The sequence below is a fragment of the Oreochromis aureus genome, linkage group 20 (assembly GCF_013358895.1).
Source record: "Oreochromis aureus strain Israel breed Guangdong linkage group 20, ZZ_aureus, whole genome shotgun sequence".
NCBI lineage: Eukaryota > Metazoa > Chordata > Actinopteri > Cichliformes > Cichlidae > Oreochromis > Oreochromis aureus.
The window spans coordinates 37,000,233-37,072,321 of NC_052961.1; the positions used below are offsets into that span (position 1 = coordinate 37,000,233).

Here is a 72,089-nt window from a genome sequence, read left to right on the forward strand (position 1 = left end):
GAATCCATCATGCAAGATCAAATCCTGGATCGCATTCCTTGTCATAGCCTGAAACAATGACTTCAGACTAGGAACTGGAAGCTTCTGTCTTCCTCCCTACTAAATGCATACTCCACTGGTTCCAGTACAGAAAACTGGTCCTTAAAATATGCCCTTCTCTTGTAGGTAGAACAAAGTGGACAACCCCCACTCAGGATAGAGGTAAAGATGTGAGGTTTGCCCTCACAAAACTGTGTCACCATATCTGACACAACTGATTCGCCTATCTCACAACTATGCTTCCTCAGACAGGACTGTCAAATGTCTTTTATGATGGGACCTGATGCTGTTTGGGAGATAAAGTGTAACTCTAATCTCATCAATACACTTGTTAGATACATTAATTTACTCCCGAGTTTTAGTGATATTTGGTAGATCTCTCATCATCATTACATCATCAGTAATTGACAATTCGCCATCCTGAACATCCTCACACTGCCTTTGCTAGATTACCTCATCTTAATTACATGTCTGTTTAACATGAAGACAGAAACGTGTATGAAACAATGTAAAGAGTCTCTGCAAGAGATGTCTGAACTCTTACCTACTGACTGGAGGAAACTCATGAAACTAATTCATGAATGGATAAAATGAGAACAATGATGAGACACCCACAAAGGTCAGATTCATTTATTTTTAGAATGAGTGAGCACAAAAACATTTGTCAGACATGGGCACAAATATCATAATGTAATAACCTACAAATCATAATCAAGTCTTCAATCTGAGCACAAACTAGATAAACTTCAAAGATTCTTCATCCAGCATATGTTCTTCCTGCTGCTGAAACTGATGATATCTGGATGTGACCAGCTCAGCGCTGGTGCTCAGGGGTTTCCAGGAGAGTAATGGGAGTAGGCTGTGAGCCACTTCACGGGGCAATCCCTAAAATCAAACACAGTTAGTGTGATTCACAAGCACAGTGGAGTAACACTAACACCAGCCACTCACTTTATGTTTGCCAGTGGGGATTTCTCCAACTCCCTTTTGTTTTCTATCGTCCCACTTTCTTTTTCTTTCTTTTGACTTAAATATATTTTTACATGTCTTTCCCTTAATACCTGCTCTATCTGTAGGATTTGGAATTGTTTAAGCCTTTCAAGATGGTTTACCGTCTAGTGTCTAGCTCTAGGTACTTCATAGTAATTAGTTTTCTCAGCTTTCTCTGTTTGTGCTCTGTACTGTGAAGCAAGTTACAAAGTCTGGCCTGTCTAGGAAAGAAAGCTGTAGAAATTGCAACCATGCAAGTTAACAGACTTTTCAACATCACAGCTCTATCATTAAGTTGGAAGTGGTGTAGTACATGATGATCTTTAATCTCAAACATCAGCTCCTGTTGAACAGGTTAGATCTGCAGCAAAAGCTGCCAGTATCAATATTAGTTCTGTAATATTGAAAGCCCAGGAATAACTCTCAAGTTTCCTGGACAATTCCACATTTTGTTTCAAAGTCTAGGAAGTTGTCCAGAAAGACCACTTTCAAAGTCAAAGTGGTCTTTCTGTGTTTATCATCTGGTGTCCCCTTTTCTCTGTCTTCATGTCCGATGTGAATGTTCTTGGCTCCGTGTCAGTGTGTTTTACTTTCATGTTTGACCTTAATTTCCTGATTGTTCGCACTTGTGTTCGTTATGTTTAGCTGCGTCGTTTTCGCCACCTGTCTGCACTTATCTATAAATCCTGAGTTTGAGTAGGCAGGCCTGTCTTGGGTCTGTGTGATTATTTTGAATTTCTCACTTTTGGGATTTTTTTTATTGGTCTTTGCTTTTAACTCCATAAATGCTTGATTTTGATCATGTCTGCTGGAGTCTTGGTCTTATCTTCACAGATCTCAACAGTTAGGACCTTTTCTAAAGAATACCTCATATTTTTTTAATTCCTCAGCAGAGCAGAGAACAGAGGTCTGTAGTATAAAGCAAGATTTGGGATTATTCAGTAAATCCAAGGTGGTTTCACTTCTTATATCCACACATCGGTACGGTAACTTGTGTAGTAGACCAAACTTGCGTGATGGGATATTCACTCCTAGGGAAAGTTTACAGCAGTACTGAATGTTTTCTACTTGTGAATAATCTTTCTCAGTGAAAATATTTGAAATTGGCCTTTTAACCCTTGCCAGATTAAAGGGCAACAAGAATTGTTTTTTTAGGATCACTCATAATATTCTAGTACACAGATGAAATCTCCAGACCTGCAAACCTTCCTATCCTCTTCTTTTATATATGTGTTCACGCTTACAGATGATTCATTAATGAAATGGATTTGACACTGCTTCTGGATTTTGGCTTAGTTTTTTTTTTTTAATATATAATTACATGGTGTAACATGTCATGTGTTGTTCATCTGCAGTTGTAATTATCATTTGAAGAACTGCTAATGACCCCCTGATTGGTATTATATCCTGATATGTTCAGGCTGTCCTTTCTCTTTACAGTGACTGTACACTGTGAAACCCTGGTTGAGTTACAAAGCTGACCACATAGCCTGATTGCTGATGTTGGGGTAAATGAAACAAGATAACAGAAAGTTATCAAGAGTTTGTTAATTTGCTTCCTATTGTACACTTCTGCTGTCCTGTGTGTTCGTGTCGAAGATGTTTGTACCGCTGATACTTCTGACCCTTCCTCCTTTGGTACTCCATTTCATCTACTGTCCACACAGCTCCCTTTCCTCCCTCCACTCGCACAAAACATTTGTGAAGGCTGAGGTTGTGACGCACTGCATTCTGGAGAGAGGATAAAGATACAAGGAAACAATTCTATCGACATAGAAGCCATGTTATTAAAAACAGTACAGTATAGTAAGATGTTCTGGTTGGCACAGTTTTTTCTTCTATGTTAAACTGTGTCCAAATGTTCAGTTAATTACAATAAAAAGCACTTGTATTCTGTACACAAGTAGGCATCACAATTAATATTTCACCCAAATAGTACAAACCTTCCAGGTGGCAGTGTTATGTCTGAAGTAGAAGAACATGGTAGTGAACCAGTTGTAAATCTCATTCAGAGTACGCTGTTTGTCTGGAGACTCCAGGATAGACTGCAACCAGTCACACACGGAAGGGTAAGCAGTGGCAATATTTGGCAAATTAGTCATAAATAGCTACAGTTCGCAGATAAAACCCAATTCCCACTGTAAACCTTTGAGGAAGACTTACAAAGCCTTGAGCCACCCTTCATTTTATTTATATTTGGTAGGAAAATGGGAAATAGGTAAGACATTCAAAGCTCTTCTTTGGATGTTGGCTGGCTTTTGTTTGCGCAAAATATAATTTTAAGCCTGTCAAAGTGTGTTGCAACTATTGATGCAACTAAAGAAATGGAAACAAACGATGATTTTGTGACAGGCTACAAATAAAGTGTCTAAAGATACAATTTAAAAGCATGAAACCTTTTTTTCTTTCCAAGGTCTTTTGTAAAGTATCTGAATATGTTGCAGTGACTTGAAAAAAAAAAACACATCCAGAGAGTGTGTATAGAAGTGTATACTTTAGAGCCTTGAGAAATCACGGACCAGTTCAGATCAGACCAACTTCACAAATGAAAATGAAACATTAGACAAACTCACCCATCTTATCAAGTACGCATAGGTGTAAGGAGGCCTGATGTTGTTGTATTTGTAACACTCAATACTGGGAACCAAATCTATAAAGGAACAGTGGGTGTTTCTCATCAGTTTGTCCCATCAAACACCCTTCTTTGGATAATGTGCTTTTGAAACATATTTAGAGATAAAACACAACATGCAACAAATATACAGGTACTGCACATTTCAGCTGTCAAATGTAATCATTTGTATTAGCTAATAAGCTCTAATAGCATTTTATCTGAAAGAACATATGTTATGGTGAAAACGTAATGTGCATAAAATAGTAAAAAAGTCCATTTGTGTGTGAATCCTAGTGAATTTCACTGTTACCTGGGAGGAGATGATCAGAAGCAGTAGGTCTGTTGCCATGCTGAACCAGCTCTTCCAGATGTTTGGTGGCCCACTGTTGCACTCTGTCTCCAGTGGTAACCTGAGGCTGCGGCAGGAACAGAGGAAGGCTGTATTGCCACTCAGAAGCTGCCTTCTGCATATAATGATGAAGGTGGATGTGAACAGACACAGCCATTTATTTTCTCTCCGGAAGAAAAATAAAGCAATATTTCAAGGAAATTCTTGTTTTTACTGTGTTAGCGTGTAGACATACCGAATCAGAGTATTTGTCCTCTGAGAGATGAAGTTGCATTGCAATGAGTTTCTGTTTTTCCAGAATGAGCTGAAAAAAGAGAATTCCCATATATCACTGGATTACTCCTATTTTCAGGAGTCTGGATAACCAAGTTCATGTGTCTACTCTTCATTGCTTCCTTGTTAAAATGCTTCTTCTCAGATTCATTTAGACTGATCTCATAGTAACATAGCAAAATATAGAACATAACAGAAGACTTCACTATCAGAATGCTGGCTCACTTATGGTTCTGGAAGTTTCGAAAAGCAGAATGGGATGCAGAGCCCTCAGTTATCTAGCTGAAACTTCAACTTTAACTAAAACTTTCCTTTTAAGCTTATAGCTAGTGTGAGATTGAGTAAGTCTGAAAGAAAAAGAAACGTGTATCTATTTTTGGACACATTTACACATGAGCATTCATACAGCATAGTGCTGCTGTAGCCTCGTTTCTCTGGGTTCTACCTGACTTTCCATGTACTGAACAATATCCTGCTGGACCCTCCATTGAGCAATACTTCTGTCACCATGTCCGTGTTCAGAATGAAGATGCCTAAAAGACAAATTATCACAAGGTATATTCAGGGTTAATACAGGGTTTAAAAAATATCCAGAGCTACCTGCCCTGTGTAAAAAGGGATCAAAATCTAATAATTGGTTGTGTAAAGACAAAGAAAGACTTTTGAAAACACAAACAATACTACGTGAAACCAAATTTATTGTCAAACGAAACTAAAAGTAATGCAGAAAGGTATCCAAACAAAAAGTATAAAAATTAAACTCAAATATTTATAACATTAAAAATAACATTAAAACAAAAACTACACAATTTAAAAAATATATTTTAATATATGTGCAATTAAAACAAAGAGTGACATTTTGACTGGTTTGTCTTGGTGAACACTACCACTGTTCATTTAAGAATGTCTCTTATTTTTTGTCAATAGAGCTCAAATTTAGAAGATTGAAATGGTCTCCAGACCTTTAGTCCGACTCCTTTTTAAAACAATGCAAATATCCAGTAGAATATCCTGGAAAATAGAACCCACACGGTCCACAGTGGGCAACTCACTGTGGGGCACCTGTACTAGCATGATATTTCAGGCCCAATGACCCCACCATGGGCTGCCCCTGGTGTGGGCTGAGAGTGAACCGCCAACACTAAGCACATAGGGGCCTGTTGTGGGGCCCGTGCAGACCTGCAGTGAGCCCACAGTAATGCCAATCAATGAATAAATCATTGACTGTTGTTGTGAATGGGTGCTATATAAATTGAACTGAACTGAAATGGATTGAATTAATAAATGCTACTGGTTTTGTTGTGTCCAGAAATGAGAAAATAGCCTTTTCCAACCATGCCACGCCACACACACACACACAAAATGTATTCATTGAATCAATGCACAGTTCTTACTTCAAGAAACTAGAGAAGTCTTCAAATACTGCTTCACAGCCAGGCCATCGGCAGAGCCCACTCATGAGCAGAACACTGGTCCCCTGTGGGATGCTGGAGGAAACAGAAATGTCTCAGTGATGTAAGTGTGACACTTATGAGTCAAGAGTGTAAAAACATAACGCACCAAAACCAAGACTTACAAACCATTTTCTGCCAATCTGAGTTTTGATATGAAAAGTTTCCTAACCCGTATATTCAGGATTTATGCATTGCACTGCTATGTGATGCATAAAATATGCTAACTGCAATATGCAGATACAAAGGTCTGTTGTTTTTGGAGCAGGGTATGAGCCATTTTTTTCTTAAGCTGTCCTATAGGTAAAGAAATATGAGACAGAAATAAAAGTGAGATAGACAGAACTCAAAAATGATAGCTATAAACCGACATCTTAATATGAGGTTCAAAAAATAATTCTCGTGGACCAACTTCTTCCAAGTACTAGTAAGGGTGACAGGGTGTGATGAGCAATTAGAGACAACTAATTTATTAACAAGTCTATGAACCAAATTTTAAATTAAGAAAAAATTAATCGTTATTAAAGCCCTGACTTTGGTGATCACAAATATATATAAATATATATAATTAAGTTGTTTAGCAGTTTGAAAGATTAAAATGCTATCACAAGTCATTTAAGAAATGGACACTGCAAACCTACATAAATGAACACTTTATTCTTTATTCATGAACATCCAGGGATGATTTGCTTTTTACTTTTTCAATCTACTCTTTCAACTGTCCTAAAATGCTGTGAATATTTTGAAAATCACAAACTTTGTAGCCAGTGGCATAAAGTTTGGCCATATCTATGGGAAATGAAAACAAAATAATAAAAATTAGAATCATGATTATTGAAAAAGTAGCTGTTACATAATGACAGAGTTAAAGACCAGGCTCCACCCACTAAAATTAGATACAAATTTACAACAGCTCTTATGCTACATCTAAAAAATGAAATATAATGTCAGTCAAAAGAGATCACATGTTTCTCTTGGTGTAATATGAACCACCAGCTCACCTTACCCCCAGTCTTTGGGCTCATTCTCACCATAGCCAAGTGCTCATTTTAGTGAACCAAAAGTAAATTTTTTTTAATGTGCTGGCTTTTCATCAACATACACTACCAGTCAGAAGTTTTAGAACACCCCAATTTTTCAGTTTTTATTGAAAATTATGCAGTTTAATGTCTCATTGCACTCTGAAATTAAAGCATAGTACAAAAAAGCAATTACAGCCAAAAGCAATTTATAGAGCAAAATTTATTCTAAACTTTTGACTCATCAAAGTAGCACCTGATATAACAGCTGAACACACCTGCAGCATTGTTTCTACAATAGAAACAAATATTCTCCCATATCTGTAGCAGAAGTTCCCATAAATGTGGACCTTGTAGGTTGCTTTGCTTTCATTCTTCTGTCCAGTTCATCCTAAACCAGCTCGATGGGGTTTAAGTCTGGAGACTGTGCTGGACACTCCATGTTTCCAAGCTCATCCTCTAGTTCTTTGTTCCTGAGGTAGTTCTGGCACAGCTTGGACTCACGTTTTGGGTCATTATCTTGCTGTAGGATGAACCCCTGACCAACTAGGTGCATACCAGTGGGTACTGCATGGTGCTGCAGAATGCTGTGGTAGCTGTTTTGGTTCAGGGAGCCTCTCACTCTGTACGAATAACTGACTCTGGATCCAGTAAAACAGCCCCAGACCGTCATCTCACTGTGGACCCATCCTTTTGCCTATTCAACGGTGTACAAAGATCCTGTGTGATGAACCAAAGATTTCAAACGTTGATCCATCAGTCCATAATACCTTCTTCCAGTCTTCAGTAGTCCAATGGCGGTGTTTCATGGCCCAGACAAGCCTCTTTGTCTTATTCTAACGTCTGGCTTTCTTGCTGCAACTGTCAAACCTGCAGCTCAAAGTCTTCTCTTCACAGCTGAAACTGAGACTTTCTTACTACGACCCCTACTGAGCTGTGCTTGAAGCTGTTGTCCTGTGAGCCGCCGATCACACAAGCTGTTAACTCTCAGAAACTTGTCCTCTGATTCAGGTGTGTCTTTGGGTCTGCAGACCTCTTCCTGTCACAGTTTGTTTCTGAGCCTTTGGATGGTGAAGGAAACTTTACTCACTGACACTTTGACTTTCTTTGCAGTTTCTCTGTAGGACAGACCGACATTTATAAGTGTTATGATGGTCTGTCTCTCTTCCATTGTTAATTCCCGTTTTCTCACCATTTTTGTAGCATCACACTACTTTCTGCAGTACAATACTGTTCAACTGATGCTGACGAGGGTTTGGTACCACAGTGTGTTCCAACACTTCTTTTATGCAGACAGAGGAGGTTGGAAGTAATCCAAAAAAGTTGGAACACCTGTAGGAATTAGTAGCACCAGCTTTCAAGGCTTGATCAACCTCCATTTTTGCAGAACAGCTTTAAATTGTTAATACATTTTGCGTTCCCTGAAAAAGGCCTTTTTGCATAATTCAGATGTTAATTTTTCAGTTCAGGGTAACCTTACCTTTTTTTTTTTAACCTCTGGCAGTTCACCAGCTTTGTATCATTTCAAGCTATTCATTGTACTTGAATGACTTGAACTGCAATAAATAACTGGAAAAATTGGGGTGTTCTAAAACCTTTGACCGGTAGTGTATGTGATTTTCATTTTATGATGTAAAATCATGCTGCAACAGCTGCCATAGGCTCCTGCTCCCTGTGACCCATAAACTGGATAAGCAGAAGACGATGGATGGATAACAACAACTGTGCATGGTTGCTGTGCAAGTGGAACCCACTCACTCTCAGACCTGGGGTATGAGATACTGTTGATTTGTCAAATAATGGGACAATTCCACAGCTTCTACAATCACCTTTAGCAGTAGTAACTTGCAGTAACTGAGTAATTGTTTTCTGTACGACTTCAACAGTCTCTCACATTATTATAGAAAATGGAGCTTATTCCCAGTTTTATTTATCTATGAACCTAGAATCAGTTAGTTAAACAATAGCCAAGTCATAAAGACATAAAGGCCTAGATGACCTCTAATTTTTTATTTCTAAATTAAAACAAATTGAAGTTATTGTACTTGGACCTAGAAGTCTCCAGTCTTCCTGGAAGACAGCGACTCATCTTAGAGTTATTTTTGATCACGATATACCTTTCGATATGAACACTAAACAAAGATCTAAGATCTTTGTTTAACAACAGTGTGTCCTGCAGAGGAACGGCTTGGCCCAGAAGATGAGCCACAGACAAAGTAAAACTAAAAAACTAGTTCACGCATTTGTTACTTCTAGGCTGGACTACTGTAGTTCCCTGTTATTAATCCTCAGTGAAAGCTCAGTGAAAAGCCTTTAATCTAAATTGCTCCAGAAAAAGTGCTGACAGGAACTAGAGAGAGCATACAGCAAGTAAAGTAAGTACTGAACACTTCACAAAATAATTTCTAAAGGTGCTATTGAGATGACATTCTCATCAGATGTCAGTAACAACCATTCCAAAAACATGCAATGAAATAAAACCATATGTCAGTAGATGTCCATAAATGAAGATATATGTAATAATGAGAAATGAAACATGAGTATGAAACACAGTGAAATGTATTTAATACTTCATAGAAGAGCATTTATTTATTTATTTTTTCAAGATGCTGCATGTATGGAGAAACTAGTCACATGCATTGCTCAGGTGTGATTTTGGGCCATTCTTCCACACCAACAGTCTTTAAATCCTTATGGTTACGTCTATGAGCTTTAGTTGTTTCCATAGATTTTCAGTTGGATTCAGGTCAGGTGATTGACTGGGCCATTATAGCAGCTTTATTTTTTTTGTCTGAAACCAATTGAGAGCTTCCTTGGCTGTGTGTTTGGGATCACCGGCTTGCTGAAATGTCCACCCTTGCTTCATCTTCATCATCCTGGTGGATGGCAGCAGATTTTTGTTAAGTTTGCCTCTATTTATTTTTCTTTGAATTATACGAAGCGTGCCAGTGCTATATGCAGAAAAATAGCCCCACCCCATGATGTTCCCACCACCAAGCTTCATTTTTAGTATGGTGTTTTTGGGGAGCTTTTCAGTGCGTTTTGACCTCCAGACATTGCATGTATTATCATTATTATTATTAAACCGTAGCAGTGGCAGTCAGCAGTGGTGAGCATGCATACATGGCATACGGCCATGGCAGTTGAGTGCATTACTTATTGTTTTCTTTGAAACAATAGTACCTGCTGATTCCAGGTCTTTCGTTGACTCTTGCACAACTCTGCTGATAACTCTTTTCACTCCTCTGTCTGAAATCTTGCAGGAAGCACTTGTTTGTGGCCAGTTTATGATGAATGATGTTCTTTTCACTCCTGAATTATGGCCCCACAGTGCTCACAGGAACATTCAGTAGTTTAGAAATTCTTCTGTAGTCAGTGGCATCATATGCTGCAACAACGTGGTTGTGAAGCTCAATGGTTTTACCCATCATGAGATGTTTCTTGTATGACACCTTGGTAATGAGACACCTTTTTATAGGCCATCATTTGGGGCCGAACCAGCGCTGATATTAATTTGTAGTGGCTTATGACTAATTACTCATAGATTTCAGCTGATCTCATTCCATGCTGTTTTCTTCATGTGTTCAATACCTTTTTCCTTTTTGTCATTTCTCATTATTACACATAAGTTAATTTAATTACATCTATGGTTCGATTTGCATGTGTGGATTGGATGGATTGTTACCAACATCTGGTAAGAATTTTATGTCAATAGCACCTTAAGAAATATACTTACTTAGAAAATTGGTGATGTGTTCAATACTTGTATGAAACATTGTATGTTTCCCATACTGGCTTCTCTTCACTGGCTCTCTATTAAATCCATCCATCCATTCGCTTCCGCTTATCCTTTTCAGGGTTGCGGGGGGCGCTGGAGCCTATCCCAGCTGTCATAGGGCGAGAGGCAGGGTACACCCTGGACAGGTCGCCAGTCTGTCGCAGTCTGTCTCTATTAAATCAAAAATCAAATTTAAAATCCTTGCTCCTTACATACAAGAATAATCATGCCCCATCTTATCTTACAGTAGAGCATGCTGTTCTCAGACTGCAGGCTTACCTGTGTGTATTTAACAGTAGAATGGGAGCCTTCAGTTTCCAGGCCCCTCTTCTGTGGAACCAGCTCCCAGTTTGGATTTAAGAGACAGACACCCTCTCTGCTTTTAAGATTAGGCTTAAAATAGCTTTTTGAAGCTTGCAGTTAAGGCTGGATCAGGTAAATTTAGTCGCCTGCAGCTGGGGGACACTCACCTCTTTCCACTATACACCACTACTGCATGTCATTAAATATTGTCTTCTTTTTCCCATTGTTGATTTCCTAACCTGTCTCTTTATGCTTCCCTGGTCTCTTTTCTTTCTCCTTACCCCAACTGGTTGCAGCAGATGGCTGCCTCTTCCTGAGCCTGCTCCTGCTAGAAATTTCTTCCTGATAAAGGCGAGTTTTTCTTTCCCTTTATTGTAAAATACTTCTCATGGGTAACTGTCGGATAGTTGGAGTTTTCTCTCTTAAATTGTGGGGTCTTTATTTTTACAGTCTAAAGCACCTATGAGATTTGGCACAATATAAATAAAATTGAATTGAACTGAATTAATTCAATTCCAATTCAATTCAATTTTATTTATATAGCGCCAAATCACAACAAAAGTCGCCTCAAGGCGCTTTATATTGTACAGTAGACAGCGTAATTGTTACCCGTCATGAAGCCGGGCCTCAAGAGAGGTCTGCTTTTGAATGTCTCCCCTCCTCAAGGAGAGGAAATGATGGCTCGATGTGGGAGAAGAGCCCATGTGAGGCGAAGGTTCCTGAAGAATATGGCATGCATCCACCTCTTCCTTGCAAATGGAGACTGCTGCACTGCTTTCTGGATGCACCAGGGGAAGAAAAGATTGATGTAGGTTCTTGCCATACAAAGTGAAACCTAATACTATATGCTGCTGGTGCTACACTACCTAACTGCTATATTACTATACTAAAAAAAATTCTTAAGACCTAAAATAGAGCACCAGCATCTTACACTCAGCAAATCATAGAACTAACACATTTGTCATAATGTCATTACAAGCACAGAAAAAATCCTACAATTAATTAAAAGAATTAGCATATAACACTTAAACTTATAAAAAAACAAACAAACAAAATCCTTAGTTTCAGTATTTCATATGTTGTTTTTTTGTTAAATATGGAGCTTACAAGTTCTGCATTTCAATACATTTTATATTTGTCTCTATAAGGTTATCTTTTATTTTAGAGAATGATTGTAAGACGATTTGTATGCATTAAATGCAAATTGTCTTCTCCTAAAGTAAAGCAAAAGACATTTAAATATCTGTATACCACGTCGTTGCCTGTAAGCGACTGGGGAAACGTGACGCAGAACTGATGGTCTCTGCTGCTTCTGTCTAATGCCTTCCATACTGCTCCAGCACTGGAAAGAAAAAAGGATTGATATTGTTTTGGCTGTAACATAATATAGTTTCTTTTTAATCACTAGGCCTCATTCAAAAACATTTTTTATTTGGATTTTTTCCCCCCATTTTTTAGGAAAAAGTGATGTTTAACATTTGATAGTTTACTGACAGCTATATGTGACAAACTGTTTGCCATTTGTTTCTGTGAATTACAGCGAATGACAATATCCTCCATACACTATTTACTCACATCACATAAAAAATTTAGTTAAATCCTCTTTTTTTGTGTGTCATGTATCAGGACAAGTACTTTCTGAGATATCATCATTTGTACAGTCAACACTCTTAAAATTGTAAATATATATGTAAATGTTATATTTTTAATGAAAAATAAAATTCTCATTAGGTTTGCACCATTCTTTTCATATAGGGGTTTTAGGTTTATTCCAATGAATCCCAGCTCTGGAATCGGAATTGTCCAACTGGACAAATCTGGGATTTTACAGTAGAAATAATCACGTGTACAGACTAGTAAAATGTGTTTATTTCCATTGTTATTTTCTGTAACTAATTTCCCTGACCAGCATGAAGGGGCAGTATCCAGCTGGGCGTGAAGTTTGCAACTAGATTAGGTCCAAGCATCCCTGTACCCTCATCAGCTGACTTTAAATCATCAGTTTTTTGAGGTTTCCCTACTTTCTGTGATGACTGGGTGCCATCACTTTGCTTCATCTCAGCTAACTAGACTCGCTGAACCTGATTTGTTGTATTGTGCTGCTGTTGGTGGCTTCTGTAATTATCTGAGAAATCGTAGAGCTTCCTTTTTTGCTAATTTTACAAACTGTCTAAGAAGTCAGTCCTTCAACTTTACTGACTGAAATTTGTGTGTATTACTATAAATGTTAGTTAGCACTACAGCGCTTAATACATTTATTAGACCAACTGTCATAAAAACAAGAAAACACAAATAGTAATTTGTCAAAAATGAGTTTAAACTAAAAGTTATTTATTAGGCAAATAACAAACTCAACTCACAGTTTTAGATCCAAATTTTAGCTGGCAGTCTGGACTTGTCTGAGATGTCAGAAATTAATCATACATGTGCATTACCATTTTTTCTGCTTTTTTCTGAAAATTCATGCAACAATAATTTAAAAATAATTATAATAAAGACACATATATAACTTTTAAAAATAAACATTATTTAACATTATATCCAGTGTATACAGTTTAACCAACTACTACAGCTCCCAACTAGAACATAAAAAACTCCCATTTTTGATAATAATAAAACATCATTAAACTTTCTCTTGTTTATTTTAAGCTTATTTTGACAGACACTATAATAATAGATTTCATAAATCCTTCTTTCCAAAAAGCTTTGATGCTGTGCAGAATTTAAACACTGACGCAAGACATTTCACTGGAGTCAGATTCAAAATGACCTTACTGTATATTTTACAAAAAACACATTTGCTAGTTTCAACATTTGAAATGTCATCTTTGCATTGTTTATGTTACGTAGGCTTTAAATGTTTAGTAACTGAAGTCACTGAATATGGTTTCATTTACATCCACACTGCATCTGAATTTTGATGAAAATGGACTTTGTACTACGAACGCATTTTAGTAGAATCTGTGTTAAGGAAACAAGTTTATTCCAATTAAGTGATGTTATTTGTTACATACCTGACTTCCTGACACAGACATGGGTGGCTCTTCCATCTGTTTGATGCTGTCAAGTTGGCGTTCGACTTTTTGTTGTCCAAATTTCATGTACTCATCAGAAGTCTCTGGCATTTCTTAAGACACAGAAGACACATTAATGCTTCACTAGAAACCAAATTTTATCATGGAAGTTTTGTCATTTTCTACTCCATCTTCTACTCCAAGTAAGTAAGGTGTGTTACTTTAATTTAATATATATATATATATATATATATATATATATATATATATATATATATATATATATATATATAATATATATTAAGTATTAGGTGTGGATTCTTTTCTTTAGTTGCAAGTGTCCTAATAAGATGCTAAGAAGCTAAATTGTTTGAGTGATCAAAGATTCAAAGTGATTAGAACTTCTTCAGAACTATGCACCACCAAAGTTTATTAATAGCTATGTAAAACATTATTTATTATTTAATCATTTTTAGAATGTGATATGATTCTAACGGCAGTCATATGACTTACACCATTCTGGCTTGGGCAATGCCCAGCTTAACAAGTTCTGCAACAAATGTTGGGGTACCAGGTCATATTAATTAAAAGAGACTACTGGAATAAGAAACACTGACAAGGACAGAGAACACGGAATTGATGGAGTCCTACTATAAGGACCGTGCACAACGGGAGAGGTTACATGCAAAGTATATAGGAACTTTGGATGAGCAGAATACCAACGTCCACACTGACCAAGAAGCACATGGAAGGTGAGTGCTATAACATCAACAAAGGAAATATAATATCAACACTAGAAATACAGAGACTACACCAAAGTGGGAACAAAACTGAGCAGTATGGCTGTAATGAGCCGATCCTGGTAAAAGAGAGCAGTGTGACCAACCGCTGTTTGGTTGACACAAGATCACTACACAACCAAGGATAAGCCTTGCTCAACTCAATGACAAAGTTCCTAGAAGACAGGAAATCAGGCATACAGTAGAGCTTCAAGCATCCAATTATCACACATTCCCCTTTAACAACAATCCAGATGAAAGAATACCTCCAAAAGGTAAGACAGGTGCTTAGAAGCCAATTACACATCTATATACTCAGCTGGATCAGCAGCATCAGGAGACAGATGCCCATGATGTCAAAACATAAGCACCATTTCCACAGAGGCAGGAGTCACCCCAAGCTAACGGGACCCAAGTTGCAGACTGTGCAAAGGTGCCCTGGAGACCTTTTAGTACACAACAGTGGGACAGGTCTGGACTGGGGCAAAAAATTGGCTCTGATATTTTTGGTCCAGGAGGCCTACAGCTGATTGTCCAGTTTAATATGTGCACATATTTGTGCAATTCTTCAAAGCAATAGTAAAGATGAGTAGCACAAGCAAAAATGTGAAATAGAAGAGAATAAGTAGGTCAAAGTACCAAAACAGGCAGTAATGAAAATGAATGATTGAAGATTATGCTGCTCTCACCTCTAAATTTAACAAATCAAACTCCCAAAGAAAGGGTTGTTCCTATGTGTGGGCATTCTTACAAGCAGCCAGCTGAGCACAGTCAGCAAGAGGATTACTTCAATGTGACTTCAACTTCCAGAGGGAAAGCCTCTAATGTCTGCCTGTGCTTATGCACCAAAAAGCAGTTCAGAATACCTTTGGAGTCTTTGTGTCAGATCCTGGAATGGGTTTAGGATAGGGAATTTATCTCAGAAGTTAGGAAGGTATTGTGTTGCAGCAGCCCATTAAATATAAAATACAAAAATGACACCTCAATAAATCAAAATATGATATGATACACTAAGAAGCTTAAATATCAAATTATTGTAGGTGCGGTGGGATGAGTTGGTAAAGAGTTCCTGTATCAGTCACTGACTTTGTTATATGAGGTCTTATATCTTGGACACTCAGCTAAAGAGAGGAGCAGAACTTTCAACTGAGTTGCATCCAATTGGCAGGCACAGCTGCCAGTCAGACCTGTAAAGTAGTGAGGTCTGACAGAGTCCCCTGTCCATAGGCTCTTTAACTCTGACATTCAGAAGAATTTCACCTGTATCCCAGGTGAGTGTTGGAAGTCGGCAACTTCCTTGATGGAGGAAGTACAACCTGCCAGTCTTGTATTTTCAGAGACACATGCCACAGTCTCTTCCCCCATTGACAGACTCCACTGTCTTAGACTGCAGATATCGCTTTTGTTCTAAAGCTCCACTGTGAGGTGAAGAGTCATTTTAACCAAAACTGCTGCAGGTAAAGAACTGGATCAGATAAAATACTCAGACCAGCCATCAGGCATCAACAACCAGGCTGCTTTCAATCACATTTCATTCTGACTGAACTTCAGTAGACTGTCTTGAACATGACTACATGTCGAAATGCTTTGAATTTCTGAGATAGTTTGATACATTTAGTGTTACAAGTATCATTTACATATCTTGAGTAACCACAGTCAAAAGTCAGTAAGGTTTTGATAAAAGTAAAAAAAAAAAAAAAGTAATTATAGCAATCCTCAAAACAGCTAAGCTACTTCATGAATAAGTTCCATTTTTATTAGACTTGATTTTAAAGAGAAAAATGTCAGACCTCTGGTAGAGGACATGAGATGGCTTTAGGAGGACCCACACATAAACACACTGTGTGTACGTGCCTGTGCTCAGTTATATTTCACAGAGACTGTTAAAAATAATGAAGTTAAATTCAATTAATAATATTACGACAAATCCTGTCTCAAGGTTATTCAACTGTTTGCTAAAAACCCTGGAATAAACAAGTCAGAGTAAAAGATTGCTGACAATCTTCCTACTTGGACAATACTTCAGGGATTTTGACAGTTTGTATCATCAATTGGGGGAGGTGACTCATTTACACGGACTTAATCACATTTATGTTCAGGCTATTTTTCATGCAATAGTATCCTGTTATAACAGCATAGTTTAATAATAGTTTAGTTTCAGACATAACACTATTAGAATGACTTTGTCAAGCAACATAACTTTGCATATTTGGTTATTTTTAAAACTATGTTTTACTTTCTACATACTGTACTACTGCAGATGTGACTGCAAAACAATCAGTGACAGATGTTGTTAAACCTTTTAACCACATTTATACCCTTTGTGCCACAAAAATTACACATTTTTCTTGTATTTCTACCTTTTGCTCCTGCATTAAGTAGGAAGACACAGAAAAGCAAAAAAGTTTGAATGTAATCTCAGAAGCATGTGATTGTGTGAAAAGTCTCCAGGCAATGAGAATCAAGCATTTAATACAGCCATGAACACATTAAAGGCTCAAGTACGTAAAGTCTTTCCTGCAGCAGGCTGTGGTTGTTCGCAGGTGCTCTCTCTCTCGCTCTCTCTCTCTTTCTCTCTCTCTCTCTCACACACACACACACACACACACAGATAGCATCAACAAAGAAGTCTACAGAACGAGTGGGAAGCTGTTCTACTTTCATGCTGCATGGTGACATATCACCTGCAAGCAATGGGACCTGCTTTTTTCAAATCAGACAATATTTTTCCTGGAGCAGCACTTCACTATGTGATACTCAGCAAATGTCTGAAAGTTTTTTTAAACTGTTTCAAATCGGTATTTTTCAACATACCGTCATTCATTTCACCCTTCGTTTATTTAATTTAAACCTTTTTAAAGTCCGTACCTTGGTTACATGGTCATGGTTACAATAACACACACCTGGAAATATTGAATATTGGTCTACCCTTTAAAGTTCAGTGTTGATGGTTTTCACCCCCTCTCTCTTGTTATTTTCTGTCAACTCTAGAATTGATTTTTTGCCTGTTGTATGAACAACCAACATATCTGGCTTTTGCGTGTTATATCACTATGCCCTATAGCTGAATGTGTATACAAATCTGGTAAGTGGAGAAAAACACAGAAACACTGACAGTTCTGTGTCAGTGTTTCTGTGTGAAAGTGAGTCAATCACCATAGCCTATGTAAACAACATTAAATAGACGGGTACAGAAGTTGTTATGGAACTGTACTTCATCTGGTTTTGTTAAAAATTAAAGTAAGAGCTAAATTTGAGTCACTGAACCTATTCTTTTGTGTTGTTGGTGCTTTTTGGAGCATTTTAATGGAATTTGCTGACTAAGAATAAAATGACTTGCTATGTAGTACTGGCCCGCCAGTGTTCACTTTTACTAAGTATAATGGATGGATGTGTGTTGTTGTTTCTTATGACGTGTAAAAATAAATCAGTGTGGTTATATTTTTACATATAGTGGACACACTAAGTGGCGAAATTCAGACACTTGTCCAGTTTATGGACCATGTAGGACAGTCCTGATACCAGTGAATAGACTGGTATCTTTTTAGTCAAGCCTCTTTCACACACTCTTTTTTAGGCCTAAGCACTTTTAAGGTAACAGTCACGCACACTCATGCAGCTGCACTGGGGACAATTCGGGGTTCAGTACTTAACCCAAGGATACTTGGACAAGAGGGGCTGGGAAATGAACCACCAGGATATACATACCAAGTCACAGATATGTTGTCTATTTAAGTTGGGATGAAAGCCACACGCCAAACTCATCAGGCAATTAAGTTACTCTACAACCTAGAAGCATGCTTGAGTTTTGACATCTTCTGTCTTTCTCTTCTTCTCTGTACTCCTTTTCAAGTGGGTGAACTTGAATATATGTGTGTATATATATATACACATATATATATATATATATATATACATATATATATATATATATATATATATATATATATATATATATATATATATATATATATATATATATATATATATAGCTAGATAGATATAGATATATATATTCTTTCCCCTTCTGCAAGTTCTGCAACTTCAGTTTGGGTCAAAAGACAGTATCATGATAAGTTATTGGGAAAACAAGTCAGTCATTTTAGGCATGCTTGATTTTTCACAAGCTTTCAATTTAATACAGTTTCAGTTTAATACAGTCAGTGCCTCGGTATTCAAATTTCTAAGACATATGTTTGGTTTAAATTTCTTCCATACTTCCAGATTTACCGCTGGAATAAATCTTAATAAATTACGTTGGCACAAGACTCTTGTCGAAATGTCATATTTGTCAGTGAAGCAAGTAATGTTTATAATCAACACAGAAATAAAGTATGCACATTTTTGGGGGGTCTGATCCTTTCTTTCAGTTATTGTATCAGACTGAAGGGAAGCGTCTGTACAATGAGCCAAAACAGCACACATACTGAATGTCTGATGCAAATGCACACCCACAACAACAGGAATTCAGTAGAAAGTAAGAGCAGCAGGTTTGTGGCTTCTCAGTGTCACCTTTCATTCTTGTTTTCTTTTTCAGCTTCATCTTACCTGGAGAGGACCATGAAAGTCTGCATCTGTTTTGTCAAAGTGAGGAGAATTTTAGTCATAACCCCACACTAAACATAAGAGATATGATGCTTCATATTTGCTATTTCCTGTCTGGATATTTCATTCGGCCACATTATAGCATGGAAAGTTGCAGATGCCTCATACTGGTACTACTATGAATGTGTGGGTTTACTACTCTCATACTCCCATATCTGAAATAAAACTTCTCAATTACATTGATACATTGAAGTCAGCGAGACTGGTGAAGGGTTAATCATTTGTATTAGTATCAGTAAGCATTGTTTTATTTAATTCATTAAAATGGCAATTTTCCCATCTTCACATTCACGTGAATTTGCCTGAAACACACTTGACAGTAAAAACAGACTTAATAACTGAATGTCAGATGATGTTTTAATATGTAAATGGGAGACTGGAAATAAATCCAGTGCGTTTTTATTCTCTGCCTGCCTCATACAGCAGGCTGAATTAAAAAAAAACAACACTAATAAAATCTAAAGTCAGGTCTTTTTAACAATAAATGACTAACTGGTCAAAATTTTAGTCAACCCTTTCACATATCATCAGAAAGTCAGATTCTATTATAACAGACTCGTTATCTCAAGACATCAATCATCTTTACTTCAGTTTTCTATCAGAGTGGGTTTTCTTGTTCCTCTCAACCTTCAGACCAAGAGGTGTGATGCAGATAAACAGATTTAAAATGAACGGAGGAAAAGGAAGTAGGCCTACACAGAATATTATTGTCATGACTAAAGCTCTAGTTTTTGCACAATAGCACTGATAGCCTCATCACGGCACTAGATAGCACACACACACACACACATATATGTATATTACAGATGTGGAAAATCGCAGATGCTGAAGTGTTTGTGTTCCTGATTCCTGCCAACTGACTTTGAAATTGCGCTGTGAGCAGCCCACCTCACCAGTATAGAATCAGCCTCTTTCCCAGCAACAGCAAAGAATGGCTCGAGCCCCACAGCAACCTTCCCCAGTGCTATAGTTTCACCAAATGTGATATTTGTACGTTTCACTTTTCTGACACTATTCCATAGCTCAGCAATTATTAGATTATTATATAATGATTACAAGATTAATACATGATTTAGCATGCAGAAACCAGTAAATTGCATATGTATGATGTAAATATGACTATTTTTTAAAATATTAATGCCTTGAAGAGAATATTTGTATGAGGCATACCCTGTTTTATAGAAACTGCACTACATTTTAAACATCGACTGTAAATTTCATGTGATTTCATGTTCAGTTAACACAGAGCTTTTAAGTTGTTCCTCCAGTTTCGCTAGCTAGCATATAACTTGTCATTTCAGCAGTTCTATTGGTCAGTTAGCAATAAATCAGACAAAGATAGAAGAGCAGAATGAAATGTGTTATTAGACAGATGCTCTAAGCCTTTCACAGCGGTAATACACTCTTTACCACTGCACTGTTATTTCCTGGTTTCAGCTAACAAGATGGCTGCAGCTTTTACAAAAGTCTGGAGAGGAGTTTTCACTTTTCTGCCTTTTTTTATTAACAACTCTTGTAACTCTCCTCATCCATACGTCCAACACTGTATACAAGTCTACAAGTTCCACAACAACACACCTCATATTGACAGAACAAAGAACATGCTCTGGGTTATGTTAGTCATTAAAAAAAACAGACATCTAATGCATCTAATACAACACGCCAAAATCATTACCTTAACACACACACACACACACACACACACACACACACACACACACACACACACACACACACACACACACACACATTTAGCCAACACATAAATAAAACATGTTTAATAAACATTATGAACGTCTCGAGGTACTTGGTGCCACTAACGTGCAGTAAATGACGGAGGATGTCATTCTGACGCTAAAAGACTGAGACTGTGGTAGAAATGAACTTTAATCATTTAATCCATGAACACTAGGACAAAAAAGTCCAACGGAATGCTTCAGTCCCTGAGGGCACAATTGTTTTAAAAAACTGAGTCATTATAATGGCCTGAAGAGTCCTCACTTCAAAAAGTAAAGAACAAGATTTTTTCAATCTGCTTTTGTATACTTTTAAATAAATAAATGTTAAATACATTTAAATACATTAAAAAAACATGAATATTTTATATTTTATGTATTGACCCTACAAATGTGAAGATAAAATGCTTTTCCATTCACTATTTCACCTATGGCTGAGAATCTGAACAGTAAAATGACCATAAACTCTTTCCAGAAACATTTTGTAGATGAAAAAAAAAGTTAAAAGATACTGCAGTTTGGGGGAAATGGATGAGTGAGATTACTCTAAACTGTTCAAATCTGTGAAACTGAAATGGGCTCAGGTCTATAAAAAGAGAGAGCTCGGCCACACACGTCCCACTGTGCAACAGGACCTCTCTGTCACCATTTGATTGACCTCATCATGATCGTAAGCTTTAATAGTGCCAAATGTTTTAGTGTGTGTGTTTTTAAACCGCATGCATATATTAACATATCAATGTTAAATGCACTGTAGTATGAAATCGTCACCTTTGATAAATCTCAAAATTATCATCTTAAAAAGCTTCCCAAAGATTTTTGGGCCCTCATCCTAACGAGACGCCCTCTCTGTTTTCGGTGTCCGTGTATCTGTGTATATGCTGCTTTTGATAAAATTTTGATTTGAAATATTTGGACTGACTGTACATCCTCGTTGACTGAGTGTTGCCATCATCGTAAAGCTTTTAAAATATGCTCTGAACATTTCACTCTGCATTGAGTCCAATTAAATAACTTTTGAAAATTTATTGTAAAGCAGTAAGATTTGTGCTTACCGGAGAAGCGTATGCAGAACCTCCTCCTTGCCACAGTCTTCCTTTTCTCAGGTACTTCGAGGGAGAAATGATTCAAGGGGGGAGTAATTCCACAGGAAATATGGTTTTCAGCAACTACGACTTCAAGATGTATGACAGACAGACCTTATTTTGAGGAAGACTGCAAAGTGCGGTTGGCAACACAAGAAAAAAGTAAAAAAAATAAATAAATTTATATTTCACAAAAAAACGCAAACAACCCAACAACAAAAACAGCACATACAATTTTCAGCTTAATGTTTAATTTTATTCAGCAGCAATGTACTTTTTTGTTTTAAAGGAAAATATAATCAAATGTTAAATATCAGAATCAGTCTTGGTCATCTTGACCTGAAATAAATGTTTCTGGTACTGCTTTATGTACAAACACCAGAATAAAAAGATACGTGTTTAGCACTCACCTGACTATCTGAGAGCACGAGGACACATCAAAGCAGCACGACATCAACTTATATTTATACCCAGAGCAGGAGATGGGGGAATGTAAAGCTCATGTAGTCAGCAAATCAAAACACAACAAGAAACTGCAACAAAAACATTTCCAAACTCTGCTCTGACAACCTAAAAAAAATCTGTTTGTTGGAAAGTAAACCGTTTTACACCTGAGCAAGAAGACAAAATAACAACTTTTTCCGTCTTCCCACATAGCTCACCTTCTTCTGTCCATTATTTCACACAGGTTATGTCTTTATTCACCAGTCAACAGCACATCAGCATGACACGTCTTTCAATTTAGGCTTGCACCAGAACTGCAATACAAGTGTGCACATTTTAAAAAGTGACATTTAAAAGTGTTTTTCAATCTAAATCTATGAGGCACGAATGAAACAGGAAAAAAGTGAAAAACTGCTTTTCCAAGGAAGCACCTCTCTTCTTCTTAATGGACAATTTCAATGAATCAAACCCCAGCTTTATAACTGCCTTCTGGGCATCCACTGAGTCTGGAAGGCAGACTAACGGCCCATCTGTGAGGCAGAAATCTAAACCACATTGGGTCTTTGCAGCAAAATGCCAAAGAGCAGAATTCAATTAAAAAATGTTATTAAAAAACAGAAAGAAAGAAATCTAAAATTGTTTCATCACACAGAAGCATGTCACACAATGTGAAAATACAGCTATATAAGTAATAATTCCTATTTTGTGAGTGTGAATCAGTTCTTCACTGGTTCAGGTTGGTGTGATATTCTTGAAGCCTACAGGGCTCCGTGGACAGTGTATCTATAACACTTGGGACAGGGTTTTGGGTGAAGTTTAGAAAAAGCAAATATGTCCTGCAAAATGTCAGAGATTTGCATTTATTAGATTAGTTTCTACATGGAATCAAGACCACATTCCTTGTTTATGTCTTAAAAGTAACACAAGAAGAATGCAGAGTTTTTAAAATATTCCTTCAAATTTAAGTTAAAAAACTAAAAGTAGGGCTTATGAAATTGAAAATTGAAAATTGACATTTCAGTTTACATCAGACTATAAGTTAATGATGTGTGACTAGAAAATGTGTTTCCTTCCAGTAATAGTAAATATATGTGCAGCATGGGAAGGCCGTCCATGCTTTATTTGACAGCTTACTCTAATCTATCCAGCACGTTGTTGATCACTACCTGGAATTACTGGTTTCTCTGAGCTGCTATGTCTGTTTATTGTCTCAGAGCCGGAAGACCACAGGCTTTTTTCCTGGTACATGCTGTGTACATTCCTCTGTCTATCGCGAAAGTAAAGCAGTTAAGGTTCCAAAGCAGACCATTTCTGCTTGACAGGTTTTTCTTGTTTCCATCGATTTTCACACTTAATTTGAGGTCTTTCATTTTAAAAAAGAAAGTGTAGCCAGATGACAGCAATGAAAGGGCTCAGCAGTTCCTTCAGGTCTGAACACCTGAAGGAACTGGCTTACTTGTCCTTCCTCAGTGATACAGATATCTGCTGGAAGCTATGGCTTTGCACGTACACCTGATGCTGCAGTTATACCTGAGCTCAAATATGAGTTAGTACCATCTCTTACTGTGTGAGTAATGTTCTCGTGTGAATATTGGCAGAGTGAGAAAAGCTTTGATGACTGTACTTTCTCATTCCACACATGTCATTGTGATGAGGTGAAAATTCGTTTTTTTTTGTTGGTTTTTTTTGCTGACAAGCTTTTGTTCTGAGTACTGTTACTGATGATGTGTCTGTATGATTCAGAGCGAAAACATAAAAATATTGTTAGTATGTGTTAGTGATTCAGTTCTTCCTTCACAAATGTGTTGGATTTTAAGGCTGATTCAGCTGATTCAGTGCAGAATGGGGCTGACTATGTGTTTCAATCGAGGTCAAATCCTACCAGTGTGAAGCTGACATTTTATAGTGAAAGTCCTGAATTCAGAATTTCAAAGAAATTAGATTTGGCATATTATCTCCTGTAGTTCAAGGTTTTACTCTATAGACTTATGGAAGTACTTATGGAAGAACAAAATGCATGAATATATGAAGTATTCGCTCTCTCCGGTTCTTTACTAGAAAAAGAAAAGCATTTTGACCTTTTAATCTTTAGGTCTGATTTTAAATCCAGCCCTCAAACATTGATGATTTTGAGTTATCTATTTTCGCATCATTTTGTTCCCAGCAAATTATACTCATATGTCATATTTTGTGATCCCTTAATTTCAGTTTGATTTCCAAACAGAAAACCTTTTGAGAGACTGCCAAATAGAATATAAAACACTGCTGCATTACTTTGACTTTTTTCATAATTCAGGTACAGTACCAGTGTGTTGACAATGACAGTGTTTAAACCTTCACATCTAGAATATCCACTCTAACCAGCAATATTAATGCTCATTTGGACATGGCACCTTTAATATGCAGAACCAGTCAGCACCTTATTTTCTTGGCGTAACCCAGGTAACCCTAACCCTGCGCGCGCGTGTGTGTGTGATAATACTTGTGGCTTATAGAGCAGTAGGACTTTTTGGGCATGTAAGGGTCATGCAGAGTCCCTGATTGAGCATCCACCCTGACAGCAGATCTATGATCTGCTTGGTTGAGCTAAAAATAAGAAATGCAAAATGTATGTCAGTCAAAGTACCATAAATTAGGATCACTGCCTTAAGTGCACTATATACCATTTTTTTCACTTGGCATCTTAATTAATGAAAGTAATATTGTAAACACAATAATGTAATCTTCCATTTATGATGTCAGGAAGTCAAAGTGCAGTCATGGTTCTTCGCTGAAATTTTATCTGGATTTGATCTGACTCAAGCAGGAATCATATACTCATACAAAGTAATATATTATGTAAGTCAGAGTTCAAATACAGTCATATGAGGTAACAGTTAGTCATGTTACATTTACCCACATACTTTCATATTATCTTATTTAATTCTATTGGCAGCATTGTTGGACTGTTATTGTGTTACTGTGTGCATTAACTTGGTGGTCGACGGGATTAAAGCCAAATAAAATACAATTTTTGACTGAATAAAATGTGGATTTTTCTGGATTTGAACAAATAAGATAAGAGAACTAGGAGGCCATCTATAAATGAAGCCAAACTGTTTTCAGTTTTCTTACTAATTTCTGTGGCAGATGAGCTCAACTTAATTGTAACTAGGTAACTTGATAAAAAAGGTTGAACGGGATAAATAATGTTAGCAGGATAGGACAGACTAGATTTTCTCAGCTGTCATCTTAGAACTTTAGCTAGTATACAGTCATTATTACTAACATATCTAGTAGGCATCATTCATCAATTTTTAGTATTTTTTGGTTTCCTTTGGAGTGAACACTGATTCTAACAGACCATCTTCTTGTCATCCGTACACATAATGTTGCTGTAATAGAATTTGTTTAGTTAGATAGCAAACTGTGTCTGTGAGCATGCATTTGTCTTGTATATTAACACTGTTCATTAGACCTTAACAGAGCTTGATGTAGACTGAAGTTGGCCTACAAAACAAAAAACCCTGCTGATCAATATATGTTGTATGAGAAAAGACAAAAGGACATCATCACAGAGATGAATTGCAAAAGAAATAAACACAACATTTTTTTTGCAAAACAGATTTTAACTTTAATGACACAACCAAGTGATTAAATCAACGTTATAAAGAACAAAGTCTTAATTAAACATTTTTCTTCCATAAATCTTTTCAGTGGACTTACAGTAATCCTACAAATACAGCGCTCATGGTGTGATATATTTAAGTATTTTCTACTTCTGGCTGCGTGACTGTTTCTGTTCCGTGCTTTTTGGTTGTCAGCAGCTGAATCGGTCATAATCAACCGCTCAGTGTTCCTGATCTGTGTCTAAGCTCCTTTTTTGGATGACGGAGTTAAAAAGAACTCGTTTGGCATTAGAATGTAAAGGAGCTGTTTGGGTGGCTGTGCCAGTCTGTTTATATGAAAATTCATTTAGTAATGAATAATTACTTATTGTTTTTAAACTGCTCGGAAATATTATTTCCTGGTGTCAGAATGCTTGTTCTGTGTAAATCTGTAATCATTTCAGTATCAACAACCTCAAATGGTACACGAATAGATTTTTTTGAAGAGGAAGTATTAAAGCAGTAAGCGGGGGGAAAGCCCAGTAACATGCTGTATGACATTCTAACAGGTGTAAACAGCTCATTCTGAGGTTATTTTTTTGTGTTGTCAAAGGTCATCTAACCTAACAGAATGCCACTGAGGCACAACGGAAGCTCAAGAACCTTCAAAGCTTTATTTTCTTTAGAAGGTTTTGTCATTATTATTAACCTTATTAGGTAACCTGTGCCTCAGGACTGAGGCAGCTTTTCTCACATGTTTTTTTCTAAATTAAATTGATCACATCTGATGCAGTTTTTTTTTAAAAACCCATCTTTATTTTAAAATTACTGTTCATTTCATAAGTTCATTTAATTATTTAACTCATTTGTTACTTTAAACATAATCTGTTGCTACAAGATACAAAGTATAACTTTGCATAATACACTGCTCACAAAAAAACACACGGATATTACAGCAACGTTTCAATACGCGTATTACATAAACATTACCATGCTGTGTAAACATATGTATGCTACTATGTTTCGCATTGCTGTATTTGCTTCACCAACATACAGCTTATTAGTGGCAATACAGAAAAGAGAAAGAAGAGCAGATTGCTGTAGGTAATTTTTTTATTCCTCCATTATTACATCCTCCCTCACTAAAATAAAGTCTGTCTATAATTTTTAGGATATATAAAATATACCATTCATTGTGTACATTTTTTCATACAGGAATGTCTTCTTTTGGGATTCTTTCAGAAAAAATAGGTCATCAAACCAAATGATTAGACAAATCAGAGGGTAACACCGTCGTCGCTGCTGCTGAGTTCAGCCAGTCAAATGTATATCACTATTAGTTTGTCATGCCTGTAAGCAGTCAACACAACCAAACTGGGAGGTCATAACTTCAAGAAAGAGACCTTCAGTGCTGAAGAGTCCACAATATTTCACTTTTACTTTTATGAAATTATTTTTTGTCTTAATAATTATATTTTGATCAGGGAAATTAGAAAATTGTGAGCTATTACATTTCATAGGTGACCTTTCCAAAACTGCTGATCAGTGTCACATAACTTAGACTAGACTTAGACTTTGCTGCTGTGAAATGCTTCATAAACCATAATCTCTGTGTGATGGTAGTGTAAAAGGAAATTTCAAAAGTATGTGAAGAAGAACCACCAATCTAAGAAGAATGTTAGATTGATGTGGAAAATAAATGTGGTTGAACATTACACAGCATTGAACATTTTCCAGCCGAATCGCCTATTTACTCAAGAGCTGTGAAACGGAAGAATTTTGAGTGATCATGGTCACCAGGTCCCACAGGTGGATTTTATAACCATAATGTTGCTGGTTATTTTATAGATACAGTTACAGTTTTAGCCTGCTTTGAGCATTTTTGCCATTTTCAACTATGACTTTTATGTATCTGGATATGAGGAGTAAGGAGAAAATTTGGAAAAAATATTCACTACTCAAACACAATGTCATATCTAACTGAAGTAAATTAAATCTGTACTCTGTTATTAGTTAATGGTACCAGTGTGGAAACTGTGGTCAGAACAGTGCCAGGCACATTTTATGGGCACATTATTAGGCTTTAAGGGTTTTTCATACTCTTTCGATTGTTGACCAGTCCTGAGAACTTCAGCAACAAAAACTCAGCTGTGAAATTACTAGGGGTGAGGATTTAACACGTTATTGCGATTAATTAATTTGAAAAAAATAATGCGTAAAAAAAATAACGCATTTAATCGCACTTTGCATTCCAAGCAAAGGGGAACTTTTGTCAATGCACGATTTCCTGGTATCCCAATTACACTGATGCACACAGCTACAAAAATGGAAGAATTAGAAGAAAGCATGTTGCTAGGTCTGATCGGAGGAAAATCTCAGTTCAAAAGACTACCCGACGGAAGCCTCGATAAATTTCAATCAATTTTGACAACCCTAAAAAAGATTAATATCAGTTTGTACTAGAGATGGACCGATCCGATATTACATATCGGTATCGGTCCGATACTGACCTAAATTACTGGATCGGATATCGGCGAAAAATAAAAAATGTAATCCGATCCATTAAGTATCAAAAAAAGCATCTCACAAAACTTGCAACATGGCGTAACTCGGCTCATAACCGTAGCACGTGATAGAGACGCTGTGTGTATTTGTAGCCAGCATTTCATCTCCGAGGAAGTTATCCCAGAGAGAAGTAAAGCAAGTGTGTAAGTTCATCTCTGAATGTTTGTAAAGCATTCCCATGTTAAGCTTAACAACCGATATATTGAGCGACTGCCTCTCTCCCTCACCTTCCTGCTGCTACTTCAATCATGAAACTGCTTAACGATCAGCTGATCGGCTTTTCTGTCGCAAGTCCGTCTCTCTTCTTTGTTTTTGGCCCACTTTGCACCAGAAAGAGGAAACCAGCGGCGGAACAACAGCAGCACCTTTAAGCTTGATAAGCTGTTGTTAGAATTTATTTAATATTACTTTGTAGACCAGGATCCTTTTCTACGTAGCTGACGGCTGGTAACTGTGCAGGGGCGGATCTAGCAAAGTGCAGCCAGGGGGGCCGATAGGGAATGAACAGGGAAAAGGGGGTACAAAGACATACTTTTCTTTCTTATTCTCATTTAAAATATGTAGCTTTTAATAAATAATTATCTGAATCTTACACCCAAAGTTTTAATCTGATGTAAAATGTATAGAAGTCCATTACTATATATAGTAACTCTTAAGTCTATATACCCTAGTAAGCTATAGTACTTTTTCCTTTGGGAAGGTACCGTCTGTGAATTCTGCAATTCTGTTGAAGAAAGAAGTTGAATCTATTTAATTATTCTTGAAAAATAATTTGTTTCTGTGCATTTTTTTCCACCCTGCATCAAATTAAAGTTGATTACATCGATTAAGCATCATGAGGTGGAGGGTGGGTGGTTCCCTATTTTTTATTTTTTTTTGCTGGGAGTTTGCAACCCTATTAGTTAGGTTGGTTAATATTTCTGCTAAGTACTCTTTAAAATACCAGAATAGGGAGGATGGAGTAGGTTTAAGTTAGGTTTTAAGTTAGGTAAGGTTTATTAGATTGATCAGTGTTGCTGAACTATGAAATATTTTGGGTGCAGTGTATTTTTTACATACAGGTATAACAGAATAGCTTTAGTGTTGTTGTTTATTTAAACTTGAGTATGAACTTATACAAAATGCAGCAAGATATTAAAAAAAAACAGTTTTATTGATTAAAAAACACAATATCGGATTCATATCGGTATCGGCAGATATCCAAATTTATGATATCGGTATCGGACATAAAAAAGTGGTATCGTGCCATCTCTAGTTTGTACATGCTCCAGATAGCTTTTCTTCAAATTCTTTAATTCTCACTCGCTTTTGCGCATGCGCAGGACTGGAACATAAGCGTTTTCAGCCGTTTCAATGTGGACGCACAACTCTGTGAAAACGACTGAAAACGCTAGTGTGGACGCGGAGCGTTTTCAGATGAAAACGCCGTTTTCAAATCTATCCGGGCTAGTGTGGATGTAGCCTCAGATAAGGAAGCCCTGTGTAACAGGACCCTGAGTTTGTACAGAGCAGAATCCACCACCAGCAAGACAGATTGCCCGCTGCAGTGGTGGTCCAGTTGAGCAGGGACCCACCCACAGCTGTTTGTTCTGGCCTGCAAGTATTTGATTAGTCCTGCCGCTTCTGTCCCATGTGAGAGACTGTTCTCACTTGCAGGTCACATAGTAACAAAAAAGAAAGCTGCCTTGATCTCTGAAAATGTGAACAGGCTAGTTTGTCAGTAACTGGCTGCAAGAGATTGACAGTAAATAAGCATGGAGGTATTGTGAGTCCAATGGGTTTGTTATTATTTTGCACTAAAATGTTTGATGATCACACAGTTTTAGCCTAATGTACAAAATAATGTTGGCAAAGGCTTTTACAGGGAGTGCAGAATTATTAGGCAAGTTGTATTTTTGAGGAATAATTTTATTATTGAACAACAACCATGTTCTCAATGAACCCAAAAACTCATTAATATCAAAGCTGAATGTTTTGGAAGTAGTTTTTAGTTTTAGCTATTTTAGGGGATATCTGTGTGTGCAGGTGACTATTACTGTGCATAATTATTAGGCAACTTAACAAAAACAAATATATACCCATTTCAATTATTTATTTTACCAGTGAAACCAATATAACATCTCCACATTCACAAATATACATTTCTGACATTCAAAAACAAAACAAAAACAAATCAGCAACCAATATAGCCACCTTTCTTTGCAAGGACACTCAAAAGCCTGCCATCCATGGATTCTGTCAGTGTTTTGATCTGTTCACCATCAACATTGCGTGCAGCAGCAACCACAGCCTCCCAGACACTGTTCAGAGAGGTGTACTGTTTTCCCTCCTTGTAAATCTCACATTTGATGATGGACCACAGGTTCTCAATGGGGTTCAGATCAGGTGAACAAGGAGGCCATGTCATTAGTTTTTCTTCTTTTATACCCTTTCTTGCCAGCCACGCTGTGGAGTACTTGGACGCGTGTGATGGAGCATTGTCCTGCATGAAAATCATGTTTTTCTTGAAGGATGCAGACTTCTTCCTGTACCACTGCTTGAAGAAGGTGTCTTCCAGAAACTGGCAGTAGGACTGGGAGTTGAGCTTGACTCCATCCTCAACCCGAAAAGGCCCCACAAGCTCATCTTTGATGATACCAGCCCAAACCAATACTCCACCTCCACCTTGCTGGCGTCTGAGTCGGACTGGAGCTCTCTGCCCTTTACCAATCCAGCCACGGGCCCATCCATCTGGCCCATCAAGACTCACTCTCATTTCATCAGTCCATAAAACCTTAGAAAAATCAGTCTTGAGATATTTCTTGGCCCAGTCTTGACGTTTCAGCTTGTGTGTCTTGTTCAGTGGTGGTCGTCTTTCAGCCTTTCTTACCTTGGCCATGTCTCTGAGTATTGCACACCTTGTGCTTTTGGGCACTCCAGTGATGTTGCAGCTCTGAAATATGGCCAAACTGGTGGCAAGTGGCATCTTGGCAGCTGCATGCTTGACTTTTCTCAGTTCATGGGCAGTTATTTTGCGCCTTGGTTTTCCACACACTTCTTGCGACCCTGTTGACTATTTTGAATGAAACGCTTGATTGTTCGATGATCACGCTTCAGAAGCTTTGCAATTTTAAGACTGCTGCATCCCTCTGCAAGATATCTCACTATTTTTGACTTTTCCGAGCCTGTCAAGTCCTTCTTTTGACCCATTTTGCCAAAGGAAAGGAAGTTGCCTAATAATTATGCACACCTGATATAGGGTGTTGATGTCATTAGACCACACCCCTTCTCATTACAGAGATGCACATCACCTAATATGCTTAATTGGTAGTAGGCTTTCGAGCCTATACAGCTTGGAGTAAGACAACATGCATGAAGAGGATGATGTGGACAAAATACTCATTTGCCTAATAATTCTGCACTCCCTGTATGTTCCTGCCTTATTTTAATAAGAAGAAAAATTACAATTCATGTTGAAATTTTAATTATTACTATTTAAAGACAATACCATTTTGAAAATGTACTTAAAGTTGCACCCCTTGGCTCATGTCGTTAGGTAGAAGATCATTAGGGGGTCCATGTCCCTCTTGGGGTGACACTCTTATAGGGCTTAAATCTCAGACTCTCCACCATTTGATCCTAAAACTGAAAAAGCTTCTCAGATGAGAGATGAAACAACTTCAAGCAACTTAAAGAAGTCCAGATGCTTTTCTTACCAAGCTCCATAGACTACGATGGATGACCGAGAACCTTCATAGAGATATGTGTACCTAGCTCACCAACAATTAAACTGAAACCAAATAAACCAAAAAACAATTCTGACCAAAATTTATACAGGCCTGATGGATTTGTTTTGTCATTTTGACTGTAAAATTTCTGTAGCCCAAAAACAGTTAAAAACCACTAAAGGTGGCAGTGTGTCATGTATTTACAGTTTCTCTGGGTCGCTTTGGTCCAATTCTCACATAAGAAACATCTTTCTCACTCTTGCAGTCCAGTTCTCAAATCAGTAATGCATTTTAGCAACTCAGCCTTTCTCATTGTTTTTATACACACTATTATATCACAACAGCACTTTAAACTTTTCTCAGTCAGAAGTCTCGCTCTCTCACTTTCCTAATTGCTGTTAAGCATTGCATTAGTGTATTCAATGAAATTGTTTCAAGTTTTTTCAAATATGTATGATAGTAGCAAGCTGTCAGATTTACTTTCACAGCTATATATATATAAATAAATGTATATATATATATATATATATATATATATATATATATATATATATATATATAACGAGCGGTTAGCTCATTAACGCATTGACGAGGCCTGGGAGCTTGAGGGTCCGATGTTGTTCCTGAGATCTGCTGGTGCCACTCGCCTAGCTTGGGGGTCACTGCACCGAGTGCTCAGATTACCACTGGGACCACTGTTACCTTCACCCACTACATAATCTTGAGTTTTCTTTCTTCCTGATGCTGCTTTCATTTGGTATACTTGCATCTACCACTATGACCGTCCTCCTCTGCTTGTCTACCACTACTATGTCCAGGTGGTTAGCCATTAGCCATTAGCCGCCAGTTTGTCCGTCTGTATCTTAGCACAGTTCTCTTGCACCCTCCTGTTATGTGTTGTATTGTTTCAGGAACATCCTTGCACAGCCTGCACCATGCGGTCTCCTGGTGGGTTAGACCCCTGCCTCTATGGGTCTTGTGTCCAAAACTTGTTCCTCTGCTGCTATAATTAGTGCCTCTGCGGTGTCTTTCAGTCGTGCTTTGTTCACCCACTGGTAGGATTTCTGGATGTCAGCCACTTTCTCTATCTGCCGATGGTACATACCATGCAGTACATACCATGCAGGAGCCTGTCCTGCCATGATGGTTCTTCTTCTTGCACAACACAAAGTGCTTCACGCAAGGATAACAAAGTATAAAACAAAACAGACAACAGTTAACCAAATGCTACTCTAAGAAGCTACTGAGTCCAGAGATCTTAAGAACTCCCTTAGTTCTCAGCCTTGTATGATGAATGACAAGTAGACCCTGGTCACATGGCCTAAGAGACCTGCTAGGGACATAGGGCTGTAGAAGTACAATGATGTAGGCAGGTGCTTGTTCATGAAGAGCTCTATAAGTCAGTACCAGAATCTTGAAGCGGACTCTGAATTCAATGAAGGTTATGGAGAGACTTATCCTGGGACACCTCAGACCCTTAGTGAGTGCATCAGAAGACCCTCTGGAGTTTGCATACAAGCCCCACTTGGAAGTGGATGATGCACTTACATATCTGCTAAGAGAGCTTTCTCCTCCAATAGACCCAACACCACAGTTGTTTGATTGGATCAGCAGCGACCTGACAGGTAGACCACAGTTTGTGACTCTGCATTGGTCTGACCACCAACACTGAAGCCATGGCATTCGTTCTACAACAGAAATCAAATATTTTTCAGAAAGTTCTTCCTATATCTGTAGCAGAAGTTCCCATAAATGTGGACCTTGTAGGCTGCTTTGCTTTCATTCTTCTGTCCAGTTCATTCCAAACCAGTTCGATGGGGTTTAAATCTGGAGACTGTGCTGGACACTCCATGTTTTCAAGCTTACCATCTTGTTCTTTTCTCCTGAGGTAGCTCTGGCAAAGCTTGGACTCACGTTTTGGGTCATTATCTTGCTGTAGGATGAACCCCTGACCAACTAGGTGCATACCAGTGGGTACTGCATGGTGCTGCAGAATGCTGTGGTAGCTGTTTTGGTTCAGGGTGCCTCTCACTCTGTACGAATAACTGACTCTGGATCCAGTAAAACAGCCCCAGACCATCACACCGCCACACACTGTGGAACCATCCAGCATTCAAAGATCCTGCATGATGAAGCAAAGATTTCAAATTTTTATTCATCAATCCATACTACCTTCTTCCAGTCTTTAGTAGTCTAACGGTGGTGTTTCATGGCCCAGGCAAGCCTCTTTGTCTTATTCTGACGCCTTACCATTGGCTTTCTTGCTACAATTCTTGTCACAAATCTTCTCTTCCCAGTTGAAACTGAGACTTGCTTACTGCGACCAATGTTCCCTCTAATTTTAGACAATTGGGAAACTTTCTGGAGGAAACCTGGTCTTGTTAGGAGAGACGGCATCCATCCCACTTTGGATGGAGCAGCTCTAATTTCTAGATATCTGGCCAAATTTATTAAACCCCCCAAAATGTGACTATCCAGAGTTGGGACCAGGAAGCAGAGTTGCAGTCTTACACGCCTCTCTGCAGCTTCTCTCCTCAAGTTAGCCCCCAAAACCTCATCTCTGTAGAGACTGTGTCAGCTCCCACACAGACAAAAAAACCCCTAAAAACCAGTAAAAAAAATGACTTAAATATAAAAAAAAAATCACAAAGAAAGAACAATACAGCATTCACATCTGAATCAAAGAGTAAAACAGTGAAATGTGGATTATTAAACATTAGGTCTCTATCCTCCAAGTCTCTGTTAGTACATGACTTAATAATTGATCAACAAATCGATTTACTCTGCCTTACAGAAACCTGGTTGCAGCAGGATCATTATGTTAGATTAAATGAATCAACACCCCCGAGTTATTCTAATCATCAGAAACCTCGAAGCACAGGCCGAGGGGGCGGTGTGGCAGCAATTTTGCACACCAGCTTATTAATCAACCAAAGACCAAGACAGACTTTTAATTCATTTGAAAGCCTGATGCTTAGCCTCGTCCACCCCAGCTGTAAAACTCAGAAACCAGTCTTACTTGTTACCATCTATCATCCACCTGGGCCTTACACAGAGTTTCTCTCTGATTTCTCAGACTTTTTATCTGATTTAGTACTCAGTTCAGATAAAATAATTATTGTGGGTGACTTTAACATCATGTAGATTATAAAAATGACAGCCTCAACATGGCATTTAATCTGTTATTAGACTCAATTGGCTTCTCTCAAAATGTAAAAGAACCCACCCACCACTTTAATCACACTCTAGATCTTGTTTTAACATATGGCACAGAAACTGAACATTTAACAGTGTTTCCTGAAAACCCTCTGCTGTCTGATCATTTCCTGATAACATTTACATTTACAATAATTGATTACACAGCAGTGGAGAGTAGACTTTATCAAAGTAGATGTCTTTCTGAAAGTGCTTTAACTAAGTTTAAGCATATAATCCACCCACTGTTATCATCTTCAATGGCCTGTACCAACATAGAGCAGAGCAGCTACCTGAACGCTACTCCAACAGAGGTTGATTATCTTGTTAATAATTTTGTCTCCTCACTACGTACGACTCTGGATACTGTAGCTCCTGTGAAAACTAAGGCCTCAAATCAGAAGTATTTGACTCCGTGGTATAATTCTCAAACACGTAGCCTAAAGCAGATAACTCGTCAGCTGGAGAGGAAATGGCGTGTCACAAATTTAGATCATCATTTAGCCTGGAGAAATAGTTTGTTGCTTTATAAGAAAGCCCTCTGCAAAGCTAGAACATCTTACTATTCATCACTGATTGAAGAAAATAAGAACCCCAGGTTTCTCTTCAGCACTGTAGCCAGGCTGACAAAAAGTCAGAGCTCTGTTGAGCCAACCATTCCTTTAATGTCAACTAGTAATGACTTCATGAACTTATTTAAAATAAAATTTTAACCATTAAAGAAAAAATTACTAAAAATCATCTCACAGATGTAACATTATCTACAGCTACTTTTAGAACCATTGATATTCATTTAGAATCTTTTTCTCCAATTGATCTTTCGGAGTTCACTTCAGTAATTACTTCCTCCAAACCATCAACGTGTCTTTTAGACCCCATTCTTACAAAACTGTTCAAGCTGGCTGTAGTTAAACCGTTAGTTAAAAAACATCTCTAGACTCAGCTGTCTTAGCTAATTATAGGCCAAGCTCCAACCTTCCTTTCATATCAAAAATCCTTGAAAGAGTAGTTGTGAAACAGCTAACAGATCATCTGCAGAGGAATGGCTTATTTGAAGAGTTTCAGTCAGGTTTCAGAGCTCATCACAGCACAGAAACAGATTTAGTGAAGGTTACAAATGATCTTCTTATGGCCTCTGACAGTGGACTCATCTCTGTGCTTGTCCTGCTAGACCTCAGTGCAGCGTTCGATACTGTTGACCATAATATCCTATTAAAGCAATTAGAGCACACTGTAGGTTTGTATCATATCTATCTAATAGACTCCAATTTGTTCATGTAAATGGAGAGTCTTCTTTACACCCTGAGGTTAATTATGGAGTTCCACAGGGTTCAGTGCTAGGACCAATTCTGTTTACATTATACATGCTTCCCTTAGGCAGTATCATCAGAAGGCATACCATACATTTTCACTGCTATGTAGATGACACCCAGCTCTATCTATCCATGAAGCCAGATAACACACACCCATTAGTTAAACTGCAGGAATGTCTTAAAGACATAAAGACCTGGATGGAACTTTCTGCTTCTTAATTCAGATCAAACTGAGGTTATTGTACTCGGCCCTGAAAATCTTAGAAATATGGTATCTAACCAGATTCTTACTCTGGATGGCATTACCTTGGCCTCCAGTAATGCTGTGAGGAACCTTGGAGTCATTTTTGACCAGGACATGCCCTTCAATGCACATATTAAACAAATATGTAGGACTGCTTTCTCCCATTTGTGCAACATCTCTAAAATTAAAAATATCCTGTCTCAGAGTGACGCTGAAAAACTAGTTCATGCATTTATTACATCCAGGCTGGACTACTGTAATTCATTATTATCAGGATGTCCTAAAAACTCCCTGAAAAGCCTTCAGTTAATCCAAAATGCTGCAGCAAGGGTACTGACAGGGACTAGAAAGAGAGAGCATATTTCTCCTGTTTTGGCTTCCCTTCATTGGCTTCCTGTTAAATCCAGAATTGAATTCAAAATCCTGCTCCTCACATACAAGGTCTTAAATAATCAGGCCCTATCTTATCTTAATGACCTTATAGTACCATATCACCCTATTAGAGCACTTCGCTCTCACACTGCAGGCCTACTTGTTGTTCCTAGAGTATTTAAAAGTAGAATGGGAGGCAGAGCCTTCAGTTTTCAGGCTCCTCTTCTGTGGAACCAGCTTCCAGTTTGGATTTAGGAGAGAGACACTATCTCTACTTTCAAGATTAGGCTTCAAACTTTCATTTTTGCTAAAGTATATAGTTAGGGCTGGACCAGGTGACCCTGAATCCTCCCTTAGTTATGCTGCTGGGGGATTCCCATGATGCACTGAGTATTTGCTTTTCAGTCACCTTTCTCACTCAACATGTGTTAATAGACCTCTCTGCTGAATCACACTTGTTATTAATCTCTGTGTCTCTTCGTCTCTCATCCTGTTTTCCTTCTCTCACCCCAACCGGTCGCAGCAGATGGCCCCGCCCCTCCCTGAGCCTGGTTCTGCCGGAGGTTTCTTCCTGTTAAAAGGGAGTTTTTCCTTCCCACTGTCGCCAAAGTGCCTTACAATTACAATATAAAGCGCCTTGAGGCGACTGTTGTTGTGATTTGGTGCTATATAAGTAAAACTGAATTGAACTGAATAATTTTTCATGTGTCTGAGCGAACACATAAACTCCCTGAGCTGTCCCTTGGACAACTGTGAGCAACAGCATACGTGTGCACTCTGGTCACACCAGCATCGAATTTATCGTTCATGACTTGTGTAGTATGTTAACACTATTGGAATTAAAAATAACTTGAACTCCAATTTTGAAAACATTAACATTAACAAAACATTAAAATAAAACATTAAATTTTTTTTTATAAAGCTCTGACTTGTATTATGAGGGTCTGTGTGAAGCTCCTGCTGTGCACCGAGCTCCTGTCTGTGGTCTGGGAGGGAGTCCTGTAACTCTTTGTCTGCAAAATAGAGGGGTTGACCAATGTTGGGCAAGTTACTTTGAAAAAATAATTAATTATAGCTATTAGTTATTTCTTCAAAAAGGTAACTGAGTTTTGCAAACAACAAAGGTATATGCAGCTATTCATCTAAAAATGCAGCCAAGGCTTTTTTTTTATTTAATAAACATTTCAAACTATTTACAATCAGGTTTTCTGCATCAAATAAGATGCCACACAAATTATTTGTGCCACTCCAAAAAATAATTTCTGTCCACTATAAGACAGCGGTCCCCAACCCCCGGGCCACAGACCGGTACGGAGTTGTTTGGTACCGGGCTGCGAGAGTTGAGCCTCGGGTGTGAAATTCAGGGTTTTTATTGTTTTTAGCGTTATTCTTTTTTTAAAATCATTTTTATCATTAACTTGGTTTTTTTGGGTCTTTTCCCGTGTGTTTACTTCTTTTTTTTATGGTACCAGGGCTGGTTTTATTTTGTTGTATTCATCCGCGACACCTTAAAGGCCGGTCTGTGAAAATACTGTCGGACATAAATCGGTGTGTGACACAAAAATGGTTGGGGACCACTGCTATAAGATAAAGGAGCACATCACAAGCCTGATACCTGCAGGCCTGACAACAGGAGGTGTATCACTCCTCCTGTTTTCCACCTGGAGACAGAGTTTACTTTGTAACCTGCCTTTGGTGGCTTTTTGGCAGCAACTGTGACATTCAAGAGTCGCCTCATTGTTCTGACACCACACACTAACTACACAACACAACACACTAACTTTAGACTCCAAACACGCTAAACGTCACAAATCTCTCACATCTCAAAACTCTCTCTCTCTCTTTCGCTCTCTCGCCGCCGTCACTCCTAAAACTTCCCCTTCTTGATAAACAACCAAATTCTATGTTGCCGTATCATTTTTTTATTTGTTGACATGGTACATTTTTCCACCAACAGGAACGTGTGTGTGGGGGGGGGGTTGCTTTTGCTTACAAGCGGAGAGTGCTTTTGAGCGCTTTCCTTAGAAAACGCCTTTTTTACTGTTTCTTCGCGCAGTAAATATAAACAATGATAGTAGTGAGGAAAAAACATTGCATAGATTTTTTTATCATAACTCTGGTTTTAAATGGTCTATCAACACAATTTAAAAACTGGAATATAGTTTGAAGTCCACACTTTTAAAACAAAAATCGAGAATCTGGGTTGTCTTGGGCTGACATAACATCTTGTTGCTTTGTCATCTTAAATTGGTCATGCCATTGGTTTACCATGACTACTTTATTCTACCTCAGCTAATCAGCAGCACTTGTGCAGCTTCAACCGTCTGTGTGTTAAAAAATAGTAACAAGTCCACAATGCATTTTCTTGTTAGTAATGGCATTGTAACAATACAAACAGTAATTATTCAGATTACTAGTTACTGAAAAAATTAACGTCTGTTATTCCTATCACTGATAATAACATGATTATTTGCATTTCTACTACTCATAAACTAGGGGTCTGCAGAGGTCACCAACACGGTGCCCGCGGGCACCAGGTCGCCCACAAGGACCACATGAGTCGCCCGCGGGCCTGTTCTAAAAATAGCTCACCATAACAACTTACCAGTAAGCTGCATCTATTTTTATTTTTTCTTGCTATTTTTTTTAAATCACAATTGCATTGGTGTCAATTTGTTAGAGATAATTTATATATAAAAAAAAATATTATTAAATATTAGATCAGCGTTAGCTGGTCTCCACGGAAACAGTTGCCGTGAAGACCAGCAAAGGTGAGGAGATGAGGAAAACATGGCGGAAAAAAGAAAGAAAACATATCATTTTCACAGTGAATGGAAGGAAGAGTTCTTTTTTACCACTGTGAAAGATTCATGCGTGTGTCTCATTTCTTGGGCGACTGTGGCAACGGCAAAGCGGCACAACGTGGAGAGACATTTCAACGTGTCACACAAGCTACCATGCTAACTACCCAAAGGGCAGCACACTGCGGCGGAAAAGGCCCGCGAGTTGAAGGCAGGTTTGAGCAAACAGCAGTCTTTTTCACGAGACCGGTGAAAACTCCCAAAAAGCAACGAAGCCTCATTTAGAGCTACACATTTCATGATTAAGAAAAAGAAGGCATTTTTAGACGGAGAGGTTTTCAAAGAAGCAATGATGATAATTGCAAAAACTGTGCTTAAAGATGAGAAATATGGAAACGATGTAATCTCCACTCTCTCCGATGTCCAGCTGGGGGCAACTACAATTGTTAGAAGAGTGTTGGCTATGTCCGGGAACTTGGCCGATCAGTTGGATCAGGATCTGGCAAAGTGCAGGTGGTTTAGCATCCAGTGTGACGAGTCCGTGGACAGCAGCAGTACAGCACAGCTGATGGTCTTTATCCGGATGGTATTTGATGGTTTCTCCACAAAAAAAGAACTTCTGACACTACTGCCGCTAAAGACAACTACGAAGGGAGTTGACATCTATAACGCGGTGAAGGAGTTTTTCGCGAAGAAAAAGGTACCGTTGGAAAAGCTGGTATCAGTGACTACTGACAGGGCTCCTGCTATGATCGGCTGACATACAGGATTCATCGCTCACTGTAAAGGTGACACAGAGTTCCCAAACTTCATGCATTACCACTATATCATTCACCAGCAGGCGCTATGCGCAAAGGTGATCGGCTTCGAGCACGTCATGACTCCCGTCGTGAAGATCATAAACAGCATCCGCTCGAGAGCTAAACAGCACAGAACATTCAAGGTGCTATTGGAGGAGCTGTCAGCTGAATATGGTGACCTGCTACTACATACGGAAATCCGATGGGTCAGCAGGGGACGGATTTTGCTTCGTTTTTTGTCACTTTTGGGTGAAATCAACGAGTTCATGCAATCCAAAGGGGAAGACACATCTCTGCTGGAGGACACTGAGTGGACACTTGACCTTGCGTTTTTAACGGACATTACTGGGAAATTGAACCATTTGAACTGTGAGCTGCAAGGCAAAGGTAAGACTGTTGCTGACATGATAAGTGCTTTAAATGGATTTAAAGCCCAGATGAGCATCTTCTCTGTGCATTTACAGAGAAAAAGGGTGCTGCACTTTCCCTCTGTGCAGATGGTGCTGAAAGACAATGCTTCTGCATCTGAGACTTTTGACAAAGTTGCAGAAAAGTACACTCAAGTCATAAACCGACTTGGTCAAGAGTTTGAGAACAGGTTTTGTGACCTTGATCAGCATGAGCCATGTGTCTCATTCATTTCCAACCCTTTCATGAATGTGAACACAACATGCATTGCTGAGCAACTAAGTTCAATGTTCAGCTTGGATGCTGGACAGGTGGAAATCGAAATTGTAACATTGCAAAATGACGTCCACCTCAAAGCCTAAATTTTATGCTTAAAAAACGCCATCTGGTGGTGGGTCAGCACGTGAGCGCACACAGCACGCGCGCCCCCCGCGCCTGTGTCTGTGCGCGCTGGACCATGCACGGTCCAGTCTCGGGACCGTGCTTGTGTCTCGGGCTCTGTGTTTATGTATGAAAATCTGTTAAATCATAGTATAAGTGCTTAGTTAAACTTGTGCTTTTTGTAACGTTCAGTATGGCCAGACATACAGGGTGCATGCCTTGGGAGAAAACTTTATTTCAATTTATATGCATTTGTTTAATCCGAACAAAGAAATTTAAAATCAAACTCAGAGTCACAAAAAACTCTTTCGATCCCCCCGAGCATAAACGCACCGCGGCTCCCAGCAAAAAAAACTTCCTGAAAAAAACTCTTTTCTCCAAAAAACGCACCACAAAAAAAACCCCCTACAATAACTCGATAAAACTCTCTCTGCTCCCACCCAACCCTTAGGCAAATAAGCAGGGAAAAACTCCTGAAAAAACCCTCCGTATTTCTCCAAAAACGCACAACAAAAAACCCTAGAATAACTTGTAGGGACCCCTCTACCCCCAAGCCTTGGGAGCGATAACAGGGGAAATCCTGAAAAAATCCTTAGTCTTTTTTCTTCAGAAACCAGCCCTCTCACTAGCTCCGTCTAAAATTCAGCGCAGAGTCTAAGTTCTACCTCGCTCTTAATCGCACCGACCCGCAACCGCTGCCAGCGCACAATTTTTCCTTCTTGTTCGCTCCGTATCTGATCCTTAATGATTCGGGCTCTTCGTTCGAAATTTGCGCCGGAGACCAACTCCGCCTAACTTCGCCCCGCTGCCAATCACATAACATAGGGGGGCCGCCCCTCGCACCCCGGTTAGCCAATCGGCTACAGGTCCGATGGAGGAGAGATTCAGGCTCAACACCGGTGGGTTTTGGGGCTATGCTTTCAGCCTTAGAGAAATCTATTTCTACCAGCTACAAGCAGGTGAAAGTTTTGGCCCGCTAACACCGCGGATCGCCTTTACTTCGTCTGATTGGGGTGTTTTGAGCCTCATCGCTACGCCCGAAGTGCAGAAGAGCCTGCGGGGACGAGCTCGCAACAACCGCGAACCAGGGATCAACAACAACTCGCCTCGCTTTCCCTATGTGCATATCACTCGGTAAGTGTTAATCTTCCTCTCTAACTACATTTTTGCATTTTCCTTTTTACCATTCTGTCAATCCTTTCATTTAAAAAAATATCACAATGGTTTGTAACACGTACAATACACCATCCGTCCATCCATTCGCTTCCGCTTATCCTTTTTTCAGGCTCGCGCGGGGGCGCTGGAGCCTATCCCACGTACAATACACTTTAAAAATATATATAAGCTCGACTTTAACTCCCGTAAAAGTTTATACATTACATGTCTACATCACCTATCATGGCCTCATCAGGTATCTCATATCATCTTGTTATTGTTATGTTATGCTCCTTTGATATTTTGCTAGTTTGCGTGTTTTAAAACTCTTTTTGTTTTTCTTTATATTTTTAGACTCTGATTTAAGCCAGATGTGTTAACCTGATTGCTGCGAAACACCAGCTCTGCGTGGATTTTGACCGCGAGTGACCGGATGTTGTTTCCGGCCTGAGGTTGCCTGAAATGCCGTGAGGCTCGTTTGAAAGATTGCGCCCGAGACCAACTCCGCCTCCAAGGCGTGCCTACCTTTAGCTGCCACCAGTGAGATATCAGAGCCGGGCTCCACATATCCAATCGGGAGCACGAGCAAGACAGCTTTTGCAGACTCTCCAGAAATATACAAGTCCTTACCAACTGCTCTGCAACCCAGTGCTTCTGGTCCCCTCACTAACATCGCTTTTCGAGATATTTTTTATGAACCACCAAAAAGAGACATTTTACCCCCCAGTACAGAAGACTGGATCTGAGGACAGTAGCGGGGACAAATGATCGTAATGAAGCGACGGACATTTCATGGCTGGTCTTAGATAATCATGAGTTATTGTGTCTTATGGTGAAAAGTACATAGTTTTGCGAGAGGCATACAAGCACTGTGGAAAAAGTCATCGTAAAACTGTCTTTGTGAACACTTTGCTCCCTACGTTATGCTTTAAAATATGTGATACATGTAATGTGATCATCAAAGAACATGATTTTTTTTTTTAAACTTTTATTCTTATGCTTTTAAAACTATGTCAGATTATCATAAAACACTTATTTGTATGTTATAATGTTTTTCTTACACCATGTGTAATTTTTATAGACACCTTGTTCATTGTATCAATGTGTAATTATGTATCTTTGATAAATAAATGAAATATTTAATCTTGTATTTGTGTACTTTCTGGTGATTCAATGAAAAAAATTAGTCACATATCGCTCTGATAAACACAGAAGTCACCATGGTTTAAATGAGAAAATGCCACTAGGAAACTAGCAGCCCTAAGTCTTTATGTAAAACATGAAAAACTCCATATCAGTGATATCTACAAAGGTGTACTCATTTCTTTGTTATGGTACTTTACTGGTCCAATGAAACAAAACAAAATCTCCTTTTAAAGTACATTTTCGCCATCCTGACCTATTTTCAGGGGCAAGAATGTTGATGTTAGACTGTGTTTTAAATCATTTTTGATCTTAAACTAACTATCACAGCACTGATTTTACTGATTACAGTTGTAATCTCAATTAAAGCTGCAAGCAGCGTTATGAGGGACCCTCGCACTTTTGGCGGCGTCGAGCCACGCCCAACTCCTACAACCAGCACGTCCAATCTGATGTCAGATTGATGGAATTCATGCATTTAACCACCAGCTAACATTTCATGTCATTCAGTCATGATTATAGTCGTCCCACTAGGTGGCGCTCTAACCATTACTGACAAATGGCATAACAAACATTTCTGAGCTCGAGTCTCATCACGCCTGCGACCTTTGGGAGAGATTGGACATTGTGTTTTTGAGTAGACGGCAGATTACTGCTTTTTGGCGAGTGATTGAAACTCCACGTGCCGCCATGACCACCTTGTTTCCCTGAACATAAAAAGCTTCACAATTTAACATCACAAAGGTCTTTAGATTCCCCACCCTGGAGATCGCGTAAATCTAATGAAATCCCTTGGAGGCGTTCGTCAAAGAACGGTGCCTGAAAAGAGGGGAAAATGTCGCCAAAATTACACATTAATTTTAAAATGGCTGACTTCCTGTTGGATTTGGGATATTGCTCCAAGAGACTTTTTTGTACATCTTCATATCTCCTATAAGCTTACCAGGTTTCAGACTCATAGATAAAACACAGAGCAGGGGCTGTTGTTTTGAAATTTTGTAGGGGGCGCTGTGGAGCCATTTTGCACTATTCAAGGAAAGTGATCACATAACCAGAAAGCGTTCATCATATTGGAGGGGTGCGCCAAATTTCAAGACATTTTAAACTTTCCAAGCCCCTCAAAAGCCACTTAATTTTTCATGGAGAACCGCCTTGCCACCAGGGTGCGCCGTTCAATTTAACGTCACAATTTTCTCACTGAAGCATCATGAGGGACTGATGGTGACATTCACCGCTCTTCAGGTGGCCACGATGAACCCGTGAAAATCAGTACAACAAAGTGAAAGACATGACATTTCCTGTTGCCACTAGGTGGCGCTCTTCGTATTCTTGACAATGGGCACATCAATCTGTTCAGGGCGGGTCTGACATCATCCCTGTAAAGTCTGGTACTGATCAGACTGAATTTCATTGAGTTATACTCATTTGTTTCTGCATGGCGAGACATCAATGTTCGCCATGCTGCTGGGGTCACACCCTTTCGCGAAAAGTCACAGTTTTCACTGTAACCCAAGACCAACTCCTTAAGGCTTTCCTGGGGAAATTTGAGGCTGCAGATGTCACCCATCACAATACTGTACCCCAAAGTGTAAAACATGACATTTCCTGTTCCCACTAGGTGGCGCTGTCCCTGGTGTCAAATATGGCAGTTGAAATATATTCAGGGGTGGAGCCTTATCGTAAGTGTGCTCTTTGGTCCAGGTCGGACCATGTATGACAGAATGAGAGGCAATAATATTTTCATGGCGAGTCATCCAAATTCGCCATGACGCCACGGCCTCACCGTATTGTGAAAACTCAAAAGCTCCGCAATTTAACATGGCCCAGGTGTGTAGTTGTGACTGACCAAATATGAAGCTTATACGACCAAATCCCAAGGAGGAGTTCGAAAAAGTTCGAGGCATGGAAATGGCAAAATTAGAGCCAAAATGTCACCTTCACTTCGAAATGGCGGACTTCCTGTTGGGTCTGTGTCAATGGTCCCATTGACTTTTTTGTTCGTCTTGGCATGATACACATGTGTGCCAAATTTCATACATGTAGCTCAAAAGATGTGTTCGTAGGGCTGCATTTAAGATAAGATAAGATAAGATAACCTTTATTAGTCCCACATGTGGGAAATTTGTTTTGTCACAGCAGGAAGTGGACAGTGCAAAAGTTATGAAGCAAAAATTAGAATAACATAAAATAAGAATAAATACAGTACACAACTGTACAGAATAGAATAAAATAAAATACTATATACAGTAGAATAAAATAGAATAGAATATACAATAAGATAAAAATAGAATACAAATGCTATATACAACTGAGTAAAAATACAACGATACCAGGAAGATTATTGCACTTAGTGTTATTGCACATGTGTGTGTTTGATCAGTTGAAGTCTTTGTTGTGGAGTCTGACAGCAGTGGGGAGGAAAGACCTGCGAAATCTCTCCGTCCCACATCGTGGGTGCCGCAGTCTCCCACTGAAGGAGCTGCTCAGTGCTGTCACAGTCTCATGCATGGGGTGGGAGATGTTGTCCAACAGGGATGACAGCTTAGCCGCCATTCTCCTGTCACTCACCACCTCCACTGGGTCCAGAGGGCATCCTAGAACAGAGCTGGCCCTTCGGATCAGCCTGTTCAGTCTCTTCCTGTCCCCAGCAGAGATGCTGCCACCCCAGCAGACCACACCGTAAAAAGATGGCTGAGGCCACCACAGAGTCATAGAAGGTCTTCAGGAGTAGGCCCTCTACTCCAAACGACCTGAGTCTCCGCAGCAGGTACAGCCTGCTCTGCCCTTTCCTGTAGAGGGCGTCTGAGTTATGAGTCCAGTCCAGTTTGTTGTTCAGATGAACACCAAGGTACCTGTAGCTGTCCACAGCCTCAATGTCCATACCTTGGATGTTCAGTGGTTGCAGTGGAGGATGTTTGTGCCTGCGGAAGTCTACCACCAGCTCCTTGGTTTTACTGGCATTGATCTGGAGGTAGTTCAGCTGGCACCAGTCCTAAAGTCCTGAGTCAGTCCTCTGTACTCCTTGTCGTCCCCATCAGTGATGAGGCCGACTATTGCAGAGTCATCAGAGAACTTCTGCAGGAAGCACTGGGTGGAGTTCTGCAGTGTAGATGGTGAAGAGGAACGGAGCCAGAACCGTTCCCTGTGGGGCCCCCGTACTGCAGACGACCCTGTCCGACACACAGCCCCGAGTCCTCACATACTGTGGTCGGTCGGTGAGGTAGTCCAAAATCCAGGTAGTGAGGTGATGGTCCACTCCATTTAACAACGCATAGGTGGCGCTACAGAGCCATTTCCCAGTGCTCATATATAAAACCATTAAAATACAAAATTTTTCACCAGACCTGGCATGTGTGCAAAATTTCATGAGTTTTTGAGCATGTTAAAGCCCTCAAAAAGGCAATTCATTTCAATGAAAAATAATAATAATAATAATAATGATAATAATAATAATAATAATAATGATAATAAACAGAGCAGATACAATAGGGCCTTCGCACTCTCAGTGCTCGGGCACTAATTAGATTCCCAAACTGGCTTTTCTCCAGTCAGTGTTATGGTAAAATTTAATTGTTCTTTTGTGTAATTGCACATGGCCCATCACAGGACCCCTTAGTAAGCTGTACAGCATAAGTTTTCAATTCACTTTTGTCAGAAAACTTCACAGTATGAGAAGTTACGGCACAGTTTCTCCAAATGTGTGCTTCTTTTTCAGTCAGCGTGCTTTTAGAGCATCTACATTAGCTCATGCAGTAAAAGTACAATCAGTAAGTGTACTTTAACATTTGAGATTCCGAGTGACTCTTACTTAGATCATGTGAACTATTTCATCAACCTTTTTTTTTGTATAATGCATCAAACCTGTTCAAATCAGTTTATTTTCAATTTATTTCAACTAATCTAGAGACAAGGATCTCCTTTTCAGCTTCTGTGATGCATTTACTTCTCACACCTTAATCTAGATGTTAGTGTTCTCAAAGTTAACATGTCTTATGTTACCATCATGTATTTCTAAAACCCAGCCTCAGTCTATGCCCTATAGACTCTCACAAGGAAACACCATTGATCTAGATATTCACAAATTAGACCTTAGACCTTAGACCTTGGTGCTGCGTTCGATACTGTTGACCATAATATCCTATTAGAGCGATTAGAACATGCTGTAGGTATTAAAGGTACTGCACTGCAGTGGTTTGTATCATATCTATCTAATAGACTCCAATTTGTTCAAGTAAATGGAGAGTCCTCTTCACAAACTAAGGTCAATTATGGTGTTCCACAGGGTTCAGTGCTAGGACCAATTCTATTTACATTGTACATGCTTCCCTTAGGCAGCATCATTAGAAGACATAGCATAAATTTTCACTGCTATGCAGATGACACGCAGCTCTATCTATCCATGAAGCCAGGTAACACACACCAATTAGTTAAACTGCAGGAATGTCTTAAAGACATAAAGACCTGGATGGCCGCTAACTTTCTGCTTCTTAATTCAGATAAAACTGAGGTTATTGTACTCGGCCCTGAAAATCTTAGAAATATGGTATCTAAGCAGATTCTTACTCTGGATGGCATTACCTTGGCCTCCAGTAATGCTGTGAGGAACCTTGGACTCATTTTGACCAGGACATGTCCTTCAATGCACATATTAAACAAATATGTAAGACTGCTTTCTTCCATTTCATAACATCTCTAAAATTAGAAATATCCTGTCTCAGAGTGATGCTGAAAAACTAGTTCATGCATTTATTACTTCCAGGTTGGACTACTGTAATTCTTTATTATCAGGATGTCCTAAAACTCCCTGAAAAAGCCTTCAGCTGATCCAAAATGCTGCAGCAAGGGTACTGACAGGGACTAGAAAGAGAGAGCATATTTCTCCTGTTTTGGCTTCCCTTCATTGGCTTCCTGTTAAATCCAGAATTGAATTCAAAATCCTGCTCCTCACATACAAGGTCTTAAATAATCAGGCCCCATCTTATCTTAATGACCTTGTAGTACCATATCACCCCATTAGAGCACTTCGCTCTCGCTCTGCAGGCTTACTTGTTGTTCCTAGAGTATTTAAAAGTAGAATGGGAGGAGAGCCTTCAGTTTTCAGGCCCCTCTTCTGTGGAACCAGCTTCCAGTTTGGATTCGGGAGACAGACACTATCTCTACTTTCAAGATTAGGCTTAAAACTTTCCTTTTGCTAAAGCATATAGTTAGGGCTGGACCAGGTGACCCTGAATCCTCCCTTAGTTATGCTGCAATAGACGTGGCTGCGGGATTCCCATGATGCATTGAGTTTTTCCTTCCAGTCACCTTTCTCACTCACTATGTGCTAATAGACCTCTCTGCATCGAATCATATCTGTTATTAATCTCTGTCTCTCTTCCACAGCATGTCTTTCATCCTGTTTTTCTTCTTTCACCCCAACCGGTCGCAGCAGATGGCCGCCTCCCTGAGCCCGGTTCTGCCGGAGGTTTCTTCCTGTTAAAGGGTTTTTCCTTCCCACTGTCGCCAAAGTGCTTGCTCATAGGGGGTCATATGATTGTTGGGTTTTCTCTGTATTTATTATTGTGCTATCTACTGTACAATATAAAGCGCCTTGAGGCGACTTTTGTTGTGATTTGGCGCTATATAAATAAAATTGAATTGAATTGAATTGAATTGAATTGAATTGAATTGAATTTCATCAGGACATCTCTAACATCTAAAGTTTTAGTTGCTTTTATGTTTTACATAAAAAAAAACTTTAGATTTTCAAATGAAAGCAAAGTGGCATGCAAGGATATTTTTCTTTTGTGATGTTGCTTCAGCAATCTCAAACACTAATTATTCTGGGAATTTTTATGGTCAAACTATGTGATTTTCCAAAAGTGTGTGTGTGTGTGTGTGTGTGTGTGTGTGTGTGTGTGTGTGTGTGTGTGTGTGTGTGTGTGTGTGTGTGTGGAGTAAAATGACCTTCTTCTTATGTTGTCACCACGAATCATTCAGGATTAACAACACAAATTGTTTCGATAGCAGAAACAGTCTGTCTTATAGTTCTCAGACGTTACCGCTAGTCTTCCAAGCACAGTCTTCTTCAGGTCTGTTTATGTAGCTTTTATGAAACTGATTTTCCATAGTACAAGTAGCATTTAATTTTTCTTTGCTCTCCAGTATAAATGCAAGAATTTGCAGGCTTTATTGAAACTGTCACAAATGTAACACTCAATCCCAAAAACAGGGTTGATTAATGTTTCTATGAACACTGCTGCGTATATCAACAGCTCTGAAACCCCCCTTTACTTTTTTTAAAAGTAATGCAGGACAGGCTCTCTGTTACTCTCTATGTCTCTAAAAATCCCAACAAAACTGGCAATCACCTTGTAGAGGAATTTCTTTCATTTATGTATTGATCACTGTGTTTATTGGTAATGCTTTTAGGTAACTGTTTTAGCATGTCTGCCTCATACTCCATTCAAACAGTTAGACAGATGGTGGGGGTCTGGTAAGGAAGTTGGGGGGAAGCAGACAACTCCACAGGAAGAGTCTTTTTGTCTTTTCTCCACTGTAAGAGATAGCAAGGGAGTGTGAAACTTTCTTTGGGGGAAAGACCAAAGGTGTGAAAACAGCTGTGTACTGCCTTTTGTTCCTGTAGAAGGTATTTAACTAAGAGCCATGCCAGGCTCAGTGAGAGACTCTGCTCACCCTCTGCCCCAGCGATGGCAGTCCCTCACCAAGCTTGGTTTCTGTTCTTTGTCTTGATTAAAGAATGTTAGCTACCGCTCATCGCTTGTCTGCAGGCTTTATTAAATGGAAAACTTCCACAACAACCTCTAAACAATGGTTTATGGATTTTTATCATCTGCAACACCATGTAACACTTGGATGTTAGACTCTTTTACCAGTCAGTGTTGTTAGCCCCCCAACCCCCAGGCTCCAGGTGTCTGAGCTCTAACCCTGGCTGCCAAATGTCCCCCTGAGGCCTTTGTGCCTTTTACCACCACACTAAGTTTGTAGTCCTATCTACTAATATTATTTTATTTTTTTTATTATAGCACAAGGTGCAGTTAGGTTACTACTTTGACTTTCTCACTTTGAGCACATTTCTGACCCGATACTTTATCAAACTTTTTACTCAAGTGTTTTTGACACTAACAGCTGTACCTCTACTTAAGTAAAAAATTGCCTGCACTTTTGCCACGTCAGTTGCCACTTTTTCTGGAGTTTGTACAATTTTTACATTCACTTTTTCAAGGGTTTATGTATTATCCTTGATCACAGTTCTAAACAAGTTAACTTTCTTGACATAAAAGTAGCCCAAAAAAGACAAATATACGTCCAGTTCTTTTTTACTCCAAACCTACTGATCGGAAAACATTATGTGATGTTGGAAGTTTTCATCCTATCCACCTCCAAAACAAGTTTACCTGTAAGCCAACACATTAGACTTAAGCAAATTTGTGAAATTCCTGAACAATATGCTTTGTGCAGTAGCAGTAGTACTAGTCCTAGTATTGTGCAGCAACCAGGCTTCAAGAGTGATCACTATTCTGGCTTGCAAATGGTGAAAACATGTCACAGTCTTAGCTGTAAATCAGAAATGTTGGTAACTTTAAAAAAGGAGTTTAAACTTCAGGTTTGGCATAGACACAGACTTTATTAATGCCACATTCGGGAAATTCAGAAAGTTAACTTGTTTAGTTGAATGTTTTGTAAAATGTTGAAAGTGTCAATATAAAAACTGCACAAACTCCAGAAAAGTGGCAACTGACGTGGCAAAAGTGCAGGCAATTTTTACTTAAGTAGAAGTACAGCTGATAGTGTCAAAAACACTCGAGTAAAGATTTGATAAAGTATCGGGTCAGAAATGTGCTCAAAGTGAGAAAGTCAAAGTAGTAACCTAACTGAACCTTGTGCTATAATAAAAAATAAAAAAATATTAGTAGATAGGACTACAAACTTAGTGTGGTGGTAAAAGGCACAAAGGCCTCAGGGGGACATTTGGCAGCCAGGGTTAGAGCTCAGACACCTGGAGCCTGGGGGTTGGGGCTAACAACACTGACTGGTAAAAGAATCTAACATCCAAGTGTTACATGGTGTTGCAGATGATAAAAATCCATAAACCATTGTTTAGAGGTTGTTGTGGAAGTTTTCCATTTAATAAAGCCTGCAGACAAGCGATGAGCGGTAGCTAACATTCTTTAATCAAGACAAAGAACAGAAACCAAGCTTGGTGAGGGACTGCCATCGCTGGGGCAGAGGGTGAGCAGAGTCTCTCACTGCGCCTGGCATGGCTCTTAGTTAAATACCTTCTACAGGAACAAAAGGCAGTACACAGCTGTTTTCACACCTTTGGTCTTTCCCCCAAAGAAAGTTTCACACTCCCTTGCTATCTCTTACAGTGGAGAAAAGACAAAAAGACTCTTCCTGTGGAGTTGTCTGCTTCCCCCCAACTTCCTTACCAGACCCCCACCATCTGTCTAACTGTTTGAATGGAGTATGAGGCAGACATGCTAAAACAGTTACCTAAAAGCATTACCAATAAACACAGTGATCAATACATAAATGAAAGAAATTCCTCTACAAGGTGATTGCCAGTTTTGTTGGGATTTTTAGAGACATAGAGAGTAACAGAGAGCCTGTCCTGCATTACTTTAAAAAAAAGTAAAGGGGGTTTCAGAGCTGTTGATATACGCAGCAGTGTTCATAGAAACATTAATCAACCCTGTTTTTGGGATTGAGTGTTACATTTGTGACAGTTTCAATAAAGCCTGCAAATTCTTGCATTTATACTGGAGAGCAAAGAAAAATTAAATGCTACTTGTACTATGGAAAATCAGTTTCATAAAAGCTACATAAACAGACCTGAAGAAGACTGTGCTTGGAAGACTAGCGGTAACGTCTGAGAACTATAAGACAGACTGTTTCTGCTATCGAAACAATTTGTGTTGTTAATCCTGAATGATTCGTGGTGACAACATAAGAAGAAGGTCATTTTACTCCACACACACACACACACACACACACACACACACACACACACACACACACACCCACCTTTGGAAAATCACATAGTTTGACCATAAAAATTCCCAGAATAATTAGTGTTTGAGATTGCTGAAGCAACATCACAAAAGAAAAATATCCTTGCATGCCACTTTGCTTTCATTTGAAAATCTAAAGTTTTTTTTATGTAAAACATAAAAGCAACAAAAACTTTAGATGTTAGAGATGTCCTGATGAAATTTGTGAATATCTAGATCAATAGTGTTTCCTCGTGAAAGTCTATAGGGCATAGACTGAGGCTGGGTTTTAGAAATACATGATGGTAACATAAGACATGTTAACTTTGAGAACACTAACATCTAGATTAAGGTGTGAGAAGTAAATGCATCACAGAAGCTGAAAAGGAGATCCTTGTCTCTAGATTAGTTGAAATAAATTGAAAATAAACTGATTTGAACAGGTTTGATGCATTATACAAAAAAAAAGGTTGGTGAAATAGTTCACATGATCTAAGTAAGAGTCACTCGGAATCTCAAATGTTAAAGTACACTTACTGATTGTACTTTTACTGCATGAGCTAATGTAGATGCTCTAAAAGCACGCTGACTGAAAAAGAAGCACACATTTGGAGAAACTGTGCCGTAACTTCTCATACTGTGAAGTTTTCTGACAAAAGTGAATTGAAAACTTATGCTGTACAGCTTACTAAGGGGTCCTGTGATGGGCCATGTGCAATTACACAAAAGAACAATTAAATTTTACCATAACACTGACTGGAGAAAAGCCAGTTTGGGAATCTAATTAGGGCCCGAGCACCGAGAGTGCGAAGGCCCTATTGTATCTGCTCTGTTTATTATTATTATTATTATTATTATTAGGGCCCGAGCACCGAGAGTGCGAAGGCCCTATTGTATCTGCTCTGTTTATTATCATTATTATTATTATTATTATTTTTTTTTTTTTTTTCATTGAAATGAATTGCCTTTTTGAGGGCTTTAACATGCTCAAAAACTCATGAAATTTTGCACACATGCCAGGTCTGGTGAAAAATTTTGTATTTTAATGGTTTTATATATGAGCACTGGGAAATGGCTCTGTAGCGCCACCTATGCGTTGTTAAATGGAGTGGACCATCACCTCACTACCTGGATTTTGGACTACCTCACCGACCGACCACAGTATGTGAGGACTCGGGGCTGTGTGTCGGACAGGGTCGTCTGCAGTAATGCAGGGGCCCCACAGGGAGCGGTTCTGGCTCCGTTCCTCTTCACCATCTACACTGCAGAACTCCACCCAGTGCTTCCTGCAGAAGTTCTCTGATGACTCTGCAATAGTTGGCCTCATCACTGATGGGGACGACAAGGAGTACAGAGGACTGACTCAGGACTTTGTGGACTGGTGCCAGCTGAACTACCTCCAGATCAATGCCAGTAAAACCAAGGAGCTGGTGGTAGACTTCCAGGCACAAACATCCTCCACTGCAACCACTGAACATCCAAGGTATGGACATTGAGGCTGTGGACAGCTACAGGTACCTTGGTGTTCATCTGAACAACAAACTGGACTGGACTCATAACTCAGACGCCCTCTACAGGAAAGGGCAGAGCAGACTGTACCTGCTGTGGAGACTCAGGTCGTTTGGAGTAGAGGGCCTACTCCTGAAGACCTTCTATGACTCTGTGGTGGCCTCAGCCATCTTTTACGGTGTGGTCTGCTGGGGTGGCAGCATCTCTGCTGGGGACAGGAAGAGACTGAACAGGCTGATCCGAAGGGCCAGCTCTGTTCTAGGATGCCCTCTGGACCCAGTGGAGGTGGTGAGTGACAGGAGAATGGCGGCTAAGCTGTCATCCCTGTTGGACAACATCTCCCACCCCATGCATGAGACTGTGACAGCACTGAGCAGCTCCTTCAGTGGGAGACTGCGGCACCCACGATGTGGGACGGAGAGATTTCGCAGGTCTTTCCTCCCCACTGCTGTCAGACTCCACAACAAAGACTTCAACTGATCAAACACACACATGTGCAATAACACTAAGTGCAATAATCTTCCTGGCATCGTTGTATTTTTTACTCAGTTGTATATAGCATTTGTATTCTATTTTTATCTTATTGTACATTCTATTCTATTTTATTCTACTGTATATAGTATTTTATTTTATTCTATTCTGTACAGTTGTGTACTGTATTTATTCTTATTTTATTTTATTCTAATTTTTGCTTCATAACTTTTGCACTGTCCACTTCCTGCTGTGACAAAACAAATTTCCCACATGTGGGACTAATAAAGGTTATCTTATCTTATCTTATCTTAAATGCAGCCCTACGAACACATCTTTTGAGCTACATGTATGAAATTTGGCACACATGTGTATCATGCCAAGACGAACAAAAAAGTCAATGGGACCATTGACACAGACCCAACAGGAAGTCCGCCATTTCGAAGTGAAGGTGACATTTTGGCTCTAATTTTGCCATTTCCATGCCTCGAACTTTTTCGAACTCCTCCTTGGGATTTGGTCGTATAAGCTTCATATTTGGTCAGTGTCAACTACACACCTGGGCCATGTTAAATTGCGGAGCTTTGAGTTTTTTCACAACACGGTGAGGCCGTGGCGTCATGGCTAATTTGGACGACTCGCCATGAAAATATTATTGCCTCTCATTCTGTCATACATGGTCCGACCTGGACCAAAGAGCACACTTACGATAAGGCTCCACCCCTGAACATATTTCAACTGCCATATTTGACATGACGGACAGCGCCACCTAGTGGCAACAGGAAATGTCATGTTTTACACTTTGGGGTACAGTATTGTGATCGATGACATCTGCAGCCTCAAATTTCTCCAGGAAAGCCTTAAGGAGTTGGTCTTGGGTTACAGAGAAAACTGTGAGTTTTCGCTGAAGGGTGTGACCCAGCAGCATGGCGAACATTGAGGTCTCGCCATGAAGAAACAAATTAGTGTAACTCAATGAAATCCAATGTGATCAGTACCAGATTTTACAGGGATGATGTCAGACCCGCCCTGAACAGATTGATATGCCCATTGTCAGGAATACGTAGAGCGCCACCTAGTGGCACCAGGAAATGTCATGTCTTTCATTTTGTTGTACTGATTTTCACAGGTTCATCGTGGCCACCTCAAAAGCGGTGAATATCACCATCAGTCCCTCTTGATGCTTCAGTGAGAAAATTGTGACTATAAACTGAACGGCGCACCCTGGTGGCAACGCAGTTCACCATGAAAAATTAAGTGGCTTTTGAGGGGCTTGAAAAGTTTAAAAGTCTTGAAATTTGGCGCACACCTCTAATGTGATGAGGATTTTTTTATATGTTCATTTTCCTTGAACAGCGCAAAATGGCTCCACAGCGCCCCCTACAAAATTTCAAAACAACAGCCCCTGCTCTGTGTTTTATGTATGAGTTTGAAACCTGGCAAGCTTATTGGAGATATCAAGATGTACAAAAAGTCTCTTGGAGCAATATCCCAAATCCAACAGGAAGTCAGCCATTTAAAATTAATGTGTAAATTTGGCGACATTTTCCCTCTTTTCAGGCCTCATACTTTGACGAACTCCTCCAAGGGATTTCATTAGATTTACGCGATCTCCTGTGTGTGGAATCTAAAGACCCTTGTGATGTTAAATTGCGAAGCTTTTTGCGTTCAGGGAAACGGGTGGTCATGGCGGCACGTGGAGTTTCAATCACTCGCCAAAAGCAGTAACCTGCTGTCGCTCAAAACACAATGTCCAATCTCTCCCAAAGGTCGCAGGCGTGATGAGACTCGAGCTCGGAAATGTTTGTTATGCCATTTGTCAGTAATGGTTAGAGCGCCACCTAGTGGGACGACTATATAATGGTTGAATGAGATGAAATTTTAGCTGGTGGTTAAATGCATGAATTCCATCAATGTGACATCAGATCGGAAGCGCTGGTTTTAGGTGTTGGGCTTGGCTCGACGCGCCACCAAAAGCGCGAGGGCCCTCATATCGCTGCTTGCAGCTTTAATTATTATTATTATTAGGGCCCGAGCACTGAGAGTGCGAAGGCCCTATTGTATCTGCTTCGTTTCTTATTATTATTATTATTATTATTATTATTCAGGCAAAAGAAGGGCCTTTTTGAGGGCTTTAACATGCTCGAAAACTCATGAAATTTTGCACACATGCCAGGTCTGGTGAAAAATTTTGTATTTTAATGGTTTTACATATGAGCACTGGGAAATGGCTCTGTAGCGCCACCTATGCCTTGTTAACTGCAGCCCTACGAACACATCGTTTTAGCTACATGTATGAAATTTGGCACACATGTGTATCATGCCAAGACGAATAAAAAAGTCAATGGGACCATTGACGCAAACCCAACAGGAAGTCCGCCATTTTGGATTGAAGGTCACATTTTGGCTCTAATTTGACCATTTCCATGCCTCGAACTTTTGCGAACTCCTCATTGGAATTTCATCGTACAAGCTTCATATTTGGTCAGTGTCAACTACACACCTGGGCCATGTTAAATTGCGGAGCTTTTGAGTTTTCGGGATACGGTGAGGCCGTGGCGCCACAGCGAATTTTGATGACTCGCCATGAAAATCTTATTGCCTCTCGTTCTGTCATACATTGTCCGACCTTGACCAAAGTGGACACATATGATAAGGCTCCACCCCTGAACATATTTCAACTGCCATATTTGACATCAGGTACAGCGCCACCTAGTGGGAACAGGAAATGTCATGTTTTACACTTTGGGGTACAGTATTGTAATGGGTGACATCTGCAGCCTCAAATTTCTTCAGGAAAGCCTTAAGGAGTTGGTCTTGGGTTACAGAGAAAACTGTGAGTTTTCGCTGAAGGGTGTGACCCCAGCAGCATGGCGAACATTGAGGTCTCGCCAAGAAGAAACAAATTAGTGTAACTCAATGAAATCCAATCTGATCAGTACCAGACTTTACAGGGATGATGTCAGACCCGCCCTGAACAGATTGATATGCCCATTGTCAGGAATACGTAGAGCGCCACCTAGTGGCACCAGGAAATGTCATGTCTTTCATTTTGTTGTACTGATTTTCACAGGTTCATCGTGGCCACCACAAAAGCAGTGAGTATCACCATCAGTCCTTCATGATGCTTCTGTGCGAAAATTGTGACTTTAAACTGAACGGCGCACCCTGGTGGCAACGCGGTTCACCATGAAAGACGAAGTGGCTTTCGAGGGGCTTGGAAATTTTAAAAAGTCTTGGAATTTGGCCCAAACCTCCAATGTGATGGGGGCTTTGTTGTTATGTGATCATTTTCCTTGAATAGTGCAAAATGGCTCCACAGCGCCCCCTACAAAATTTCAAAACATCAGCCCCTGCTCTGTGTTTTATTTATAAGTCTGAAACCTGGTAAGCTTACGGAGGATATCAAGATGTACAAAAAAGTCTCTTGGAGCAATATCCCAAATCCAACAGGAAGTCAGCCATTTTAAAATTAAGGTGTAATTTTAGCCACTTTTTCGCCTCTTTTCAGGCCTCATACTTTGACGAACTCCTCCAAGGGATTTCATCAGATTAACCCGATCTCCTGTGTGTGGAATCTAAAGACCTTTGTGATGTTAAATTGCGAACATTTTTACGTTCAGGGAAACGGGGTGGCCATGGCGGCACATGGAGTTTCAATCCCTCGCCAAAAAGCAGTAATCTGCTGTCGCTCAAAAACACAATGTCCAATCTCTCCCAAAGTTCGCAGGCGTGATGAGACTCAAGGTCGGAAATGTTTGTTATCCCATTTGTCAGTAATGGTTAGAGCGCCACCTAGTGGGACGACTATAATAATGATTGAATGAGATGAATCGTTAGCTGGTGGTTCTAGGCATGAATTCCATCAATGTGACATCAGATCGGACGTGCTGGTTGTAGGTGTTGGGCGTGGCCCGACGTGCCGGGGTGCGAGGGCCCTCATATCGCTGCTTGCAGCTTTAATTATTATTATTATTATTATTATTATTATTATTTCGGCAAATGAATCGGCCTTTTGAGGGCCTAAACATGCTCGAAAACTCATGAAATTTTGCAGACGCGTCAGGTCTGGTGAAAATTTACGTATTTTAATGTCCGTAGACATGTCCAGGGAAAATTGGCTCAGTAGCGCCACCTAGAAAAATGAGAAACGCGAGCCCCCGAGATGGGTATGACCTACATGTATAAAACTCGGAACACATATCTAGCGTTCGGAGACGCACATAAAAGTCTATTATGGCCATGTCCTAAACCCAACAGGAAGTCCGCCATTTGGAAGTGAAGTTGACATTTTGGCTCTAATTTTGCCATTTCCATGCCTCGAACTTTTGCGAACTCCTCATTGGAATTTCATCGTCCAAGCTTCATATTTGGTCAGTGTCAACTACACACCTGGGCCATGTTAAATTGCGGAGCTTTTGAGTTTTCGGGTTACTGTGAGGCCGTGGCGCCACGGCGAATTTCGATGACTCGCCATGAAAATCTTATTGCCTCTCGTTCTGTCATACATTGTCCGACCTTGACCAAAGTGGACACATATGATAAGGCTCCAACCCTGAACATATTTCAACTGCCATATTTGACACCAGGGACAGCGCCACCTAGTGGGAACAGGAAATGTCATGTTTTACACTTTGGGGTACAGTATTGTAATGGGTGACATCTGCAGCCTCAAATTTCTCCAGGAAAGCCTTAAGGAGTTGGTCTTGGGTTACAGAGAAAACTGTGAGTTTTCGCTGAAGGGTGTGACCCCAGCAGCATGGCGAACATTGAGGTCTCGCCATGAAGAAACAAATTAGTGTAACTCAATGAAATCCAATCTGATCAGTACCAGATTTTACAGGGATGATGTCAGACCCGCCCTGAACAGATTGATATGCCCATTGTCAGGAATACGTAGAGCGCCACCTAGTGGCACCAGGAAATGTCATGTCTTTCATTTTGTTGTACTGATTTTCACAGGTTCATCGTGGCCACCTCAAAAGCGGTGAATATCACCATCAGTCCCTCTTGATGCTTCAGTGAGAAAATTGTGACTATAAACTGAACGGCGCACCCTGGTGGCAGCGCAGTTCACCATGAAAGATGAAGTGGCTTTTGAGGGACTTGAAAAGTTTAAAAGTCTTGAAATTTGGCGCACACCTCTAATGTGATGAGGATTTCTTTTATATGTTCATTTTCCTTGAACAGCGCAAAATGGCTCCACAGCGCCCCCTACAAAATTTCAAAACAACAGCCCCTGCTCTGTGTTTTATGTATGAGTCTGAAACCTGGCAAGCTTATTGGAGATATCAAGATGTACAAAAAGTCTCTTGGAGCAATATCCCAAATCCAACAGGAAGTCAGCCATTTTAAAATTAATGTGTAAATTTGGCGACATTTTCCCTCTTTTCAGGCCTCATACTTTGACGAACTCCTCCAAGGGATTTCATTAGATTTACGCGATCTCCTGTGTGTGGAATCTAAAGACCTTTGTGATGTTAAATTGCGAAGCTTTTTACGTTCAGGGAAGCAGGGGTGGTCATGGCGGCACGTGGAGTTTCACTCACTCGCCAAAAGCAGTAACCTGCTGTCGCTCAAAAACACAATGTCCAATCTCTCCCAAAGTTCGCAGGCGTGATGAGACTCGAGCTCGAAATGTTTGTTATGCCATTTGTCAGCAATGGTTAGAGCGCCACCTAGTGGGACGACTATAATAATGGTTGAATGAGATGAAATTTTAGCTGGTGGTTAAATGCATGAATTCCATCAATGTGACATCAGATCGGAAGCGCTGGTTTTAGGTGTTGGGCTTGGCTCGACGCTAGCCGAAGTGCGAGGGCCCTCATATCGCTGCTTGCAGCTTTAATTATTATTATTATTATTATTTCGGCAAATGAATCGGCCGTTTGAGGGCCTAAACATGCTCAAAACTCATGAAATTTTGCACACGCGTCAGGTCTGGTGAAAATTTACGTATTTTAATGTCCGTAGACATGTCCAGGGAAAATTGGCTCAGTAGCGCCACCTAGAAAAATGAGAAACGCGAGCCCCGAGATGGGTATGACCCACAATTATAAAACTCGAACACATATCTACCGTTCGAGACGCACAAAAAGTCTATTTTGGCCATGTCCTAAACCCAACAGGAAGTCCGCCATTTGGAAGTGAAGGTGACATTTTGGCTCTAATTTTGCCATTTCCATGCCTCGAACTTTTGCGAACTCCTCATTGGAATTTCATCGTACAAGCTTCATATTTGGTCAGTGTCAACTACACACCTGGGCCATGTTAAATTGTGGAGCTTTTGAGTTTTTGGGATACGGTGAGGCCGTGGCGCCACGGCGAATTTCGATGACTCGCCATGAAAATCTTATTGCCTCTCGTTCTGTCATACATTGTCCGACCTTGACCAAAGTGGACACATATGATAAGGATCCACCCATGAACATATTTCAACTGTCATATTTGACATCAGGGACAGCGCCACCTAGTGGGAACAGGAAATGTCATGTTTTACACTTTGGGGTACAGTATTGTAATGGGTGACATCTGCAGCCTCAAATTTCTCCAGGAAAGCCTTAAGGAGTTGGTCTTGGGTTACAGAGAAAACTGTGAGTTTTCGCTGAAGGGTGTGACCCCAGCAGCATGGCGAACATTGAGGTCTCGCCATGAAGAAACAAATTAGTGTAACTCAATGAAATCCAATGTGATCAGTACCAGATTTTACAGGGATGATGTCAGACCCGCCCTGAACAGATTGATATGCCCATTGTCAGGAATACGTAGAGCGCCACCTAGTGGCACCAGGAAATGTCATGTCTTTCATTTTGTTGTACTGATTTTCACAGGTTCATCGTGGCCACCTCAAAAGCGGTGAATATCACCATCAGTCCCTCGTGATGCTTCAGTGAGAAAATTGTGACTATAAACTGAAGGGCGCACCCTGGTGGCAACGCAGTTCACCATGAAAGATGAAGTGGCTTTTGAGGGGCTTGAAAAGTTTAAAAGTCTTGAAATTTGGCGCACACCTCTAATGTGATGAGGGATTTCTTTTTATATGTTCATTTTCCTTGAACAGCGCAAAATGGCTCCACAGCGCCCCCTACAAAATTTCAAAACAACAGCCCCTGCTCTGTGTTTTATGTATGAGTTTGAAACCTGGCAAGCTTATTGGAGATATCAAGATGTACAAAAAGTCTCTTGGAGCAATATCCCAAATCCAACAGGAAGTCAGCCATTTTAAAATTAATGTGTAAATTTGGCGACATTTTCCCCTCTTTTCAGGCATCATACTTTGACGAACTCCTCCAAGGGATTTCATTAGATTTACGCGATCTCCTGTGTGTGGAATCTAAAGACCTTTGTGATGTTAAATTGCGAAGCTTTTACGTTCAGGGAAACGGGGTGGTCATGGCGGCACTTGGAGTTTCAATCACTCGCCAAAAGCAGTAACCTGTTGTCGCTCAAAAACACAATGTCCAATCTCTCCCAAAGGTCGCAGGCGTGATGAGACTCGAGCTTGGAAATGTTTGTTATGCCATTTGTCAGTAATGGTTAGAGCGCCACCTAGTGGGACGACTATAATAATGGTTGAATGAGATGAAATTTTAGCTGGTGGTTAAATGCATGAATTCCATCAATGTGACATCAGATCGGAAGCGCTGGTTTTAGGTGTTGGGCTTGGCTCGACGCGCCGGGGGTGCGAGGGCCCTCATATCGCTGCTTGCAGCTTTAATTATTATTATTATTATTATTTTTTACCGAAATGAATTGCCTTTTTGAAGGCTTTAACATGCTCGAAAACTCATGAAATTTTGCACACATGCCAGGTCTGGTGAAAAATTTTGTATTTTAATGGTTTTATATATGAGCATTGGGAAATGGCTCTGTAGCGCCACCTATGCGTTGTTAAATGCAGCCCTACGAACACATCTTTTGAGCTACATGTATGAAATTTGGCACACATGTGTATCATGCCAAGACGAACAAAAAAGTCAATGGGACCATTGACGCAGACCCAACAGGAAGTCCGCCATTTTGGATTGAATGTGACATTTTGGCTCCAATTTTGCCATTTCCATGCCTCGAACTTTTTCAAACTCCTCCTTGGGATTTAGTCGTATAAACTTCATCTTTGGTCAGTTTCAACTACACACCTGGGCCATGTTAAATTGCGGAGCTTTTGAGTTTTCGCGATACTGTGAGGCCGTGGCGCGACGGCGAATTTGGACGACTCGCCATGGAAATATTATTGCCTCTCATTCTGTCATACATGGTCCGACGTGGACCAAGGAGCACACATACGATAAGGATCCACCCCTGAACATATTTCAACTGCCATATTTGACACCAGGGACACCTAGTGGGAACAGGAAATGTCATGTTTTACACTTTGGGGCACAGTATTGTGATGGGTGACATCTGCAACCTCAAATTTCTCCAGGAAAGCCTTAAGGAGTTGGTCTTGGGTTACAGTGAAAACTGTGAGTTTTCGCGAAAGGGTGTGACCCCAGCAGCATGGCGAACATTGATGTCTCGCCATGCAGAAACAAATGAGTATAACTCAATGAAATTCAGTCTGATCAGTACCAGACTTTACAGGGATGATGTCAGACCCACCCTCAACAGATTGATGTGCCCATTGTCAAGAATACGAAGAGCGCCACCTAGTGGCAACAGGAAATGTAATGTCTTTCACTTTGTTGCACTGATTTTCACGGGTCGATCGTGGCCACCTGAAGAGCGGTGAATGTCACCATCATTCCCTCATGATGCTTCAGTGAGAAAATTGTGATTTTAAATTGAACGGCGCACCCTGGTGGCAAGGCGGTTCACCATGAAAAATTAAGTGGCTTTTGAGGGGCTTGGAAAGTTTAAAATGTCTTGAAATTTGGCGCACCCCTCCAATATGATGAACGCTTTCTTGTTATGTGATCACTTTCCTTGAATCGTGCAAAATGGCTCCACAGCGCCCCCTACAAAATTTCAAAACAACAGCCCCTGCTCTGTGTTTTATCTATGAGTCTGAAACCTGGTAAGCATATAGGAGATATGAAGATGTACAAAAAAGTCTCTTGGAGCAATATCCCAAATCCAACAGGAAGTCAGCCATTTTAAAATTAGTGTAATTTTGGCGACATTTTCCCCTCTTTTCAGGCACCGTTCTTTGACGAACTCCTCCAAGGGATTTCATCAGATTTACACGATCTCCTGAGTGTGGAATCTAAAGACCTTTGTGATGTTAAATTGCGAAGCTTTTTATGTTCAGGGAAACAAGGTGGTCATGGCGGCACGTGGAGTTTCAATCACTCGCCAAAAAGCAGTAATCTGCCGTCTACTCAAAAACACAATGTCCAATCTCTCCCAAAGGTCGCAGGCGTGATGAGACTCGAGCTCAGAAATGTTTGTTATGCCATTTGTCAGTAATGATTAGAGCGCCACCTAGTGGGACGACTATAATCATGACTGAATGACATGAAATGTTAGCTGGTGGTTAAATGCATGAATTCCATCAATCTGACATCAGATTGGACGTGCTGGTTGTAGGAGTTGGGCGTGGCTCGACGTGCCGGGGGTGCGAGGGCCCTCATAACGCTGCTTGCAGCTTTAATTATTATTATTATTATTTTTCATTGAAATGAATTGCCTTTTGAGGGCTTTAACATGCTCAAAACTCATGAAATTTTTGCACATGCCAGGTCTGGTGAAAAATTTTGTATTTTAATGGTTTTATATATGAGCACTGGGAAATGGCTCTGTAGCGCCACCTATGCGTTGTTAAATGCAGCCCTACGAACACATCTTTTGAGCTACATGTATGAAATTTGGCACACATGTGTATCATGCCAAGACGAACAAAAAAGTCAATGGGACCATTGACGCAGACCCAACAGGAAGTCCGCCATTTCGAAGTGAAAGTGACATTTTGGCTCAAAATTTTGCCATTTCCATGCCTCGAACTTTTTCGAACTCCTCCTTGGGATTTTGTCATAGAAATTTCATATTTGGACAGTGCCAACTACACACCTGGGCCATGTTAAATTGCGGAGCTTTTGAGTTTTCGTGATACGGTGAGGACGTGGCGCCACGGCGAATTTCGATGACTCGCCATGAAAATCTTGTTGTCTCTCATTCCCTCATACATGGTCCGACGTGGACCAAAGAGCACAAATATGATAAGGCTCCACCCCTGAACATATTTCAACTGCCATATTTGACACCAGGGACAGCGCCACCTAGTGGGAACAGGAAGTGTCATGTTTTACACTTTGGGGTATAGTATTGTGATGCGTGACATTTGCAGCCTCAAATTTCTCCAGGAAAGCCTTAAGGAGTTGGTCTTGGGTTACAGTGAAAACTGTGAGTTTTCGCGAAAGGGTGTGACCCCTGCAGCATGGCGAACTTTGATGTCTCGCCATGAAGAAACAAATGAGTATAACTCAATGAAATGCAGTCTGATCAGTACCAGACTTTAAAGGGATGATGTCAGACCCGCCCTGAACAGATTGATATGCCCATTGTCAGGAATACGTAGAGCGCCACCTAGTGGCAACAGGAAATGTCGTGTCTTTCATTTTGTTGTACTGATTTTCACGGGTTCATCGTGGCCACCTCAAAAACGGTGAATATCACCATCCATCCTTCATGATGCTTCAGTGAGAAAATTGTGACTTTAAACTGAACGGCGCACCCTGGTGGCAATGCGGTTCACCATGAATAATGAAGTGGCTTTTGAGGGGCTTGGAAAGTTTAAAAAGTCTTCAAATTTGGGCCACACCTCCAATGTGATGAGGGCTTTCTTGTTATGTGATCACTTTCATTGAATAGCGCAAAATGGCTCCACAGCGCCCCCTACAAATATTCAAAACAACAGCCCCTGCTCTGTGTTTTATGTATGAGTCTGAAACCTGGTAAGCTTATGGAAGATATCAAGATGTACAAAAAAGTCTCTTGGAGCAATATCCCAAATCCAACAGGAAGTCAGCCATTTTAAAATTAATGTGTAATTTTGGCGACATTTTCCCCTCTTTTCAGGCACCGTTCTTTGACGAACTCCTCCAAGGGATTTCATTAGATTTATGCGATCTCCAGTGTGTGGAATCTAAAGACCTTTGTGATGTTAAATTGCGACGCTTTTTATGTTCAGGGAAACAAGGTGGTCATGGCGGCACGTGGAGTTTCAATCACTCGCCAAAAAGCAGTAATCTGCCGTCTACTCAAAAACACAATGTCCAATCTCTCCCAAAGGTCGCAGGCATGATGAGACTCGAGCTCGGAAATGTTTGTTATGCCATTTGTCAGTAATGGTTAGAGTGCCACCTAGTGGGACGACTATAATCATGACTGAATGACATGAAATGTTAGCTGGTGGTTAAATGCATGAATTCCATCAATCTGACATCAGATTGGACGTGCTGGTTGTAGGAGTTGGGCGTGGCTCGACGCGCCGGGGGTGCGAGGGCCCTCATAACGCTGCTTGCAGCTTTAATTGAGATTACAACTGTAATCAGTAAAATCAGTGCTGTGATAGTTAGTTTAAGATCAAAACCTGATTTAAAACACAGTCTAACATCAACATTCTTGCCCCTGAAAATAGGTCAGGATGGCCGAAAAATGTACTTTAAAAGGAGATTTTGTTTTTGTTTCATTGGACCAGTAAAGTACCATAACAATGAAATGAGTACACCTTTGTAGATATCACTGATATGGAGTTTTTCATGTTTTACATAAAGACTTAGGGCTGCTAGTTTCCTAGTGGCATTTTCTCATTTAAATCATGGTGACTTCTGTGTTTATCAGAGCGATATGTGACTAATTTTTTTTATTGAATCACCAGAAAGTACACAAATACAAGTTTAAATATTTCATTTATTTATCAAAGATACATAATTACACATTGATACAATGAACAAGGTGTCTATAAAAATTACACATGGTGTAAGAAAAACATTATAACATACAAATAAGTGTTTTATGATAATCTGACATAGTTTTAAAAGCATAAGAATAAAAGTTTTTTTAAAAAAAATCATGTTCTTTGATGATCACATTACATGTATCACATATTTTAAAGCATAACGTAGGGAGCAAAGTGTTCACAAAGACAGTTTTACGATGATTTTTTCCACAGTGCTTGTATGCCTCTCGCAAAACTATGTACTTTTCACCATAAGACACAATAACTCATGATTATCTAAGACCAGCCATGAAATGTCCGTCGCTTCATTACGATCATTTGTCCCCGCTACTGCCCTCAGATCCAGTCTTCTGTACTGGGGGGTAAAATGTCTCTTTTTGGTGGTTCATAAAAAATATCTCGAAAAGCGATGTTAGTGAGGGGACCAGAAACACTGGGTTGCAGAGCAGTTGGTAAGGACTTGTATATTTCTGGAGAGTCTGCAAAAGCTGTCTTGCTCGTGCTCCCGATTGGATATGTGGAGCCCGGCTCTGATATCTCACTGGTGGCAGCTAAAGGTAGGCACGCCTTGGAGGCGGAGTTGGTCTCGGGCGCAATCTTTCAAACGAGCCTCACGGCATTTCAGGCAACCTCAGGCCGGAAACAACATCCGGTCACTCGCGGTCAAAATCCACGCAGAGCTGGTGTTTCGCAGCAATCAGGTTAACACATCTGGCTTAAATCAGAGTCTAAAAATATAAAGAAAAACAAAAAGAGTTTTAAAACACGCAAACTAGCAAAATATCAAAGGAGCATAACATAACAATAACAAGATGATATGAGATACCTGATGAGGCCATGATAGGTGATGTAGACATGTAATGTATAAACTTTTACGGAGTTAAAGTCGAGCTTATATATATTTTTAAAGTGTATTGTTGTGCGTGGGATAGGCTCCAGCGCCCCATGAGAGCCTGAAAAAAAAAGGATAAGCGGAAGCGAATGGATGGACGGATGGTGTATTGTACGTGTTACAAACCATTGTGATATTTTTTTAAATGAAAGGATTGACAGAATGGTAAAAAGGAAAATGCAAAAATGTAGTTAGAGAGGAAGATTAACACTTACCGAGTGATATGCACATAGGGAAAGCGAGGCGAGTTGTTGTTGATCCCTGGTTCGCGGTTGTTGCGAGCTCATCCCCGCAGGCTCTTCTGCACTTCGGGCGTAGCGATGAGGCTCAAAACACCCCAATCAGACGAAGTAAAGGCGATCCGCGGTGTTAGCGGGCCAAAACTTTCACCTGCTTGTAGCTGGTAGAAATAGATTTCTCTAAGGCTGAAAGCATAGCCCCAAATGTGCGAGGGGCGGCCCCCCTATGTTATGTGATTGGCAGCGGGGCGAAGTTAGGCGGAGTTGGTCTCCGGCGCAAATTTCGAACGAAGAGCCCGAATCATTAAGGATCAGATACGGAGCGAACAAGAAGGAAAAATTGTGCGCTGGCAGCGGTTATGGTCGGTGCGATTAAGAGCGAGGTAGAACTTAGACTCTGCGCTGAATTTTAGATGGAGCTAGTGAGAGGGCTGGTTTCTGAAGATAAAAGACTAAGGATTTTTTCAGGATTTCCCCTGTTATCGCACCCAAGGCTTGGGGGTAGAGGGGTCCCTACAAGTTATTCTAGGGTTTTTTGTTGTGCGTTTTGGAGAAATACGGAGGGTTTTTTTCAGGAGTTTTTCCTGCTTATTTGCCTAAGGGTTGGGTGGGAGCAGAGAGTTTTATCGAGTTATTGTAGGGGTTTTTTTTTTGTGGTGCGTTTTTTGGAGAAAAGAGTTTTTTTCAGGAAGTTTTTTTTGCTGGGAGCCGCGGTGCGTTTATGCTCGGGGGGATCGAAAGAGTTTTTTGTGACTCAGAGTTTGATTTTAAATTTCTAAACAAATGCATATAAATTGAAATAAAGTTTTCTCCCAAGGCATGCACCCTGTATGTCTGGCCATACTGAACGTTACAAAAGCACAAGTTTAACTAAGCACTTATACTATGATTTAACACATTTTCATACATAAACATAGAGCCCGAGACACAAGCACGGTCCCGAGACAGGCGCGCGCACAGACACACAGGCGCGGGGGGCGCTGACCCACCAACAGATGGCGTTTTTTAAGCATAAAAAAGTAAAAAAAACTTTTTTTAATGGCTTAAAAATAAAAGAATGCTATTTGATATAAAAAACTTTTTTAAATAATCATTAGTTCTTTTTTTTGGGGAGCAATGAGCTATGAACTAGCATATTTTGGATGAATATCATAATTTTATGAAAATCATAATTTTATTAATATCATATTTTTTATGAATATCATATTTTTATTACTTCCTTTATTACTTCCTTTACTTCCTGAGCTCATGAATAACTTATTGGGGCCACAAATCACTCAGTTTGACATAAGGGGTATAATATCTCTCTCTCTGGGGAATTTAGTGACTGACAAATGCCACAGCATTTGTGAAACAGAGCATTTTCAAACTCTTTTCCTTGATCGGGATGTATCTTGAAGGGGAAATCAAAATGCATAATATAGTCATCAAAGAGTTTTCTGGCTGCAATTTTCCTTGACTTGTCTTTTGTTGCATATGCCTGTGAATAGGGCCACTCTCCAAGAAACTGTCTGACTGCCTCTTTCTCTGTCAGCTTATGTTTCTTCTTCAAATGGTTGTGTTCTATTCCGAGCCAAAACTCTGTTTATAACAAAGTCTGTGTTTGTGCACATGAAATACTGCCCCCTTCTGGCAGGATTTCATGTGACAGCAAAGATCCAGTTGATCTCTCCTGTTTTATCGCTCTCCATTGCTTCTCCAATGCATTCAGTGGCTTCCTCATAAATTGACTTTTAATTCAGTTCAATTCAATTTTATTTATATAATGCCAAATCACAACAAAAGTCGCCTCAAGGTGCTTCATAGGTACAGAGAAAAACCCAACAATCATATGACCCCCTATGAGCAAGCACTTTGGCGACAGTGGGAAGGAAAAACTCTCTTTTAACAGGAAGAAACCTCCGGCAGAACCAGGCTCAGGGAGGGGCGGGGCCATCTGCTGCGACCGGTTGGGGTGAGAGAAGGAAAATAGGATGAAAGACATGCTGTGGAAGAGAGACAGAGGTTAATAACAGATATGATTCAATGCAGAGAGGTCTATTAACACATAGTGAGTGAGAAAGGTGACTGGAAAGGAAAAACTCAATGCATCATGGGAATCCCCGGCAGCCTACGTCTATTGCAGCATAACTAAGGGAGGATTCAGGGTCACCTGGTCCAGCCCTAACTATATGCTTTAGCAAAAAGGAAAATTTGAAGCCTAATCTTGAAAGTAGAGATAGTGTCTGTCTCCTGAATCCAAACTGGAAGCTGGTTCCACAGAAGAGGGGCCTGAAAACTGAAGGCTCTTCCTCCCATTCTACTTTTAAATACTCTAGGAACAACAAGTAGGCCTGCAGTGTGAGAGCGAAGTGCTCTAATAGGGTGATATGGTACTACAAGGTCATTAAGATAAGATGGGGCCTGATTATTTAAGACCTTGTATGTGAGGAGCAGGATTTTGAATTCAATTCTGTATTTAACAGGAAGCCAATGAAGGGAAGCCAAAACAGGAGAAATCTGCTCTCTCTTTCTAGTCCCTGTCACTACTCTTGCTGCAGCATTTTAGATTAGCTGAAGGCTTTTCAGCGAGTTTTTAGGACATCCTGATAATAATGAATTACAGTAGTCCAACCTGGAAGTAATAAATGCATGAACTAGTTTTTCAGCATCACTCTGAGACAGGATATTTCTAATTTTAGAGATGTTGCACAAATGGAAGAAAGCAGTCTTACATATTTGTTTAATATGTGCATTGAAGGACATGTCCTGGTCAAAAATGACTCCAAGGTTCCTCACAGCATTACTGGAGGCCAAGGTAATGCCATCCAGAGTAAGAATCTGGTTAGATACCATATTTCTAAGATTTTCAGGGCCGAGTACAATAACCTCAGTTTGATCTGAATTAAGAAGCAGAAAGTTAGCGGCCATCCAGGTCTTTATGTCTTTAAGACATTCCTGCAGTTTAACTAATTGGTGTGTGTTACCTGACTTCATGGATAGATAGAGCTGCGTGTCATCTGCATAGCAGTGAAAATTTATGCTATGTCTTCTAATGATGCTGCCTAGGGGAAGCATGTATAATGTAAACAGAATTGGTCCTAGCACTGAACCCTGTGGAACACCATAATTGACCTTAGTGTGTGAAGAGGACTCTCCATTTACATGCACAAATTGGAGTCTATTACATAGATATGATACAAACCACTGCAGTGCAGTACCTGTAGTGGATTTTTGTATGATATGTATAACTATGTAATTATATACTCTATATATCTATGTGCACTGAACATATATATTTTAACTTTCTATGTAGAGTCTTAAGCACAAGACATTTTGCTTCACCAAGGCTAATTAAGGTGGTACAGTAACAGGGCAGTTAATGCTGTTGAGAGTTCGTCTGAATAACTCACTCTCCAGCTCTGGTAACTAACCTCCTCCAATACACACTCAACGTCTTTCATGCAGCACAACCAAAACAGTAACATTGTAACAGAGATCCTGAACACATCACAATAAAATATCATACGATATAAACACACACACACACACACACACACACACACACACACACACACACACACACAAAATAAAGGTTAGATGGTAGCAGAGATACTGAAAACAACATAATGAGATCACTGTCATGTACACACACACACTATAAACCTACACTGGAGTGTTTATTTTTATGTAATGCATTTAACTCATATATTTGATGTAGTTAGGCCAAGTATTATTCACATTAATATCATAAGATTTTCACAAAAACTATGCTATTTGCTGTACTAATGTGTGACCTTTGACCATGTTGTGACCTATTGTCAGAGGGTAAAGCAAAGGGTTAACATATTGGTGTCACTTTGAACCGGGCCCTCAGCCAGCGCCAGGTGGGAACTCTGGCCGGTATTTGACCCTGCACCTGCTGTTCCTGGGTGCGTGGGAAAGTTACCCAGCAGC

At 39.8% G+C, this 72,089-nt stretch overlaps 1 protein-coding gene across 4 annotated transcripts; it reads right to left on the reverse strand.

Annotated features, from left to right (window-relative positions):
* Window positions 1-653: 653 nt before the first annotated feature.
* Window positions 654-22,495, reverse strand: foxp3b (forkhead box P3b). 4 transcript variants are annotated; one of them, XM_039604611.1, is made up of 14 exons: window positions 22,446-22,495; window positions 22,006-22,165; window positions 13,831-13,943; window positions 13,177-13,215; window positions 12,068-12,158; window positions 11,426-11,594; window positions 5,660-5,752; window positions 4,711-4,798; window positions 4,228-4,296; window positions 3,954-4,107; window positions 3,603-3,679; window positions 2,973-3,074; window positions 2,639-2,760; window positions 654-924 (listed from the first exon to the last, which is right to left on the reverse strand). In XM_039604611.1, exons 3-14 carry the CDS (start codon window positions 13,939-13,941, stop codon window positions 867-869), a joined length of 1,173 nt encoding a protein of 390 aa, XP_039460545.1. In that variant the 5' UTR covers window positions 13,942-13,943; window positions 22,006-22,165; window positions 22,446-22,495; the 3' UTR covers window positions 654-866. The 4 variants fall into 4 exon arrangements, with proteins under 4 accessions (XP_039460545.1, XP_031599584.1, XP_039460544.1 ...); XM_031743724.2 differs by lacking the exon at window positions 13,177-13,215; XM_039604610.1 differs by having other exon boundaries at window positions 654-2,760.
* Between the last annotated feature and the right edge of the window lie 49,594 nt (window positions 22,496-72,089).

Excerpts from the sequence above, each read along its gene's own strand:
- foxp3b (XM_039604610.1), bottom strand. The coding sequence starts at position 13,941 with ATGCCAGAGACTTCTGATGAGTACATGAAATTTGGACAACAAAAAGTC. Across the intron at positions 3,075-3,602 it reads ATGCGTACTTGATAAGATGG|TCTATCCTGGAGTCTCCAGA; the intron begins GTGAGTTTGTCT and ends GACTGGTTGCAG. Across the intron at positions 2,761-2,972 it reads ATAACACTGCCACCTGGAAG|AATGCAGTGCGTCACAACCT; the intron begins GTTTGTACTATT and ends TCCTCTCTCCAG.